This window comes from Sturnira hondurensis, unplaced genomic scaffold, assembly GCF_014824575.4.
Source record: "Sturnira hondurensis isolate 20B ecotype Veracruz unplaced genomic scaffold, ASM1482457v3 Scaffold0022566, whole genome shotgun sequence".
Lineage (NCBI taxonomy): Eukaryota > Metazoa > Chordata > Mammalia > Chiroptera > Phyllostomidae > Sturnira > Sturnira hondurensis.
The window spans coordinates 9711519-9783607 of NW_028095197.1; the positions used below are offsets into that span (position 1 = coordinate 9711519).

General features: G+C 42.6%; 2 protein-coding genes across 5 annotated transcripts; both read right to left on the reverse strand.

Moving 5' to 3' along the window:
• Window positions 1-24207: 24207 nt before the first annotated feature.
• TRMO (tRNA methyltransferase O) lies at window positions 24208-36913 on the reverse strand. 3 transcript variants are annotated; one of them, XM_037035946.1, is made up of 6 exons: window positions 36792-36913; window positions 32274-32448; window positions 30624-30781; window positions 27278-27913; window positions 26994-27124; window positions 24569-24651 (listed from the first exon to the last, which is right to left on the reverse strand). In XM_037035946.1, exons 1-5 carry the CDS (start codon window positions 36865-36867, stop codon window positions 27018-27020), a joined length of 1152 nt encoding a protein of 383 aa, XP_036891841.1. In that variant the 5' UTR covers window positions 36868-36913; the 3' UTR covers window positions 24569-24651; window positions 26994-27017. The 3 variants fall into 3 exon arrangements, with proteins under 3 accessions (XP_036891840.1, XP_036891839.1, XP_036891841.1); XM_037035945.1 differs by lacking the exon at window positions 26994-27124 and having other exon boundaries at window positions 24208-24651; XM_037035944.1 differs by lacking the exon at window positions 26994-27124 and having other exon boundaries at window positions 24208-24651; window positions 27269-27913.
• Window positions 36914-43316: 6403 nt separating this feature from the next.
• On the reverse strand, window positions 43317-55143 carry HEMGN (hemogen). 2 transcript variants are annotated; one of them, XM_037035685.1, is made up of 5 exons: window positions 54675-55143; window positions 52935-53028; window positions 46037-46427; window positions 45373-45952; window positions 43317-44010 (listed from the first exon to the last, which is right to left on the reverse strand). In XM_037035685.1, exons 1-5 carry the CDS (start codon window positions 54751-54753, stop codon window positions 43904-43906), a joined length of 1251 nt encoding a protein of 416 aa, XP_036891580.1. In that variant the 5' UTR covers window positions 54754-55143; the 3' UTR covers window positions 43317-43903. The 2 variants fall into 2 exon arrangements, with proteins under 2 accessions (XP_036891580.1, XP_036891578.1); XM_037035683.1 differs by having other exon boundaries at window positions 45373-46427.
• Window positions 55144-72089: the final 16946 nt, after the last annotated feature.

Below are 72089 nucleotides of genomic sequence, written 5' to 3' on the forward strand. Positions count from 1 at the left end.
AAATAAATGGAAACACATGTCATGTTTTTGTTAAAAAACTCAACATACGAAGGTGCCAATTCTCCCCAAACTTACATAGGGGTTTTATGTAATTCCTATCAAAATCCCAACAGGTTTTGTTGACATAGACAAGATTATTCTAACACTTATGCAAAGGCAGTGAATGGAATTAGAATAGTTAAAACAATTTTGAGAAAGAAAAAGTATACCTTAGTCATTTAGGGCTGCTATAACAAAATACCATAGACTGCGTGGCTTATAAACAAAAAAATCTATTTCTCACCACCTTGAACCTGGAAGTCTGAGATCAGGGTAATCAGGCTCTGGTGAGAGCCTTCCTCCGGACTGCAGACTGCTGACTTGTCTTTGTGTCCTCACATGGTGGGAAGAAGACGAGAGAGCTCTCTGGGGTCCTATTCTAAGGTCACTAATATTCATGAAAGCTCACCCTCATGGCCTAATTACCTCCCAAAGACCCCACATCCCCTAATACCCTCACATTAGGGTTAGGATTTCAACATACATTTTTTTAAAGATTTAATTATTTTTAATGAGACTTAGGTTAAGGTTTTTTATTATAATTTTTGGGCTCTCTATTCTTTCTCATTGAGAAAGGGAAGGGAGAGAGAAAGAGAGGGGGGAAAAACATCAATGTGTGGTTGCCTCTTGCATGCTCCTTACTGGGGACCTGGCCCGCAACCCAGGCATGTGCCCTGACTAGGAATCAAACCAGTGACCCTTTGGTTTGCAGGTCAGCACTCAATCCACTGAGCCACACCAGCCAGGGCTCAACATATGAATTTTGCAGGTACAAGAATATTTAGCCCACTGCAAAGTGAGATAAATCATTTACTCAATATTAAGACTTTATATACTGCAGGAATCAAGACTGTGCTATTGGTAGAAGAATAGACTATACCAATGAGAAAGAATAGAGAGCCCCCAAATTATAATAAAAAACCTTAACCTAAGTCTCATGCTTTATACAAAAATTGATTTAAAATGGATTATGGGCTTAAATATAAAATGTAAAACTACAAAACTTGTAGAAAACAAACATGGTTAGATAATCTTTGGGATATGGAACTAAGCAGGCAAAAAGTTCTTAGATTTGAGACCCCTCAAAATGTATAAAAGTAAACGTTGATAAATGAGACTTAATTAAAATAAAAATACATTTGTTTGTGAAAGGCCCTGTTAAAAAGAATAAAAGACAAGCTACAAACTGGGAAAAAATATTTTCAAACCACATTATTTGACAAAATAACTATATCTAGAATATATAGATATATTCCCCAAATTTAACAGTACGAAGACAAACAATCCAACTAGAAAATGAACAAAAGATATACTTCACTGAAGAAGATATGCAAATGGCATATAAGTACGTGAAAAATTTCTCAACATCATTAGCCATTAGGGAAATGCAAATTAAAACCACAATGAGATATCACTGCATGCCTATCATAATGACTCAAATAAAAAAATAATAGCCACACCAAATGCTGGCAAGGAGTCAGATAAACTGGATCACTCATACATTGCTGGTGGGAATGTAAAATGCACCACGACTCTGGAAAACAATTTGACAGTTTCTTGTAAAGCTAAACATGCAACAAGCATACGACTCAGCAATTGCACTCCTGGGCATTTATCCCAGGGAAATAAAGACTTTTGTTCACACTAAAATGTATACATAAATGGAATAGCCAAAAAAAAAAGCCCTTGGAAAAAACCCAGATGTCTTTCAATGGGTGAATAGTTAAGTAAACTATGGTATATCCATATGATGGAATACTACTTAGCAATAAAAATAATGAATTATCAACACACAAAACTTAGATAATCTCCAGAGAATTAGGCTGAGTGAAAAAAAGTCAGTCCAATAGGTGACATGCTACATGATTTCACTATTTAACATTCTTGAAAAACTATAGTGATGGGGTACAGCTCCGTGGCTGCCAAGTGTTAAAGAGAGTGTGCAGGTGAAGTGAAGTGAGTGTAGACATAAAAACACAACATCAGGGATTCTTGTGGTGATTTAAATGTTCTGCATCCTGACTAAATGAATGTTGCTATCTTGGCTGTGCAATTATACTATTGTTTTTATGAGATATTACTAATGGGGGAAATTGGGTAATGGGTACACAGGATCTCTCCGTATTATTTCTTACAAGTGCATGTGAATCTAAATAATCTAAAAGTATTATGTTTTAATATAAAATATGTTAGGTTAATAAAATAAACCTTGTGTTGCTATGATACTACCAGACAAAAATACATTTCATGGGGAAAAAAACCCTCACTAGAAATATGGTGGGTTGCTTCATAATAATAACATTTCAATCACCAGGAAGATAATGATTCTAAACTTGTATGCACCTAACAACAGAGCTTTAAAATATAGAAAGCAAAAGTTGGCAAAACTAAAAGAAATTTTAACAAATACATCATCACAGTGAACATATTTCTCTCAATAATAATAGATCAAGCAAACAAAAATATCAATAAATATAGGAAATACTTAACAGCTCAGTTAATAAGCCTAAGGTCATTTATGGAATATGGCACCCAGCTGTAGCAGAAAACACAATCTTTGTTAGCATACATGGCACATTTATAAGTATCAACCAGGTGCTAATCTGTAAAACAAGCCTCAAAGGATTGGTGTCAGACTATGAACTCTGACCACAGTATATTTAAGTCAAGAATCATCAATAACCAAAAGAAAGAACTAAAGAACCTATGTGTTGAGAAAGTTTGAAACAATTCTAAACATCTTAGAATTATAAGACTTCTTAAGAAGTTCTAATGGAAATTATAAGATATTTAAGATCAAACCATAACTAAAATAGTGCATACCAGATTCTGAGTGATAGAGCTAATGTAATAATTAGAGGGGAAATTATAGCCTTAATATTTACCTTAAAAAGAAGTGTTCAAAGTGAATTAGCTAAGCATTCTACATTAGAAATTATGACAATAATAAATCCAAAGAAAAAAGATAAAGATAAAAAAATTAATAAAATATAAAAATACAATATAGAGATATCAACAAAGGTTAAAATGCTTATTTTCAAAAAGTTTAATAAAACAGACACTTCTGATGGGGTTAATAAAAAGAGACTGTAAGGGAGGCTTGAAATACAATTAGGTGTGGAAAAGGGGACATAAACACAGATGCAGCATTTCTTGCACATGTATGCCAGAAGACATACACATGAAAATTCATGGCAATATGTTCATAATAGTAAATAACTGAAAAACTCACCAATGTCCATTAACATCAGAATGCTTAATTAAATTGTGGTATTTTCATGTAATGCAATACTATTTGGAAGTGAAAATTAATGAGCTACAGCTACAAACATCAACAAGGATGAATCTTAAAAGCCATATATTGAACATAAAAGAGAAGTCACCAATGAATATGTTCCTTATGATTCTATTCATAAAAAGTATTAAATGGATTCAACCATTCCTGTTTAGGGATTTATACATAGGGCAGTGACATTAGAGATAGTTGCTGGCTAGTCAGCACAGACACCAACCAATCAGAGTGGACACCCAGCCAACCAAAACAGACACTCGCTGTAAACAGTGGGAAATGCTGTACCTGAGCCACTGGCTGAATGTCAGCCCTCCACACCATCATGGTACAACTATAAAGAAATACATGCGAATGATCAGCACAAAACTCTTGTTAGTGGTGGTCTTGGGCTGGGACAAATGAGGAAATAAGAGGGGAGAGGAATACGAAAGGACCTATGATAACATTCTGATCTGTTAAGCTGGGTAACAGGTTCAAAACATTCATTTGATGATGACCATGATGTATATTGTATCATTTCCCTCTTTAATGTGGATTATATATTTCACCAAAACCTTTTTTTAAAGAGCACCGGGCTTGAATTCAGAAGTCATGGGCACCAGGTCCATAATAAATTTCTTACTAACTGATGCTCAGAGAAGCCGTGACCTAACCACCTATGGTAACAGCCTCAAACTAGCCTCTGACTTCCAGTCCAGTTCTCATTCCTTCACACCGGCTTCCTTTAAGCTCCATTCTCTTGATGGTTTGTCGAATGTCATAGGTGAAGTTTGTTGAACCCAGGGCTGCCAGCGTATGCGACTCCAGGGTCACCATGCACACAGCTGTCACCAGAGGAGAGCTTCTGAAAACAAAATTGTTATACAGGAATTTAAACAGTTAAAACTTCTAAGTCTGAACCACCCTCCAACATCTAGTTCATCTCTTAAGAATAACCATTGTCATAGCCCAAACTATACCCTTTGCAAAACATCTTCACGCCCTTTCTCCCAGTCCCGCCCAGCCAATGTCTGTTCTGACAGAATCCGCAGCTGGAGTTGGGGCTGATCTCTTTCAGCATTGGCAAGTTGCTCAGTGCTGGTCCCTGGGTGCCCTCTTCTCCCTGTGTGTCCAATCTGAAGCCCACTCACATCCAACACCCCCACCCCAGGCCCTTACAGAATCCCCCAGGAGAAATGGATCTTTGTTACCCCATAAGAACACTACCTTGGCTGCTTGGAGAGCCTCGTGGTTTCATCTCTTTATTCCTCAGTTCCTGGGAGTCCAATAACCAGAGTTTTTAAACTTCAGCACTATTGAGACTTGGAGCTAGGTAATATTTTGTTATAGGGAACTGTCCTATGTGTTATAGAACATTTGGCGCCATCTCTGGCCTCCACCCACTAGGTGCCATTACCTTCCCCCTCTTTCCCTCCACCCTGTTGTGACAACCAAAAATGTCTCCAGACATTGCAAAACGCCCACTAAGTATTAAAGTCATCCATTGGGAAGAACCGCAGCCCTAGGTGGTGAGCACCTTGAGGACCGGGCAGTGCCTTATACACTTTGCATCCCTACTGTCTAACATTGTTCTGGCGCATAGGAGTTTATCAGTGTAGAAATTTCAACTTATTAAGTACCTACTATGTGCTAGATGTAGTCTGATATAAATTACGTCGACTACCCTTTAGTCATTCACAAGCTACCTTCTTGGTTTTGCAGTATCTGCATGCAAACAACCTAGGATTAATTTGATAGTTTCCTTACATGGACTTGTTTTATTTCAAATCAGCCGCCTTACATGGTACCAGGAGGGTGCTTAGTAAATATTTGTGGACTCTGAATGAATTTCCCTTTCTATCTCTGAGTATCAGCTTCATGGAAAAAATCTAATTCTCTGATTACCTAGTCAGTTAGGGATCTCTCACCTCTGTAACAAATAAACCGCAGAATTTTGAAACTTTTGGCACAACGGGATTTTCTTTCCCATTCACAGTCTGTCTAGAGAGTTGTTGACTGCCAGGATGACTGCTCTGTGTGGCATTTCAGGGACCTCGGCCCCTTGCCATCTCAAGGCTCTGCCATGCCCTGGGTTTCCATCTTACTCTAAGTACAGATGGCAACAGGGCAGAGAGAGTACCGAGAAAGTATCCTCTTCCTGGCTCAGCCCGGAAGTGACACCATCACTTACACTCCCCTTCCATTGGTGAGAGCCACTCCCAAGTCACCAGCTCAGTGCAAAGAGTCCTGGGAAATGGAGTCACTGGCTGGCCAGCCACTTCCCAGTGATGACTCAGCCCTTCGGAACCAGGTGTGTACTTCCTGGTGGACACTTAGCTGGCCCTGCCTCAAATCTTGTAAAATACTGTCAGTTCATATCTCAGATGTCTGCTTTCACCCCATAGAACTCTACCATATGGGCTAGCTAACCCCACCTCTGATGTAGCCAAAAAAAAAAAAAGAAAGAAAGAAAAAAAGCAGAATGTGGAAACTCTGGTCTACAATAGGTTCTTGAATCAGTAGACCCACCCCATCCCTTCCACCCTTTGCTATTAGACAAATAGTAAAACCAGGAGTGGAGAAAGGACATACTCAGGATTACCCACCAAGTCAGGAGCAGTACAGACTCACAGCTGCGTGCACTAGGCTGGCAGAAGTGGGGCCCATCCACCCACCTTTCATGGAAGCAGCCCAGAAAGTGAGCGCTGATGCCAACACCCTGCTCCCGACACCTTTGCTCTAAGCCCTTTCAAAAGGAGCATTTCAAATAGGAGCCATCAACACTTGTAGAGGGTGGGTCTTAATCCATAGAGGATCATTAGCTTCACCCCAGTGATGGGACATCCGTCAGCACCACCCATTCTTCCACCAATTTTCTATCTGCTAATTACGTGGGATTAAGAATTGACACGGAGCGACATGGTCTTTAACCACATATTTGCACGGCTTATTCGTGTTTGTGGGGCTGCTCGGTCTCACCCAGTCAAGCTGGACACACCCACAATGCTGCATAACACATTTACATCTCGTTGGCTGTCAGTAACCAATAAAGGATTGCAGGATGTGTTCACTTCCAAAGGGACTCGGCTCTTGGCAAAAGCTTTCTTGCGGGGATGTTGGGCGTCTTGGCTTTCTGGCATTACCAACCTCTGCTGAACTCAGAGCATGCATTCAGTCATTTGTGAAACATTCATTAGCGCTAGCACAGTAGCAGGCATGGCACTGTCTCCAGGAGGTTTTCCACAGACGAGTGAGACACTGTTCCTATAGCTTCAGAGGTTTTTCTCCAGTCAAAGAAACACATGCAAGCAAAGAGAGCTAAGAGCCATGAGGGAGAGAAAAGCAGAACACCATGAAAATATAACCCAAGGAGACATCTGTCTGGTCTGAGAAATTAGGGGAGAATTCACAGAGGAAGTGGCATTTTCAGCACAGAGCCAGACAGAGTAAGGAATTCCGGGCCGAAGGAACTGCAAAAGCAAGGGCGGCGTGAGGTGTGTGAGAGGTGAGAGGAGAAAGGGGAGCCATCTGCTGCCGATGGCACACAGGCCACAGGTGGGAAGGAGGTGGCCTGGCGGGCTGGGCTGCATCATGGAAGACATTGAATTTTCTGCTGGGTTTGGAAATGTTTCCTCTGGGTATGGAAAACATGAAACGAATTTTGCTTTGGTATGTATGTGTGCATAGGCATGTTTTTGTAAACTTTTTATTGAAGTATAACATACGTAAAATGCAAACATTTTCACACACTGACCACACCTATGTAAATAGCCCAATAAAGATACCAGTCATTACTAACACTCCAGGAATCTCCTTTGCTCCCTTTCAGGAACTTCCCAGTCACGAGAGAAGCCACTATCCTAACTTGAATACCATAAATTAGTTTTCCCTGTGTTTTGTATTTGGCTCATCTCACTCAACATACTGTTTCAAGACTCAACTATGTTTTTACACATACATTTATTTGTTCTTTACCACTGCTAATATCCCATTTCATGAATGTATAACTGTTATTGAGCATGCGCAGTTTGCAGTCAGGGGCCGTCCATCTTCTCACCACATCCTTTGGTGCTCTTATGGACGCACAACTGCTGGGTACACATCTAGGAATGAAATTGCTGGGTCATAAGCTGTGCACACATCTACTTGAATTGCTACTTTGCTAGTTTTCTAGTTTTCTGTCCATTTGCACACTCGCCAAGAATGCATGGGGGTTCTGGTTGCTCTATGTCCTCGCCAACCCTTGGTACTGGCAGTCTTTTTATGTTTTATGCTTATTTGTTTGGAGAGGAGTGACACGATCCCCCTCGGTTGGAGGAGAGTCACTCTGGCGGCAGCACGGGGTGTGGGGCTTAGGAAAGGGAGCTCCCAGTAAAGGAGGCCAGTCAGTAAGGCCTAGCAGAAGGTAATGGATCAGTGGCAATACAACTGGAATTAAAAAGGCCAATTTTTTTTCAAAAGGCATCGTCTATGCCGTACACCTGAAACTAATGCAAAATAATATTGAATGCAAACTATAGTTGAAATATAAACTTAAAAAAATAAAATAAACCCCAAGGGTTGGGGGGAAGGCACTGTAGGGGTAGAATACACAGGACAAGGATGCCAGGTAGAAGCAGACTTAAGGATGGAGGTGGAGGACGGTTTCTGTGTGGGTGGCTGGCTGGATGAGGGGTGTCATGGTTGAGGGCAGGAGAAAACATCCTAGTTCAGTACACACTGTTTTTGAGATGTAGGGTGATGAGATGGCGCCATCCAATAAACTGTTGGTTATATGGGTCTGTTGTTAAGGGATGAAGTCAAGGATGGAAGCATAGAGTTAGGATTTATCATCACAGAGGTGGGGGTTAAAGCCAGGGGCGTGGTTGAGATTTCCCAAGGGGTTTGTATGGAATGAAAGAGGGGAGAGTTGACAACCATCCATCCGCCTACTTTTAAGAGATGAGGGGAGGAAGAATGAGAGACAACATCGCTTCCCTCTGAAATGCTGGCAGGGGCTGTGAAGCGTGAGTCAGGCCCTGTAAGCCCCAGCAGCAACCTGGGGGACATCTCACCCGCTGCTGTTTTCTCCTGAATGGACTTGCATCACTAACCTCAAAGCTGCATTGCGAAATCTGCCTCAGATTGTGTACCTCTGGTGGCGTCCTAGGGACAATGGGCACCGAAGACTCATAGCATCGTGGGCCTGGGAGTCCTCCTCCCCACCTCCACAACATCTCTGCCAATGAGTTATCCAGCGCCCCAGGCAGGGGACTCATAACTTCCCACGGCAGCCCGTTCTGCCATTGAGCCAGTGAGGATGTGAGAAAAACTTTTCTTACAAATGCAGTCTCACAATGCTGGAAGTCAAGGAAAAGATGAAGCTACACTTTCATGGGAATGTCCCCAGACCGAGTAAGGTGCAAGGAGTCTGCATTCTGGAAAATCTGTTTCTGTTAGTGCACTGGCTGGCATCTCCCTGGTTGGGGCCCGGGTCATGGTATCTGACTCCCCACAGAAAACTGTGGTGATTTCACCCCCATTCACACACTGGATGGGAATGTGGTCATGTGCTGCGGGCATTCCTCTGGCCTCATCAGGCAGCAAGCACTGCCCTGGAACGTGGCCAGCCTCTCAGGACCGGAGCAGTGCAGGCCACAGCACAGACCCACCGGGCTGGGGACGTGGGAAGAACGAATGGCTGCTGGCTGAGAGCGAGCCCCCTGCGAGCAAGGTGGGCACAATGCCATTCTGTTCAACGGTTTTTGTTTTATTTTATATTTACCTGCATCCAGCCTTGTGTGGGCCTCTGGAGAAGACGGAAGACAGAATGACTGTGAAATGGCTCCCATCCTTGGGGATATTGGTGGAAGAAATAGGCATGCAAGAAAGGAAAGTAGTTTCCCTGGCTGGTGTAGCTCAGTGGATTGAGCACTGGCCTGTAGACCAAAAGGTCGTCTGTTTGATTCCCAGTCAGAGCACATGCCTGGGTTGCAGGCCAGGTCCCCAGTAGGGGACACATGGGAGGCAACCACTTACCGATATTTCCCTCTCTTTCTTCCACCTTTCCTCTCTGTCTAAAAATAAATAAATAAAATCTTTAAAAAATTCTCTATTAAAAAAATAAGAAAAAGTAGCTGAAACTTCTGTTTCCTCTGTTTTTATGTCTCCAAAAACCCACCTAAACAGCCTCTGCATATTTCAGATCACTGAAATATGAAGATATAACTTCTGAAAAGCGGGGAAAACTGCCCTTGAGCCTCAATGGAAAGAGTCGTATCCACCACTGTTAACAATCGATGTAGCATAAAACTCCGAAGTGTTCATCCTTGGACACCTATTTGCTGACTGAAAAGACATACCTCAGACTGAGAATTCTTAGGAATTTTCCAGAATCCGCAGACTCTGAAAGTGGATAGACTCTCTCCAAGATGACAGAACAAGATTAATGTTCTGATTCTACAGAATCCCTTTTCCTTTCCTTTGCTTTACCACTCACCTTGCCTACTATTGTGAATTGACATCCTCTGTTCTCCTAACACGATTCCCATTATCTTCATCCTGCTACTTGTGACACCCTTCAATCTTCTCACACACATCCTTTGGTGTGAGGATTGACTGTAAGGATTGCCCAACCCACAGGCATGGATGATCCCACCCCGCACAGCACATGATCAGAGACTCAGTTCCCAGGGGACAAGGTATGGGAGTAAAGCCATGGTCAAAGGGTGCACTTCCTGAAACCACAGACTGTGCCCAGAGGTGGCCAGCCTCAGAGAATGTTGAGATGCCTTTCCAAAGGCACACTGATGCACCATCTCTGAGGCAACACCCGGAAAGGACAGATTGCCATCCTGCAGAATACAGTGTATTTATTTAATCAGAGGCCCCTGTGTGGTGGTGCACTCCCAGTAGGAAGGACAGGTGGCCTGGGAACCAAGGGGTGGAAGCAGCGCAAATGGAGCCGGGTCTCCCCTCTGTACGGTGAGTCCCCGGAGCTACTTCCCTGGTTTCTGGTGGTTGATTCCCTTTCCAGCATCTCCCTTTGTCTTATTCACTGGATTCCCTAATAGGATCAGTCCATATTCAGGCTAAAGAATCTCCACACACTCCCAGCCCTTACCCCATCCCAAGGTATAGCCCATTCTTATCTCAAATGCTGCCCCAATCCCAGCCCTACCTCAGGCCCATCTTCCACTTCCCTCCCACTCTCTCGGCCCAGATTAGGGCCTGTGGAGTGTCCTTCCCTAGACCCCATCCCACGGGAAATTCAACCCCTGGATTGCCACTTACTGCAGAAGCAGCTGGAACATTTGTGGTGTTCACCGTCTTTTGGTCCAAATATCTCAGGACATCTTTAATCCTTTAGTTCTCAGCATTCCTCAGTGTAACATTGCCTTCTGGCCCCAAGTACCCCACTTCATACCTGTTGGGGAATTTTATATTAGCAATGAGATCTGGTAGCGCCTGGAGCACCACCTTTGAAAGACCTTTGTCCAGAGCAAACCAGCAGGGGCTTCTCCGCCAAAGGGCAAACACAGACCTGCATAGCCCCCTGTGGTGAGGGTCCAAGCAGCAAGAATCAAGGACAGACGACACTGAGGCATCCAGGAAGTTTCCACGTGAGAAGCCCACCAGGCAAAGTGCCAGCAAACGAGTAACCTACCAAGTCTGGAGCATTGCCTAAGGAAAAGCCCCCAAATAATCTAGGTATTTAGAAAGCTACCCTATGAGACACCTAGGGCCTGCCTCTGAGGAAACAGAAAGTGACTTTATGTCGAGCATGACACTCAAGAAATAACTTACCAAAGGATTCAAAGGAGAGCCCTACAGATTCATTTGGACAAGAAGTTGGGTGGATGTCTCCAGCAGGAGTTCTGTAGATGTGTGGGGTATTCACTGCCCCTGCCTGTGAAACCCTATGGTGACTTGGAAACAGGAGATTCGGCACTTCAATAAATCAGGAACACTACCCCTTGGAAGCGTTCTTCCCTGGACAGGCACTACGAGCCCAGAGTATAGGGTTTGGGGTACAGCAAAGGCAGAGCTTCTCTCTCAAGGTCCTCAAATCCATAAAACTGCTCAGCTGAGAGACCCAACCATGGCCCCTAAGGCCCCAGTCCACTTTCCTCTCTCAACCCCCAATGTCCATGCATGGCTTAACCAATGCTGCCTAGCTCTTTGAAAGAAACCGTTAGGCTGGTCAGAAGGCAAGCTGATCACAAACTCAGTCCTGCATAGTCCTTTTCCTGCCTCCACAGCTTTGAGCAAGGAAGGCCAGGGGGCCCTGAGATGCTGGTCATGGTTCGTGTGAGGCCCTTGGTGAAAAATCAGACAAAATTTTTAGCTCCTCACGCCCATCCTGGTGGATAAAGCGTGGTAAGGAGGGACTGGATTGCCTGGGGGCAGGCTTGGGGGTGGGAGGAGACAGAGAGGCAGTCCAGAGTTACTCCCAGTCAAATAGCAGTGCCCCAGGTGCAGAGAACAGAGAGGAGAGAGTGTCTGGAGGGGATCACCACTACTTTAGGTATAGGATATTGGAAATTAACTTAGGAATTCCTTCAAGGGACAAAGAGCCCAAGAAGACTGTCGATCCTAAGCCACAATCAGATGATGTCCTGAGAGCCATCAAGCTGGGAGATGCACAAAAACTGAATGGCTGGGTGGTCTCGGGGGGCTCCAGTGACCAAGGAATGCCTGCCAATGCAAAAGTGTTGGTTGTGCAAGATCTGGAATGTCCAAGCCATAAAGAACTGCTTGCTGATGAATGGAGGCGCATGTTGGAGGTAGAGCTACAGAGCCGGCCTCAAGGTTTTCCCATCGAAGTGCCTCTTGCCTCAGATAGCCTTCCTACTGTTTTCCCGAACCTATAAATGTGAAGAGTTGCTATTTTAATGACACCACATTGTCCAGTTCACAAACATTGCAGATCTCTTCGTGCATTCAGAGCTTCAATTTCCCTCAGCTATATAATTTTCAGTGCACAGATATTACACACATTTTAGTAAATTGTATCCAAGTATTTCATATTGTATGTCCAATTGTTCACTGCTGATAGAGATAAACCTTATATTCTGTGACTTTGTTAAAATCCCTAATTCTAGTGGCTTTTTTTTGTGAATCTTTAGGATTTTCTACATAGACACATCAGCTGTAAAAAGGACAATTATATTTCTCCCTTTCCAATCTATATGTCTTTTATTTCCTTTTCTTGCCTTACTGCATTAGCTAGTAACTCCAGTACAATATTAAACAGAAGTGGTGTGGACATCATTGTCTTGATCCTAGGGTAGAAAGCATTCAGTTGTTCACCGTTAAGTATGATGTTGGCTGTAGGTTTTTTGTAGATGTCCTTAGTCAGATAAAAGGAATTATCTACCATTCTTAGTTTTCTAAGATTTTTCACCATGAATGGACATTTGGTCAAGTGCTTCTTCTGCATCTACTGAGACGATCATATGGTTATTATTTTTTAGTGTATAAATATGGCAAATTGAATTGACTGATTTGTTTAATGTTAAACCAACCCCACATCCTTGGGATAAATCCTACTTGGTCATAATGTATTATCCCTTAATATATTGTTGGGTTAATTTCCTAAAATTTTGTTTAGAATTTTTGCAACTATACTCACGAGAGATATTGGCCTATGGTTTTCTTTTTTGTGCTATTTTTGTCTGATTTGATATCAAGGTAATTTGGGCTCATAGAATGAGTTGGAAAACATTCTCTCCTTTTCAATATTTTAAAGAGTTTAGATTTTTTACTTCCTTAAATGTTTGATAGAATTCACCAATGAAGCCATCTGCACCTGAAGTTTTCTGTGTGAGGTTTTTAACAACAATTTCAATTTTTATATAGATATAAGGGCCATTCAGTTTCTTTATTTCACCTTGAGTGAATTTGGTAATTTGTATAGTTCATATATTTTACTTATTTCATCTAAGTTTTAAATTTTACTGGCATAAAGTTGTTCATAACATTCCCTTTAAATATCTGTGGAATTTATAGAGGTTTCACCTGTCATTCCTAATATTGCTAATTAATACTTTTTTTCAAATCAGTTTGACCAGACGTTTATCAATTTTATTGATCCAAAAGAACCAGCTTTTGGTTTTATTAATTTCTTGTGTTTTCTATTTCATTGATAGCTGCTTTGATCTTTATTGTTTTCTTTTGCTGCTTACTTTGGGTTTAATTTGCTCTTTTATTTTTTGCTGCCATTTATTGGGATTTTAGCAGGTTGCAGAAACAAATGCGTTGGTTCACTCTGTGTTTATACAGAAATCAGAGATGTGACTTAAGGAGAGGGTGGTGAACTCGTTTTAGCTCTGCTTTCTGCTTCNTTAAATTTTACTGGCATAAAGTTGTTCATAACATTCCCTTTAAATATCTGTGGAATTTATAGAGGTTTCACCTGTCATTCCTAATATTGCTAATTAATACTTTTTTTCAAATCAGTTTGACCAGACGTTTATCAATTTTATTGATCCAAAAGAACCAGCTTTTGGTTTTATTAATTTCTTGTATGTGTTTTCTATTTCATTGATAGCTGCTTTGATCTTTATTGTTTTCTTTTGCTGCTTACTTTGGGTTTAATTTGCTCTTTTATTTTTTGCTGCTATTTATTGGGATTTTAGCAGGTTGCAGAAACAAATGCGTTGGTTCACTCTGTGTTTATACAGAAATCAGAGATGTGACTTAAGGGAGAGGGTGGTGAACTCGTTTTAGCTCTGCTTTCTGCTTCTTCCATTTGTATTTGTGTAACTGCCATTTATAGATGCTCCTAGGCTAGAGACCATGAAGTTAGTGTTTAAAAAAGTTGGTTCTGCAGTTTGACATACTCAGGATTTATATCCCAAGTCTTCTCCCTTCCAAGCTACATAATTTTGTAATGTAACTTACTGGCCCCTGAGCCTCAGTTTGCTCATCTGTACAATGGAAATAATAATAGTATCTTTCTTCATAATGAAATAACCCATGTAAGCCTCTTAGCTTCATATCTGACCCATAGTGCTTGATGTTGCCTATTGTTTACTATTACTCTTTCATGACTTTCATTACAAAAACCCGTCTTGCCCTGAAGATCCCTTCATCATTTAAGGTTTTTTTTCATGTCAACCCTTTTGTTAGATAAACTCCAGCTTTCCACTGCTCAAGAGCATGGTGGCTAAATGTATAAGCTAGCCTTTGTTTTATAACAAACCACCCCAAAATTAGTGGCCTAAATTAACATACATTTATTTCCTTCATCATGCTGTGTTGACTAGGCAGTTTTTCCTGTCTCGGCCAATTCAGATACAGCTGGATGGCATGGGGCGGCCTTACTTACGTGTCTGGTGACTGGGTCAGTGTTGGCGGAAACTCAGCAACCTGTCTGCAATCACCCAGCAGGCTAACCCGGCCCAGTTCACATGGTAGTAGGATTCCCAAGAGAAAAAGAGGACAAGCTCTAGCGACCAAGCTCCTCCCACTTACAACCCAGTGGACATTTTGTGCATAGCTTCCCTAATCAATCCCTTTTATGTTCATTGTTTTCCCCTTGCTTTGTCATTTGCAAGCGCTCCTTACTCGTGATGTCCTACTATATTGAAGATATCTTCAAATGGGGCCTTTTATCTTGGAAAATAAGTCAAGAATATTAGGGCCCTGGCTAGTGTAGCTCAATGGAATGAGCGCGGGCCTGCGAACTAAAGGATCGCAGTTCGATTCCCAGTCAGGGCACATCCCTGGGTTGCAGGCCAGTTCCCAGCAGGGGACTCATAAGAGGCAACCATACATTGATACTTCTCGCTTTCCCTTCCCCTCTAAAGATAAATAAATAAAATATATTTTTTAAAAAAGACAAGAATATTAGGCAAGAATTAAGGAAGAAAAATCTCCAGCTCTGATATGAAGGGGCCCCTGCCTTGAAGTCCATGAGGTCCCCTGGATAACTGGCCTAACCCCTCTGGGACTCAGTCCTGTCATGGCTCTGCCACTTCTCTCAGACCTTGACTCCTCCCACCCCAGGCAAAAACTGAGTCTCCAAATCTATTGGCAGTGCTACTCCACCCACGCACACAAGCTCTGCTCTGCCACCTGCCAACATGCCAGCCTGTGCTCCCTCCTAGTCTGCCCCACCTCCACCTCAGCATAGCCTCCTCACCCGATGGGTACAGCTGATCCCCAGCTCCAAGCCTCTTCCTTGCTGTTGACTGAGCTCAGAGTTCCCATTCTGACACTGGGTAAGGGCCAGTGCTGGGGATGCAGGGAAAGTGATCCCCCACCAGTCACATGGTGCATGAGCTCACTAAGCTCAGGTAGACAGAGGACCAGTGGGTGGAGCTGATGAGTGAGTGGATCCTGCAAGCAGAGACCCGTCCCTTAGTCCAGACTGGACAAAATGTACAGCTTTGGCAAGTGCTGGGGTAAGGCGCTCAGCCCTCTGCCAGCAACACTATCCGCACGGGTGCCTGTCTTCTGCCCAGAGGCACAATACTTTGTCCACAGCCCTGTGTCTGGAAGAACAGAAAACGTCAGCGCCCCCTCGGGAACAAACTGCCCCAGCCCAGCCAGTTTCCCTGCCCCAAACTGGCTCAGTTGCACAGCTAACGTGTGATCTGGGTGTTGTGGGTTTTAGGATCCACACATGACGCCCCAGGAAAAAGTAAAACTGTCTTTATTTACAAAAAAAATTGGGGGGAAGGGAAGGAGAAGGGTAGTTATGTATTTAGATATATAAATCTTATTTAAGTTAGAATATTTTCCTTGTTCCATGGAAAGTATGCTTTCCATGGATATGTTCCATGTATAAGAATGTGTGTGCTCACAATTAGGAAAAACCACCATATACTGAAGAAGATAAAATGAAAGGTTCTCTTCCCCAGTGAGCCCCCAAAGATTACCCCCAGAGGAAACCACTGTTGCATATTTTTATTTACCCTTCTGGAAGTTTTCTGTGTAACACGGACTCGTATAACCTTGTTTTTACACATAGGAGTAGGCTACTGTAACACATACTTACTCTTTATGTCGTATTTTTAAGTTTTCTCATATGGTCACATGACTAAACCCTTTCAAAATACGGTCCCTGACTTAGAAGCATGAGATAACCCCCAAACTGAATTTGTAAATAATCTTGCAGGAAGGAACTCAAAACACCTTTTCGGAGAAATGATGTTCTAAATCAGGATCGACCAACTTTTCCTGGAAAGGGCCGGACAGTAAAACGTTTTCAGCCCTGCAGGCCACAGCCTCCGCCCTGTGTTCTGTGGGATTTCTTATCTGTTTCTGTTTACAATTATTTTTAATGTAAAGACCAACCTTAGCTCTTAGGCTGCACACAAACAGGCTGCGGGCTGAACTTGGCCTTCAGGTTATAGTTTGTGGACCCTAGTTTGAATTAGTGGTTAGGACCCCAGCTTTGGTCACAGGTGCAAAATTAACCCATTTGTTGCTAAGATACCAAATGAAATAATATATTTAAAATTGGTTTGTAACCCATTATGTCTATATAGGTGTGAAGAATTATTATAGTTCTTCAGTGTGTAGTGTGTGGGTAATTTTTTAAAATAGAAATTGTTCGTACTAAATAAAAACATTTTCCATAGTTTGAATTGCATAAACAATTAGTTAAGAATCTGAATAGAATTCTCAAGCAACTTACAAGGCAGAAGAGGTGGATAATACTATATTGCATCTGATCTTACCTTTTTCGTCAGCATAACATAAAACACACACACACACTCAAATTTGGTTTGTGTCGTGTGAATTCACAGGCCACATGCCCCCCCGCCCCCCCCCCCGCATNTATTACCTGGCCCCATGCCCCCCCGCCCCCCCCCCCCCCCCCCCGCATCAAAAAGCAGAGAGTGTATCGATGAGTTCTGGCCACCTGTGGGCACTACAAAGGCTTTCCTTACGCTTGTTATGCAGCCACATGCACCAACCCAAACCTTGAATCGTCCCTGAGTTGCACCTGCGGGACCCTATCAGGGCGGAGCAGGGGCGGGACCCTATCAGGTCGGAGCAGGGGCGGAGTGGCGCAGAGAGGTTGCGGAAGAGTCATTTCTAACTATCCAGGTTAGGAACAAGGGCAAATCATCCCCTATTACAATTCGCCGGGCTTTCACTTGCCTCTTTTCTGTCACAGAGGTTGAACTTACCTTAATATACTTTCCATACCACAATTACGATTTTGTTTTCTTATAAAACAAATGCAGAGATTTTCCTGAAATATCTGGGTTGAAATCAGGAAAGAAGGTAGAAGAGAATGGGGTGGAGCTGGGGCCTGCGTGCAGGGCCGGTGAAGGCGGCTCCTGGTACCTGTGCAGCCTCGCAAGGAAGAGCCGGGCCGGAAGAAGCTGCCTTGGGCATGTGGCATAATGTCAGCTGGGTCCTTAAGGAGGGGGCACTTTGTGGCAGGTCCCTTAACAAGCATTCTGTAACTTGCCAAATGGAGTCCTTTTAAAAATATATACACATTTCTGCATACAACAAAGAAAACAGAGGGATCTGTACATGGGGTTTAGGGAGCTCTGATTCTCCTGAGTCTGCTTGTCCAGCCAGGCTTGCGGGAGCAGGGGGAAAGAGAAAGGGTGTTAATGATTATAGGCCCAATAAAAATATGGCTTAAGCTCACAGACTATCAAAGAGTCTAGAAAATATCTTCCCAAGCATTACATAGCAACTGCGAGGTCATGGAGCTGGAGATGGATGCAGCGAGTTGCCCGAGATCACACAGCTAGCACAGGCGGAGCAGAAAAGAGCACTTGGCATCTCTGACGCAAACTCAAGCATTCTCCACCTCTCCCACCCTGCTTCCCAGCCAGTTCCACGCAGGTCTGGTGGGAATGGACGTTTCTGCCTTTAATATTCTCTCAGTTCTTCAGTCAGTGGTTGGGTTCCCATGGGCATCACTCTAAGTAAGGTGTCCTGTGCTTCTTAAGGCTATGGAATGGCTGACCCTCAAATAAACCAGCGCAGTGTGCTGAGCATCTCCATCAGCGCTGGCTGAGGCAGCAGAGCCAGATGGGGTGGGCATGCTGAGCAGCCGTGTGAGCTTGAACATGTAATCTCACCTTAGATCAACATATGAAAAGCAGGTAGCCCAGTGCTAAAGACATGATAAAGTTCAGTAACTGACACAGATTTCATTATTACTGAGTCCTCATCTGTCTTCTTTGGGACCATTATCATAAAAAAAACTATCAACGAGGAGAAGGCATGTTTTCGACTTCATGTCCTTCCAAAGAGAAAAAGTCACAAATACATACGCAGGATGAATGCCTTGCCCACACAGGCTTGTAGGTCTGACTACCGAGCCTTCTTGGTTTTGCAGAACTCCCCCGTGCTGGAAGGATGCGTCCCACCCCTTCAGCCAAGCTCCAATTAAAAAACATAGTGGAGGGCACTCCTCCTTCTAATCTCTTCCTGTATGTGATTGACCAGAATCCACATTTCTTGGAGAAATTACTGTTCTGGAAAGCTGGGGCAGGAGGGCAGAAAACCCAGATTACCTGAATGCCTTGAACTGCTGGAGTTTATCTCCAAGTCAGTGAAAATAATCAGCTGTCAAGGGCTCCACCTACAGGCACAAAAAGGAAAGGCTAAATTTAAGGTCGACGTCTTTTATCCACAGCACAGAGAATTGTGCCCCTTTTCCTTTTGAAAGTTTCCAAGATGAAAAAAGATATAAGACTTGCTTGTTCCAACAGAGAAGTTGGAATGGTGTCTGACAGGCTACCATGGGAGCGAAACTAGGCCCATGGTACGTGGTCCCCTGGGTGGAGTTCCTGGAGAACAGACTTTATCTCATATAAAAGAAGGACATTTTAGCCCTAGTTGGTGTGGCTCAGTGGACTGAGTGCTGGCCTAGGAACCAAAGGGTCACCGGTTCGATTCAGGGAATCGAATCGAACATGCCTGTGTTGCTGGCCTGGTTCCCAGTTGGGGTCATGTGAGAGGCAACCACACAGTGATGTTTCTCTCGCTTTCTTTCTCCCTCCCTTTCCCTCTCTCTAAAAATAAATAAAATCTTCTTTTAAAAAAGGACATTTTAAATATTTTATTTATTTTTAGAGAGAGGGGAGAGAGGGAGAACATAGGGAAAGAAACATCGACATGTGGTTGACTCACAGGTGTGTGGTTGCCTCTCAGGTGTGTGGTTGCCTCTCAGGTGGCCCCCAATGATGACCTGGCGTGCAACCCAGGCATGTGCCCTGACTGGGAATCGAACCGGAGACCCTTTGGTTTGCAGCCCTCACTCAATCCACTGAGCTACACCTGCCAGGGCCAAAAGAAGGACATTTTAATAATGAGCACTGTCCATACACAATGAAGACAGGAGGGAAGCATCATCACTGAAGGGCCAGAAGGGGGCCAGAAGGCCAAACACTAGAAATATTGAAGAGACTGGTGAGCTGGCCGAGAACTAAGCTGGAGTATATTTAGGACTTTATTTTTTACTTTTTTAAAATAAAATTTCTACTTCGGAATAATTTTAGATATACAGAAAAGTTGGAAAGGTAGTACAAAAAGTGCCTATCTAATTCTCACCCAGTTTCCTCTAATGTGATTCCCTTACATTCCCATGGTACATTTGGCAAAACTGCAAAACCAACATTGGCACACTGCAATTAACCAAACTCCAGGCTTTATTCAGATCTCACCAGTTTTTCCACTAACGTCCTATATCCATTCGAAGGTTCAATTCAGAATACAACACTGCACTTAGGGAAATACTTGTTTTATTTTTCAAAACATTTAAAACAATGTCTGGCGCATAGTAAGCACCTGCTCTATTATTTCCTCCTATTAGATGATTTCATGTAGGTGAGACGGCGTGTTTCTAACGTTTGTATGTTAACAGCATTTGACTCCCAATTTCTTAGACTGAGGGTTTACATGTAAAAAAATACATAGAATTATTTGACTGGGATATAGCAAATAAACTATTAATACAAAACAAGGAGTAATTTGTGTTTGTACTAAAAACAACTATAGCTCTGGCTGTGTAGGTCAGTTGGTTAGAGTATCATCCCAGTATGTCATGGTTATGGCGTTCGATTCCCTGTGAGGGCACATGCAAAAATCAACAAATGGATGCATAAATAAGTGGAACAGCAAATCGGTGTTTCTCTCTCTAAAAAAAATCACTCTGGCTGGTGTAGCTCAGTGGATGGAGCACAGGCCTGTGAACCAAAGGGTCAGGTTCAATTACCAGTCAGGGCACATGCCTGGGTTGCAGGCCAGTTCCCAGCAGGGGATACATGAGCGGCAAACATACACTGATATTTCTCTCCCTCTCTCCTTCCCTTCCCCTCTAAAGATAAATAAATTTTAAAAATCTTTAAATAAATGAAAATCAATAAATTAAAAAATTTTAAGAGAAAACTTCCTTTTAAAAATAAATAAAAATAAATACAGATTAGTTGTTCTCAAAAAGGAGTTCATCTATAGGATATTTTCTAAAGGTCAGTAAAACAAATCATGTCTCACTTTTTAAACTCCATTAACTGACCCATTCTTTCAACAAATGAAAGCCTACAATATGCAAGGCAGTGTGTCAAAGCTGAGGTATTGTGAATAAATCAGTCTTTTTTATATGAAGCTTACATTTTCTGAAACTAAATCGTATACAGTCATAAATAAGCAATTGGATGGAATCTGGTTCACCCCGCCATGAAAAATCAGTAGTAGAACCCCTCATCTAAACATACCGGCAACATTTGCTCAGATGTGGCTATGAATGTCTCAGGTGATGGAGGGAAAGGGGCTCAGGCCGCTTTAGTTCCAGTCACCCAGGTGCGCGGGCTCGGAGGGGAATCAGACGAAGACACAGGGCAGGGAAAATCTGCCTGACTCCAGAGTGTTCACTGCTTCCTGAAAGGAGCAGCTGTCTTGTGACGGATAATATTAGCCAGATGCTACCAGGTGCTCAGTCTGTGCCAGACACTGTCCTAAGTGCTCTCCGTGTATTGCTTCGAGTAAATCCCCCACGCACCATATGAAGTACATAATATTATCCCCCAATTTGTAGATGAGAAAATAAGGCAAAGTGATCTAATGCAAGAAAAATATGAAGGAAGGTAAAATGTATCTTTTTGTATTTTATAACTTTCTGAATACAGAAGTAAAAAATTGGCCCTGGCTGGTGTAGCTCAGTGGATTGAGCACGGGCCTGCGAACCACACGATCGCGGTTCGATTCCCAGTCAGGGCACATGCCTGGGTTGCAGGCCAGTTCCCGGTTCCCGGCAGGGGACACACGAGACGCAACCATACATTGATATTTCTCTCTCTCTCTCTCCTTCCCTTCCCCTCTAGGATAAATAAATAAAATCTTTTTAAAAAACTGCCCCAGGCATAAATAATAAAATCAGTTTCTACTTTATTTGAAAACATTTTTGAGGGAGCGTCTGAGATTTTGCTCCCTGCCGTATCATCACTTTCGCTCAAATAAACTCTTTTCTTTTTAAATTGATTTTGGGCATGGAGGGGGGAGAGGGGGGGAGAGAGAGAGAGATTAACGTGTTCCACNAAAATATGAAGGAAGGTGAAATGTATCTTTTTGTATTTTATAACTTTCTGAATACAGAAGTAAAAAATTGGCCCTGGCTGGTGTAGCTCAGTGGATTGAGCACGGGCCTGCGAACCACACGATCGCGGTTCGATTCCCAGTCAGGGCACATGCCTGGGTTGCAGGCCAGTTCCCGGTTCCCGGCAGGGGACGCACGAGAGGCAACCATACATTGATATTTCTCTCTCTCTCTCCTTCCCTTCCCCTCTAGGATAAATAAATAAAATCTTTTTAAAAAACTGCCCCAGGCATAAATAATAAATCAGTTTCTACTTTATTTGAAAACATTTTTGAGGGAGCGTCTGAGATTTTGCTCCCTGCCATATCATCACTTTCGCTCAATAAACTCTTTTCTTTTTAAATTGATTTTGGGCATGGAGGGGGGAGGGGGGAGGGAGAGAGAGAGAGAGAGATTAACGTGTTCCACTTATTAAATACACTCTTATAAAAAATTTTTTGAAAAATGAAAATGAATCACCTTGACTTCTAGATTCAGAAAGGAAATATTCCTTAGGATTAAAATCTTGGAACATTTGCTAAGATATCTCAATGAACTGCGGAGGAAATTTAAGTCTAAACGTGCATGTCCTAAAAGCTACTGGTGTCTTCTTTTCACAACTCAGCAGAAGCACAGGCCACGGCTGTGCACTGCACCAAAGACAAGTATCAGCAAGGCAGCCCCTTCCCTCAGATACTTTACACTGCAGGACATGCATTTCATTTCACTTGTAAATATCTAAAAAGGTGTCGAACTGAAATGCATTCTTAAATAGCCGAAGTGCCAAGTGGAATAAGGTAGCTACCACTAGAAACATACACACACAATGCTGTATAAGCAAAATCAAAAAAGAAACAGAAGGAATTGCACCTGGCGAGGGGGCACGACTCTAGCGTTTAAAGACTCAGTGGACTTTTAACAAATTGAGACGGATGACAGTGTAGGACGCCCTTCATGAAAGGAATAGCATTGGTGAAGGCAAAAAGGTGGAAATCGATTTTCCTAGGAATACCAACTGGTCCGGTTTACTGAGGTGCAGAATTCTGAGGTGGGTTTTATTTAGGATTTCAGTTTTAGGAGTTTGAGAATGGACTAAAACCCCAAACAGCTGAACAGTCCTCTTCTAGAAGGCTCTTGGGTATCGTCCTCAGACTTATTTTTTCCTTATTAAGTATCAATATTTTGTGCTTCAAGCCTTGATTCAGTCTCAAAATAATTTTAAGAGATAAAACATCAAAGAGGAAATTTAGAATAGATGAATCCGATGTCAGCTTCCTAGTTTCAACAATATACTCCAGTTATGTAAGATGTTAATAACACAGCTAGAAGCTAGGTGAAGGGTACTCAGAACCTCTGCACTATTTTTGCAACTTCTTCTGAATGTTATGATTTCAAAATAAAACACTTTTAAAAATCAAATTGGAGATACTTCCCCAAGAGGTTCTGAGTCACATCACAGACAACCCCGTCTGACTGGGGAGTGCAGTGTCTTCAGTCACACATGGCTCTGAGCAAGTATCTGCAGGCAGCAGGGCTCATTCCCAAACCATGATCGATGTCAACTATTAAGATCTACAATTGTGACCGGGAAAGCCCACGTCATGCTCACAGGTGTCTGACTTGGTTATGCTGGTCATAAATCTTGTCATGTGAGATCCCATCAATAAAATCACCTATAGGCGATATATTCTTATCACTGCTTCCCACATGGTGGGATTCACAGGACTTAATTGTATGGACTTAATTGTCATATTTATCTAACTGCAATACAGTAGTGTCCTTGTATCTTCCTCTTCCACTAACTATGATTTGCAACAAGAACTGCATCTTGTTCATCTCATTTTATCACCAAAACCTGACCCACCAGACAGTTATAGGATAAATAAGAAATAAACTAGTAGTTAAAAGTTATTTTCTTGGACTTCTTGGGGTGACTTTTTTTTGATATAAAGAAATATGAGTCTCTATTTTGGAATCAGGATTAAATATATATATACACACGTGTGTGTGTGTGTGTGTGTGTGTGTGTGTGTGTGACAATCTGTGAAGCACAGGGGTTCAATCTCTACAGAACTTTATAACTACTTGTTTTTGACTTGTTTGTTTCCTAAGATATAGTAACTCCATCTGATTTAAAATAAACTAGAGAGGTCAGGCTTTTCCGAACAGGGAAACCAGTATGAATTGTGGAACAAGTCCCCTCAGCTTGAACGTCCCTGTTACAATGATCTTTGCCCAATTTTATCATGTGCCAGGAACAATCAGCTTCTTCCAGACATCACTGACACAGCATCACCTTTGGATTCTTCAACAGTAAGCAATCAAGAAGCATACGGCAATTTCTTTAAATTTTATCTATAGGTTTATTAAAATATGTACATGTTTTTCAACTAAATATTATGAACAACTTAAATCAATCAAAACAGTGAGACCACAAAGTGCCGCTTCTTCCTGCAAAGGCGGCACATCATTAGCTGGTACAGAAATATCCACAGTCACAACCAAAGTCGCACAGGCTGCCTTAAAGACGTGATGGAGGCTACTTACTATCCCAGGGACACCAAGGACGCCACGGGGTCAGTCCTGTGAACAGGCTCAGAAGCCGGCTTGATCTTTAGAACCTCTGCAAAGCCATCACCAAACCAGCACGTGACGTGGGCTGTGTCCACAGTAAAGTAGAAAAGGCGGTCCTGGCAGAGCTTTCGTCGGTATGTAGACCGGGGGTCGGCTGACAGCACGGCCTCGATGGCACGCCTTGCTTCCTCGACTGACTGAAAATACTTAAATGGAGCCCGACCAGCGTCTGCAATGAGAACACCACGACTTAGTGCTCAAACTCATGCAGGTCAAATTTTATTACAGTGAACTTCACCGAGGAGTTTGGTTGGTTCCCTGAATATCACTGGAAATGAACAGGGTTTGGAAATCTAGTCGGTCATTACAGAAAATGTCACCTTCAAATGGTATTTAGTTAATACCTTTTCCTTCAGGAAGCTTTCAAGTGTCATTCAACTTATGCATCTGCCCCAAATCTTCACTTGCTGAACAAGAAAATCCCTAATAGGAGAGCTGAGCTTCCATTTGCTGGCAACCTAAATGTTACTTTTCTATGCTCAATGTAGACTTTAATTCAGTTTGTCATTTTCTTCTTAGAAGAAATGGAGGCACGTTCAGGGAAATACGTCACAGTCCCAGCATTCTCAGAGAACCACAAGAAAGAGGACTAAACCAACACGGACCCAGAGCGAGGGAGGGTGCCTCGAGAGCAGATGTCACAGCCCAACAGCTAAGTGACACCACATTCCCTCAGGAACGAGGATGAGGACGTGAGAGAGTCCTTATGAAAACTGTGAAACGGATACACTGAGAGAGTTCAATGCCATCACAAAAGAACAGGCCACCCCATTCCACCCAGATGAACAGATGTTTACCCTGCCAAATGGCAAAACCTCCTGCATTTGTAGCACTGTAGATATTTTGATTTTAAAAAATAGTCAAATAAAAAATTAACTGTGACCCTGGCCAGTGTGGCCCAGTGGGTTGGAGCGTCATCCTGTAAACAGAAAGGTGACAGATTAGATTATCAGTCAGGGCACATGCCTAGGTTGTGGGTTTGGTCAGGTCCCCAGTCAGGGTGCATACAGGAGGCAACCAAATGCCTCTCTCTCGGCCTCTGTCTCTCTCTCTCTCTCTCTCTCTGTCTGTCTCTCTCTCTCTCCCCCACCACCACACCCACTTTCTTTACCTCTTTATAAAACTAATAAGCATGTCTTCAGATGAGGATATAAAACTTTTTAAATTAACTGTGACCTAATTTTTAGCAGCTCCAACATGACATACACATCCAAATGAAGGCCAGGCCGTTCCAGAAAGGCGTGTGCTGTAAACACTGTTGTTCTGTTCCAAAGGTCGTCTACAGCGGCTGAGGGTTTTTACCCTTCAAAAGTAAACTCCATTTTTAAACAGCCTGAACTCATTCTTGGCTATATCCAATAAATAAGTTGATAAGTTAAACAAAGGCATGAAGTTCAATTTTTGGTCAAAAACCAACGACCAGCCCTAGCTGGTGTAGCTCAGTGGATTGAGCGCGGGCCTGCGAACCAGAGGATCAGGGTTCGATTCCCAGTCACGGCACATGCCTGGGTTGCAGGCTGGTTCCTTGCAGGCCAACTACCAGCAGGGGACGCACGAAAGGCAACCATACATTGATGTTTCTCTCCCTCTCTCCTTCCCCTCTAAATATAAATAAATAAATAAAATCTTTAAAAAAAAAAACCAACGACCAATTACACACTACTAAGATTCCTTTGTTGCATGGCTAATAAAATGACTAAGGCCACTTGAAAAAGCAGAGTTCCAAAAGCACCACATACAACAAAGAAAAAATGGAAAAAACAGGGGAAAAGAGAAAAGAAAAAAAATCACACACTTCAGTAACAGTGTGTCTGGTAGAAACCTCAGGCCTTTGCCTGGCTCTTCGTTTGGCATAGGTACCTTCCCTCGCTTCCCTGCCTACTTACCTTCTGGGCTCAACTCAGATACTTTTTTCCCCCTCCAGAAAGCCTTCCTGGATCTTCTCGCCACTGCCCAAGTCGGAATCCTCTCCCTCACGTAGCCACAGCACTCTGTTCTAGTACCAGTCTCCCTCCTCTCATTTCAGTCTTTCACGTTTTCTAGACTCTGAACTTTCTGACGTCATTTCTTATTTCTATCCTGGCTCTAAATCCTGCTGTCTGTTATAAACCAACTCTTGCTTTATAGTTATATTTTATAATTTCCTTTTAACCATTTTTAACCAATAAAGCACAACACTATAGTTTCAAAAAGATAAAGTTTCTTTCCCAAGTAGGAAGCATTCAACGACAACCATGAGTCAAGGGGCAGGTACAGAGAATATCTTCTCCACTTGGTTCTACCCCAACAGTCCTTTTAAAACTGAACTTCCTGCTCCCTATCAACTGAACAGAGCGCTAAAACAACGTTCATAAACAAAACTTTTTTGAATAAAGAGATCAATTTAGAAACCAAATGCCCTGCTTAAACTTTAAGCCTTAAGAAGGATGAGAAGTGCAACCCTCCGGTGGCAGATGAAATCTGACATCTCCTTCCGAACCGGCTACTTCTCACCGGAACCACGGCACCTACCTCTCCACAGCCCTGTGCTTTGTTCTAGGTGGCTGCCTGGGGTCTGCTGTGGGCTGGAGAAACCAGATGATGATGTTTTGTAAGAACCACGTGTTCGACGGGCTCCAAGTGAAAGCCCCATGGCCTCCCTTCTGCAAGAGAGTACACATCTCCAGTGCTGGGACTTTATGGAGACAATTTCTGTGCTAAAAGACTTTGCCCCAAGAAATATCAAATTTGGCCAAATCTCTTACTGAAAGCTCACCTGTCATTCAAAAATAAGAAACGGAAAGTATCTGGTTTACCTTTGGAACCGAGGTGTTCAAGGTCCAACTCTGCGTGAGGAGTAAACCGGACATCCAAGGTGGCCACAGGGGCCTCTCGCACCCAGGCGGGAACCACACTGCGGTGGGCTGCGTCCGCCACCGTGGAAGGGCAGTGAGGAGCCACGGGCTGCGCCTCCGCACTGCTTTCCTGTGGGACCACTACTTCTTTCCCTCTCCTTGGCCTCTTATCTGTGCCCTCCTCTGAAGAGCTCTTCTCCAGGCGATATGAGCCGACCTCTGCCATGCTCAGTCTCTGACCACTGCCGGATTCGAAACCCAAGTGTGCAGGTACCTCCCTGTGCTTAGGTGAGCTTCGCTGGACGGTGGCTGCGTCACTGTTTGCTCCTGAAGTCCTGCCTTCGGCACATGCAGGTTCCTCCTGGGTGCGGCCGCAGGGCTGCAGTGCATCGTGCCCTGAGGTCTGCTGGGTGCAGCCGTCGGTCTTGCCATCAAATGGGGACACGGCTTTTGGTTTATACTGGTTATTCTGTAAATCACGCTCCCCTAAAGGCTCAATCAAATTTTGTGGCAAGTCATAATCAGCTATGTAGGGCTTTATGTCCAGTACAGGTGTACCGTGAATCATGTCAATTCCAGACAGGTATACAGCTCCACCTATAATATAAAAAAACCTCTTAAATAGTACAAACAATTGGAGAACCAACATTATCTACCTATGCCTCACCAAGCCTAGTCATAGTTCTCTTACATACCTGGCTCTCTCACACTTGCCGTTGACGTATGCTGGAAATCCACTTCCTTCTTTACCTGTCAAATTCCTACTCGCTCTTCAAGGCTCTCACATAGCACCTCTTCTACAAAGCCTTTCTGGCTCTTCTAGACAGAAACGTTCTTTCCTCTGGGTCCCAGAGGAAAACCCTCCTAGGGCCTTTTCAGGTGGTCTGGCAATGGTCTGCTTGGAGTCTCTCTGTCCCTAGACAGTGTGCACTTGAGCCCTCCAGCACCCGGTGGGGCTGACCCACCTTTGTATCACTGGGGCTTCTAACTCTGTCACAGACACACCAGTGCCCTCAGTGTATCTCTGTGGAACCAAGGAGGGTTTCTGTTGTGGCAAACAGACTCTAAGGTGTCCCCCGTGATGCCTGCCTCCTGGCGTTCACGGCCCTGTACAATCCCGTCCTCTTGAGTGTGCCTTGAAATCACTCCAGTGACTGTATTACATTATCTAAGATTCCTGTGCCTGCTGACAGACTTCATCAAGAGGCCTGCGGGCCCGATGAAGCAAGCAGCCATGCAGGGAAAGCCCATGCGGCAAGGAACCGCAGGTCATGTTTAAGAGCCACAACCAGCAAGAAGCTGGGGCCCTGAGTCCCACAACTACAAAGAAGTGAATTCTGCTAACAACCTGAGTGAGCTTGGAAGTGAACTGTTCCACAGTCAAGCCTCCAAATAAGAACTCATCCCAGCTGACACTTTATTTGCAGCCTAGTGAGACCCTAAGCAGACAACCCAGCTCTTGACCTACAAAAACATAACAATGTTCCAAACACATAATAAATCTGCCACATTTAAACTGCTAAGTGCATATTTTGTTATGCAGCAATTGAAAGCTAATATTTCAGGGAGACTCAAGGAGAACACAAGTCAGCATTACCAAATACTAAGAACAGGTCTCCTGTTTTCCCACTCGCACTGCTGCTATCCAGTTCCTACTACTGGTGCAAATTCTACTAATTTGATCATTGGAAATTTGGCTGCATGAGAATCGAAAAACTGCATGTGATCACATTTAATTCTGTCTCCATGTAAGAAAAACACAACTAACAAAGGACTTTGATTTCTAAAATTATGCTTACTGTGAATGAATCTGGAACTTTGGAAAGATGATTTTGCATTTTCAAGTGATTATGCCTAACAATGACCAAAGAATAAAGAAAAGGCACCACCACAGCAAAGGTTCATGGGATTTGGGAGTCAGACAGCCCCCTGGCTAGATGCTGTTAGACAAATTATCTAACATGAAAGGACATCAGTGCCCTCATCCATAATGGAGACTGCTACCCCATCACACCCAGAGAGGCCCTGTGAGAGAACATACATGAACGCTCTTTTGAAACTCTAACACTACATGAACACTAGCCGTCACTGTGATGCTTATTTAGGAAGAGCATCTACAGTACTACTGTCCTTGCCTTTCATCTTTCTGATTTGAGCTCCCCCATTAGAAAGTGAAGTTGTTCTGTGTGGCAAGGATTTTCATCCAATTTGTTCACCACGATATCCCCAGCATCTAGAATAATGCCAGGCATATAGTCTGTGCTTAGAAAAATACGTGTGGGTTGTACGAATGATCATAAAATGTTCTAGTATTGTTCACCCAAGTTGGTTGGCCATCAGAAATGGAGAAAACTCAAGTTGGATAGGCCACAGAATTTTTTCAGAAAACCTGCCCAAGGCCTAGTTAAATACAACCCTGCAACAGAGTTCAAGTTCTGGGAAAGTACAAACAAAATAAGTGCTCTCATCTTTTTAGCACTCAACAGTCTGAAAAGTACTCTTAGAGCTTTTGCCTCAGAAGATCCTCAAAAAAATCACACAGAGTTCCAGAGAGGGCAGATCCTTCTTCTTTGCCCACTGGACAAATAAGCAGGCTGAAGCTTAGAATGGCCTTCTGACTCTCAGTCTACCTGCTGTTTCATTTTCTGCTTCTCTAACAAATGTGCTGAATAGGTCAGAGCATTTCAAGACAGACATGCTTTCTTTCCAAAATGGTGTGGCCTGGTCACTAGCCACACCACGTGGAGTTAAACCTAATCCAGTAGTCTCCACAGGTACTCGATCTGACAGATGGCTGATCCTTCAGTGTGACTCATCCCAGACACTCTGCCACACACCACAGTTGGCAGACGCACAGCAGCCACAATGCACGTTCACTTCCCCAAGGCTGCAAAGAAGGAATGATACACCGCCGCCCTACACTGCCCACATATACAGGCACAACCAATTCCTGTGTGGTCAATTTTGAAAGTGTCCAACTACTTTTTAATCATTTTGGATTTATTGCATTCTAAGTCCGAGAAAATTTGGTTACTAATTTGGTCATTATAAAATCTTAAAGGTTATTTTTAAATAATTTAAACTTTTGATAAATGTAACAATATAAACAAGCACTGGGCATCCTCTGAGAGCTTCTATGAAAGGGTTTCAATGCTGACATTTATTAAGCATTTTCTTCAATGTCTGGTGGTTCTCAGGGGTTACCATCACTGGCACTTATCTGAGTAATAGCCAGGGCTGAACACTACATTAGTTTTATAATACTCTTTAAGGAAAAAAAGGTACAAGTAGAAATGACATGTGTTACCTTCTACTTTTTCCAGCTTGGCCAGGGTCAGTCCGATTGCATTGGGACGATGTGGGCTCCTCGTGGAGAAAACCCCAGTCTTCGCGCCATTCAGCCTGGGAGGCTGCACTTTTGCCTTACAGCTCAAATGACCGTTTTTGTGAAAAACAAACAAGATCCTATTGAAAAGAAACCAAACCATTAAGAAAAAACCCCCACAAACTTATCATAGTAAGGGGGGATAAAAACTTTAATCCCCACAAGTTAAAGCAGAAAAATGCTTTTAAATGATATTAAAATATAATCTATGATAAGAACACCATTCCCTTTTCTTTAAGGAAGACGGAGTCTTACCTTACACATACAATGACTGGCACACGGTAGGGACTGGACAGATATCTATCTAGTAGTGCCTGAATGTGTAATGTTTACAACGAAGTGCCTATATATGCTAGTCGGTATGCCAGACATTTTTATACTCATTTCATTTTATCTGCTTAAGAACCTTAAGAAGTATAATTTATCCCCCATTTTAAGGATGAGGAAATTGAGGTTCAGCTATATTAAATAACTTGACTAGGCCTTTCTACACAAGATCAAAAGCAAGGCCCTGGCTGGTATGGCTCATTTGGTTGGAGCATCATCCTATAGACCAAAGGGCCAAGGGTTTGATTCCCAGTTGGGGCACACACCCACATTGTGCGTTCAATCCCCGGTCAGAGCCCTTCTGAGAAGGCAGCCACTCAATGTTTCTCTCTCATATCAATGTCTCTCTGTCTCTCTGTCCCTTCACCTCTCTCTGAAAGCAATGAAACCCAACCAGGGCCTCAGCAATGACCTCAACTTAAATAATTCAACCACAATCACACAAACTAGGTCAGAACACCTGTGTTCTTTCTATTCTACCCATGTTCCCAGATTAACATAAAAAATAACTATTTCACAATGAACTCTTAATTTTAGGGCTTCACCAGTAAAATTAGACCAATTCGGACTGCTGATGTTGGGGTGAGGAAGAATGGACAGAATTCCAAGTGACATTAATATAACATAAGCTTTAACACAGGTAACACTTTATTTAAAGTATTCAGATTTCTAAGGTATGTTCAGGCATTTTTGTCTTTTAGAATGAGCAGACTTAATTCTTGATGGGTTGAGGGCAGGGTCCACAAGCTTTTTCTATAAAGGGTCAGACAGTAAATATTTTAGGGTTTGCAGGCCAACCAATCTCTGCTGTAACTATTCAACTCTGCTGCAGCAACACGTTAACAAATCCATGTGGCTGTTCCCATGAACTTATTTACAAAATCAGAAGGTGGGAAGGATTTGGTCCATCGGCCACAGCTTGCAGACTCTGGTGTAGAGGACAGAATGACTACTCATACACAGAATCAAGATCTACAGATTTCAGCTCAACAGAAAAGTGCTGATCACAATTAGAACCAATTGCAAATGGATGGTGCCCCCTCAGTACCTCCCAAGCTTCCTCAGGGTGTCTGAGTTATGCAATCACATGTGCGAATACATGATAGGAATTTCATGCAGTAGACAAGGGTGGTCTGGATGGCAGGCTCCAAGGTTTCCTCCATCAGTGGTTGCTTAGCAACTGGAATACTTTTTGCTTGGGTGCAAGATCTGACCCAAAGCACCACTTTGAACTATAAAACTTACCAAACATGAGAAAACTGTTCTAAACCCATCAAGGAATGTTCAGGATTATTAAAGATGCTCTTTCTAATTCTCAGACAAGCCCTTGAATGGCTACAAATGGATGGCTGCCTTGGAGTACCATTCTTGGCTGAGAAGCAGGATTCCAAGTAGCCAATCGGCTCAGTTAAAAGATTCCCTACAGGAGAAAATTGGATAAGAAATCATTAGGCAAAAGGTCATCAAACATGTTTTTTTTAATGCACTGATTTCATAGTTTTAAAATCTACCAGGAATTATTCAACTACAGAACATGATTCTTACAGTATTCATGAATATATACGAATACCCTCATCATTATATATACATTGTTATACACCTTGAGATGATATACTGGAAAGAGCACAAGTCTAAAAGATAGAAGGAAAGGAAAAGAACATTGTTAGAAGACCTACTATGACCAAAATTCAAATTCCATGCTACCATTACTAAGTTACGTGACCCCGGTCAGGGCTAAGAGGGTATTTCAAACAGAGAGAATAAGATGCACAGAGTTAAATGAGAAATAGTGTTGGATATGCTAGGAACGAGCTATCTTGACTGGCTAGAGTGTGAAATACAAGGCAATGAATATGAAAGGAGACAGTGGTTGTATTTTAGTAAAGATGTTTTCAATTGAGAACATCATATGAAACAAACTAGTTTCATTAAACAATAGCTTGAATGTATGGAATCATACCACTAAAATACCTACATGCAGGGCAGATTTCAGATTAGGCTTGGTCTAGTTACTCTCTGCCCCCCCCGAATCTAAGATCCATGTGGGCAGGAGATTTCCCGTTGTGTTTATTGCCATGTTCTTACTGTCTAGTAGTACTTGTCTGCAAGGCATTAGGTACTCAAATAACTCATGCTGCATGAAGAAAGGATTACGTAGTCTTAAGTGATTAAAAAGGAAAGTGACAAAGAGAAATGTGTGTAACATAATCCTAGTTATAAAAATGTGTTTACATATTTACCTATCTAAATATGTACATATATATCTAGAAACCTACCTGAAAGGATATTCACCAAATGTTAATGGTGGTTAAAATAGCTACAGAGAGATCTGGAGTACTTTACACTTAACTTTGTAACTTCTATAATATTTGAAATTTTTCAATGATCACAAATTATGTTTTAAGAATTTTAAAAAGCAGTAACATCTTTTAAAAGGAAATACTGGCAAGGCAGCATCAGGAATGTTTAAGGCAAGGTATCCACAACTACCATTCTGAAGTTATAAACTCTTCCCCCACATTTCATAAGGCTTTATCAACTTCTTTTAAGAGATGACGTAAAGACACTCTAGAGCGACTGTCACTTTATTTCTGGCTTCCATGCAATCTGTCCCACCAACACAGGTGGTACGACTGTGGGCCTGGGGCTGTCCCTCACAGCGCCTTTCATTACTTTTCACTTTAAAACCAAAATCAATTGGGACATAAAATATACATAAGACATTTGTAAGTAATAAAACATACTATTATAATGCAATCCTGTGTACTTTCCACCCAGCCCAAGAACTAGAGCTTTTACCAACAACTTGCATCTTTTTCCGTTGCTTCTCTCCTACCCCACACCCCTCCTTTCCCCTCGAGATAAACAAGAGCCTGACCATGATCTTTATCACTCATTTCCTTTTTAAATGTGATTTTATCAGATGCATATGCATAACTAAACTATTTCATTTATTTTGCTTTTTAGAGACATAAAAACTGGATTCAAACTGCTATCTTCTCAGACTTGCTTTCTCCTCAATATTATGATTCTAAGATCTATGCGTATTGTATATTTTTTGATGATTTTAAATTTTTTCCAAGTATGTTTATAGGTCCCCCCACTCCCATCTAGACTCTGTGGAACAAATATACTAAATATCTGAAAGATGAAGAAACTGAGGTCAAACAATTCTCCAGTGTTCATTAAATTGTCGTGAAGAAAATGGCCAAAAAGGACTCCTAATCTAATCAGCTGGGATCCCTGTGTTCTGTTTTCATTGATTTAACAAACATTTCCCAAGCATCTACAATTGCCTGACATTGTGCTAAGTTTGGGGAAAAGATACAAAACAGGAACTCTCATCACAAGTTAACAGTATGCTGGGGAGAAACTCACAACATGTTTCATTATCGTGGGAAATGTCATAACTACAGTTATGATCAAAAACTTCTGCTCTTGACTATCTGATTGGGGGCCTACAAATTTATAGCTAACTGAGCACTCACTTCACTGAATCAGTCTATTTCTGTTTTTCACAGATTACATACATGCTATGATAAATATAAACTGTAACCAATTAGATGCATTCCACTCCTCTTTTGCATCTCTATTAAGAACATAAGAAACACTGGCTTGCCATGAACTGAAATTCTCAGGCGTATGTTGCAGGAGTTCCTCAACTACATCACTCTTAAAATTTGGGACCACTCTCAGCACATCCTGGTGGGAACTTAACCATATTCTAATATGTCTGAACCCTCTGGGACTTATTTATATATTAGTCACCTGTTCTTGGGGTTATATAAATGCTGTGAAATACAAATGCTCAATACTTTCCAAATATAAATGCTACTTAAATGCTCTACTTGAAGTGGAGGCCCGAGAACACCCACCCAGGGAGAATCCTAATCTCCTCCGTCCTGCCTCATGTCTCAAAACAAACTAACAAATAAACAAAACATTAAACACCTACCATTTGATATACATGCTGTGCTAAGTACCTGGGTGCAGACATAAATAAGAAGCAGTTCTTACCCTCAAGGATGTCCAGTATATCAATAGGGATGGACAATCAAAATGAAATCAAACTGCCTTACATGCAGGATGGGGATAAGCACGGGTGTGCCAGGGTGACACTGGCATGAGAACCACACAGAAATGGGATGAAGTGATTCCCTAAACTTACATGGGAGGTTTATGGCTGGGCCATAAAAACAATACAGAGCCCTTACACTACCTGTGTGACCTTGGACAAACCTGCCTAACTCCCTGAATCCCAGTTTTCCCATCTATAAAACCAGGACAATAATACCTATATTGGAAAGTTGTAAGATTACTAAAATATGTAAAGCACCTAGTACAACAGAAGGTGCTCAGCAAGGAGGGTTATTAAAGCCCTTGCTCAGGCTTTTCCTTCCTTGTAACAGTATTACAACTGTATTAACTGTGTAATAAGAAAAAAACAACAACGAGGTATTAATGTAGAGGGTTTTTTATACAAGGTTCCTTTACAAGTCTTGTGCACACAGAAAAAAAGTTCAGGTTCTTTCCACCTCTTGTCTAGGATATTAAATTACCCTTGTTATAATCTGTCTCCCTTCTGCCAGTCCCTCCCCTCCTCAGAACTCACTACCCTAACCCACCAGACTCTGAGTTCCCTGTGTCATGCTACTCTAACTTTCCATGTTTCTCACTGTTAACAGATGGCACATTTCTTAGCCTACTGACCAAAGTTTTCTACAGTCTGAATCCAATCAAGTGTTCCCTAACCTCTCTGTTTCATTTTCTAATACTTCTGGATTTACAGCTCCCTAATGCCATGCTCTGTGGACCTCTGAGCCATGCTCTTTCCTGCCTGTCAAAATATCAGATTTGTAAACCTGCAGTGTGCAACCATTTTTTTTTAAATGAGCACAAATTTTGACTAGGTCACAGTCACAGTACTTTTAGGAAATTGAAGGCAAACATTTACAACATACACAAAGATTTTCATTTCAAGAACTTTCATTTAGAACAATAAGTGGCAATAACCTAAATGCCCAACAGGAATGTGTTAAGTTAGAAGACATCTATAAAACAAAATAGTGTAACTTCTTAAAGTTAAAATTAATTGCCATGGATTCTTATGATACGTTAAGTTTTTTTAAGTTTATTAACAGTGGGATCGTATATCAACTCGTGTTTCTATGGTGTAAGCACTAAAACAAGTAGGAAAGGTAGACATCAAGATATTTACAAGGTTTTCTCTGGGTGATGGCCGACTACTTTTTCTTCCACATGCTTCCTCTAGTATCTGAAATGAATCCATTTTGCTCTCCATAAAGAGGTGAAATAGAGAAGCACAACCATTTCCATCTCTTCCATCCCCAGTTTAAAACCATTTCCTCCCCTGACCTTTCCACGTTGCCTCACTTCCTACAGCGCAGGGTGCTTCTCGCTTGTGGCATTTATTAACTCCTAACCCGCACAATACCAGCAGTATATAACCTAGCTTTCCCATATGAACGAAAATTCCCTAAGAGAAAAAGCCCGTTATACTGGCTGTGGCTGTCTGCCACCGTGCCAAAACCAGGCGGATCACAGCTACCAAGAAGAGTGACATGACGTCATCCCATCAACCTCAGACACATCACGTGGTTGACGGAGCACGTGACCCGTCCGTAAGTATAATGACGCATGTTAGTTCAGTGTCTCACATTTCGTGTTCCTCTCAGCAGTGAAGTGGGCTACCTACACCTAGCCCTCGTCCGAGTGCCAAGCAGCCAGCCTCTCAGAAGTTACCTGTCTCCAGTGATGGCTTGATGCACCCGCACGGGGTCGCTGTGGGGCGAGGCCCTGGTTCCTCCCAGCCGCGCATGGCTACTGATCACAGAAATGCCCACCTGACGCATTCTAGCCTTCCGCTTCCGGTCACCACGTCTTGCGCCTGCGCTGTAGCTGTACCGGCAGGGTGGTGCAACGTTAGCAAGCGCTAGCGCGGGGAGTGGGGTGCGCGCGTGCGCGGTGTGCTCTGGCAACTCAGAGACTGTTACAGCATAGAGGTATACATTAGCCTCTGTTCCTTTCTACAAACGGGGTGTCTCAGTTGTCTCACGCAAACTCACTGCAGTTGCCACCCATTTCAGGGCAGTCAGCGACTCCCAAGTTCCCGCGCTTTCAAGGGAGGGGGAAGCACATCAATGAAGCCTTAAAAGACGTCGGTCTCCAAATAACCAACCTACACATCTAATGAGTGACGCTAATTTTTAAAGAAAAAGATTGTGTATGTGCAGTCACCACATAGCAAAATGATCGGATGTTAGGAAATGTTTGAAATTCTCCTTGGGTAGTGAGAATACCCATACATTAATACTTGTATGTATGCGCTCATTTTCCCCCCATAAGAATGATGATTTGTCAGAAAGGAATCCAATTAAACCTTGTTTCAAATAAAATGGATGGGGAACCCCATACCGGATTAGGGATTAAAAAGTGGGTACTGTTTCTTGTGCTCCCTACCTCAAGGGAACTAAAAAGAATGAAACTGAGTCAGCACGCCCTTTACTTTGAAGAATTATGGTCGTTTGGGGGCACCTCTGGAAAGTTGAGAACCAACAAGAATCCTTTTTTTCGTCCTATGCAATGATCAGTTATCCCTGCACGGATAGCCTATCCTTTTATCCACTTAATTGTAACATCACCCCTCACCTATTTGTCTATTTTAACTTTCTCCGTATGCACAATTCTGTTACTGGGCTTTTAATCCCAGCACGTTGTTTCACGTGTTGGTGATGGGGGGGGCGGGGGGGTACATATTGCCTGCAGTATAAATTATTCAAAAGAATACAAGTCCACAGATTTAAAAGCTTAACAACCACGAAAAAAAAAAAGACTGTTTCTAAACCTGATTATTTGTCACTAGTACAGGACAACCAGCAGAAAGAGCTGAAGATTTAGAGAACGTTTGGTTGGTTTGATTTGTTTTTTTTTTTTTACAGGCACTTTAAAATGTAATGAAATTCACGTATGTGTCTTCTGACAGGTCTTTTCCACATGGAAATTTGGAAAATAATGCTATTCTGTTTCCAGTTGGAAACAGCTCTGTGTAGCTGAAGAAACGTGTTTGAGAATTGCTGAGCTACAGACACGTTGCAAAACTGGGGAGGTAATAGCTGTGTTTGCCACTAGATGGTGGTGCTGCGGAAAGTGACAGTCTTAATTTGTGGACAGAGTAGTGTAGAAAACGAGAGGCATTTGCCGTCCTGGCCACGGATCTCATATCTTATGACAATCACACAAAAAATACGTTAATTACCAAGTGTGACAAGTACTGAAATGCAAAGCAGCCTTGGAAATAGCGTAGATTTCTACTTTTTTAAAAGGTAAAATTTCTCTATGTAAAACTTAACTATATGGCACCTTTAATATATGATTTGAGTTATATATCCTGTCTAGAGTTACATATACCATTATTTGTAGTTTTGTAAGACAATCCTTCCTCTGGGGGTAGGACTTAGGAATCTGACTTATAAAACAACCTAAATGATTCTAATTGAGGTGGTCATAGCCTGTATGCTGAAAAACACTTTTCAGTATAATGACTCCACTGAAGTGAAGGATCCCTTTGGAAATAAAGTTTTGAACCTTCTATTGCATCGTGTTAGATTTAACAATATAAGGCTCATGGATTTTGGTTTTTGTTTTGTTTTAAGAACAACCATTGTACTTACCTTGAAAGGAGGGCAGCACAAAGTAGGGCTAGATAGGTTCTTATAAAACTTTAATTCTGACTGTGACCTCAAGGTTCTAAGCCAAGAAAAAAAAAGACAGGAAAATATACAGATGCTCATTGGTGTTTGAATAAGAGTGAGAAAGCAGAGGTTGTATGTAAATAGGGAGTAAGGTAAAGAGAGCAGGCAGAAGGGGTCCTAAAAGGTAGAAAGAGAAATTCCTTCTTCCTCTAATGCACTGTATGCCTCATTCTCTCTCCTTCCCCATCCTGGTTCCCTTGTACATTGTATACATGGAAATCTCTTAAGGTTCTTCTTAAAGCAACGCTGGCTAGAACTTGAGATTTCAGTTCACTCCTTTTCCTCTAATCTTCACCCACTCTGGCAGGGGAAATTGAAACAAAATTTCCAAAGATTGAGCACCATCATGAAAAGCACTGAGGAAGTTGGATGTGACTTTGGGTGAGTGGCCTAGCCTCTCTGATCTTATTCCCTCATCTGGAAAATGGGCTGATAATAATTGCCCAGCCTATTTCAGACTCTCATACAGCTCAAATTAAGGAGTATATTTGAAAATATCAATTCTGAAGTGCCATGCAGATATAAGGGCTATCATATAATATGACATGCTTCCCTCAGTGTTACTTGAGTAATATAATGGGGGATGAGAATTATTGTACAATTAATATATCCTGGGGGGTTGAACTTTAAAGTTTGTGGGCGAGGGTATAGCAAATAGGAGGGAAATAGCATTGTAACCTCACACATACCAATGGTCTTCAACCCTAGCTCTAGGTGCACATTAGAATCATCTGGAGAGCTTTTAAAATATCCTATGCAATGTTGTATCCTAGATTAGATCCTGAAGCAGAAAAGGACATTAATAGAAAAATCTAATGAAATCTAAATAGACAGCCTGACTTCCAGCCAAGATGGAGGCATAGGTAGACACACTGTGCCTCCTCGCACAACCAAAAGAAGGACAACAATAAACTTAAAAATAAAAAGCTGGAACTGACATAAAATTGAACTGTATGGAAGTCTAACAACAAAGGAGTTAAAGAAGAAACATTCAGACCAGTAGGAGGGGCGGAGATGGGCAGCCGGGTGGAGAGGACTCCAGGAAAGGCAGTGGCTGGAGGACCGGACAAGGCAGTGGCTTGCAGACTGGGAGGTCCCACATTCACATGAAAATAAACTGGGAGGAACAACTGGGGGGGCAAGACAGACTGAGCAACTCAGGGCTCCAGCTCCGCGGGGTGGGGGGGGAAGCCTCAAACCTCTGACTAAAAACACCTTTTGGGGTTGAGGCAGCAGCAAGAAAAACTCCTAGCCTCACAGGAGAGTTCGTTGGAGAGACCCACAGGGTCCTGGAACGTACACAAACCCACCCACCCAGGATCAGCACCAGAGGACCTGACTTGCTTGTAGGAAACAGAGGAAGTGACTGACAACCGGCAGAGAGCAGAGCAAGTGGCATTGTTCCCTCTTGGACCCCTCCCCCACATACAGTGTCAACCCACAACGTTGCAATGTGGGTTGTCCAGCCGTGGTGAACACCTAAGTCTCCGCCCCTTACTGTGTAATAGGCACACTGAGACCAAAAAAAAAAAAATGGCCCAAATGAAAGAACAGATCAAAGCTCCAGAAAAAATACAACTAAGCGACAAAGAGATAGCCAACCCATTAGATGAACAGTTCAAAACACTGATAAGCAGAATGCTCACAGAATTGGTTGAATATGATAGCAAATTAGAGGAGAAAATGAAGACTATGAAAAGTGAAATAAAGGAAAACGTATAGGAAACCAACAGTGACAGGAAGGAAACCGGGACTCAAATCAATGGTATGGACCTGAAGGAAGGAAGAAACATTCAACCAGAACAGAATGAAGAAACAAGAATTAAAAAAAAAAATGAACCCTGGCTGGTGTAGCTCAGTGGATTGAGTGCAGGCCTGCAAACCAGACGAACACGGTTCGATTCCCAGTCAGGGCACATGCCTGGGTTGCAGGCCAGTTCCCAGCAGGGGACTCACGAGAGGCAACCATACATTGATATTTCTCTTCCTCTCTCCTTCCCTTCCCCTCTAAAGATAAATAAATAAAATATTTTTTAAAAAATGAGGAGAAGCTTAGAACCTCCAGGACATCTTTAAATGTCCCAACATCTGAATCATAGGGTTGCTAGAAGGAGAAGAGGAAGAGCAAGGAATTGAAAACTTATTTGAACAAATAATAAAGGAGAACTTCCCCAATCTGGCAAAGGAAATAGACTTCCAGAAAGTCCAGGAAGCTCAGAGAGTCCTGAAGAAGTTGGACCCAAGGAAGCACACACCAAGGCACATCATAATTACATTAGCCAAGACTAAAATGAAGGAGAGAATCTTCAAAGCAGCAAGAGAAAAGGAAACAGTTACCTACAAAGGAGTTGCCATAACACTATCAGTCAATTTGTCAAAAGAAACCTTTCAGGCAGGAAGGGGCTGGAAAAAATTACTCAAAGTCATGATACGCAAGGACCTGCATCCAAGATTACTCCAGCAAAGTTATCATTGAGAATGGAAGAGCAGATAAAGTGCTTCCCAGATAAGATGAAGTTAAAGGAGTTCCCTATCCCCAAGCCCTTATAATATCAAATGTTAAAGGAACTTATCTAAGAAAAAGAAGATAAAAAATATGAACAGTAAAATGACAACAAACTCACAGTTATTAACAACTGAACCTAAAAACAAACAAACAATAAAAAACTAAGCAAACAACTAGAACAGGAACAGAATCACAGAAATGGAGATCACATGGAGGGTTATCAGTGGGGGAGTGGGAGGGGGAAAGAAGAGGAAAAGGTACAGAGAATAAGTAGCATAAATGGTAGGTAGAAAATAGACAAGGAGAAGTTAAAAATAGTATAGGAAATGTATAAGCCAAAAAATTTATATGTAAGAGGTGGGGGAATGTGGGTTGGAGGGGATGTGCAGGATGGAGGGGAATAAAGAGGGGGAAATGGGACAATTGTAATAGTATAATCAATAAAATATATTTAAAAAAGAAATGTAAATAATATCTGTAGTTCGCTTAACAATAATGTAACAATCTTAGTTTCTTAAGTTTTGATAACTGGGCCATAGTTATGTAAGATACTAAGTGAGGGCAAAGTGGGTGAGAGGTACACAGGAACATCTGTACTATCTTTACTTTTCTAGAACTCTAAAATTATTCCTCAAAAATTATTTAAATCAAAAGTAATTAAAAATAAATATACCTGCCCTGGCTGGTGTGACTCAGTGGATTGAGGGCCAGCCTTTGAACCGAAAGGTTGTCAGTTTGGTCCCTGGTCAGGTCACATGCCTGGGTTGCAGGACAGGCCCCCAGTTGGGGGCAGGGTGTGAGAGGCAAACAATTGATGTTTCTCTCCCTCTCTTTCTCCCTCCCTTCTCCTCTCTCTAAAAATAAATAAATAAAATCTTTAAAAAATAAATAACTATACCTATCTCTGGATGATACCCTCGACAACGCAACAGAAACCCGGGGGAGGTATCTGAGCATGTGCAGCTTTGACATCTTCCCCAGTGGTTCTAACACACCATGAGGGTGAGAGCCATGGTTCCACACCAGGAATGCATGAGAGGCTGGGATTGTCCTGTTCTTCACGGTAGCACAAGGCTACATGGAGACCTTGCACAATCGTGCCCTTGCTGAACCAAAGTTTATTTGTAGATATCTTCTTTGAGTCCTCTGTTACAACAGGAGGAAAACTGAAACAATCCCCTCACACCACCACAAAATTTACCCAGAGATTTTTAAAATATATATTTATTTGTAGAGAGGGATGGGAGAGGGGTGGGAGGGAGAAAGAGGGAGAGAAACATTGGTGTGTGAGAGAATCCACCAACTGCTTCTCACATGCCCCCAACCAGGGACCGACCGGCCTGCAACCCGGGCATGTGCCCTGACTGGAAATTGAACCAGCGACCTTTCAGTTCATAGGCCGGCACTCAATCCACTGAGCCACACCAGCCAGGACTTTACCTGGAGATTTTCGGACCTCTTTCTACCTAAAATAGTTCCTGCTCCTGCCCCCAATCTCTGGTCATTTTTAGTTAATCCTGACCCTTATCACCAGATACTAAAATACTAATTACTGCCACTTCATTGCTCGAAAGTCTTACTTATTTCCCCATATCCTAACAAATAAGTGAAATACTTCAATAACACACTCTAATACAATCTAATAATACAAGATTTTCACCTCACAAGCCTGCTATTCCACATGCACTGTGTGTGAACTGAACATGTGGAGTGTTTGAATTCCCTCCTCTGTGTCACATGCAATGCTGCTGTCCTCCCCTATAATCCAGATCCTCTCCATCTCTCAAGTTTCCACTTGTGTGATTTTTTCAGGCCACTCAGCAAAAAGTAAGCATTCTCTTTACTGTGTCTACTGTTCAAATGGCACTAGCATTTACTATTTTCTTTTGTAATTATTTGTTTTCTGTTTTATTTCCCCATAAGACTAGATTAAACCCCTGGTCATCAAGGACTATGTTACAGGTCTTCTAATCCTCAAAATGCTTACCATGATGTGGTCCACACAGTTAATTAAGCATGTAATAATGATTTAATGTACATTTTTCACAAATACAATATATTAAAGTAAAACTAGAAAATCAAAACTCAAATACACAAGTAAACTATATTCAACACTCCAAAATATCTCTGAAGGAGTCCCATAATTATAAGAATTGTTCAAATTAAAAAGCCAACAAAAGCCTGAATAAAATTTGGATTGTATTATGACATTAACAGTTGAACACAGTTGACAAGAAAACTACATACTTATCCAAAGTTTAAGTGTTCACACTTATGAATTGTTCTGCTTCTAAGAAATAACCAAAGAAATGTTTGCTATTAGGGTGATATTATTCAGCCCTCCCCTTTTCCATTTCTGGTTCTCCCCACCACTCTTCTCACCCCGATATACAACCATGTGCACACACACTACAGGGTGTTGTCGATGTGGTCGAGCCTGAAAAAACACGTTAGTTCTCTCTTTCAGTTATGGGCTATACATGGAAAAAACACTACTCAAATATTAATGAATGTTGTAGAGATTTCTACAGCACTGTGGGAAAATCACGCGTCACAAGATGTGTATTTTGTTACAAAACTGTGATGGCTGAGCACTGTTAAAACAAAACATAACTATAGACGTCATTTTCTGGATGTATCTCTTGAGGAAGATTTGGAATTGCTGGTATCTCTGGTTCTTGGGCTTTGGGTTGTCCTTCCAGTTCTGCAAAATCAAGCAAAATACAGAAGTAGGTTCAATAACTGGTATTGGGACAACTGAGTGCTCATTGGGAGGGGAAAAAAGTACCTCACACCTTGCACGAAAAGAAATTTCAGATTAAAGATTTAAATGTGAAAAGACCCTACATGTTGTGGAAACCATAGGCTGTTCCTATAATCTTCGGATTATAAAGGGCTTTCTAAGCAGAACCCAGAGCAGGAACCATAGAGAAAAAGACAGTTTCAAACAACTAAAAACTAAAACTAAAATTTTGCCATAAACATAGCAAAAAACACTACAAACAAAGGTAAACTGCACACAGAAACTAGAAAACTATTTACAATGTACATATAGGTAAAGGTTTAACAACTATGATTTAAATTGACTTTTAATGAGTAAAAAAAGATCGATATTTCAAACTCAAAATGAAACCAGGATTCAAACAGGCAGCTCTCAGAAGAAAACATTCAAATTTGTAATAATCATAAAAAGATGTCAAGTAATATTAGTCATCCAAAAAGCAGAAATTAAAACAATTCGTTGGGGTTTTTTGAACATAGTAGATAGGCAGAGATTTTTTAAACATTTACTTAGAACCCTACTAACCCCATGGTTTCATTGCACTTTTCTTTTAGGAGAAAACAGCAAATCAACTACCAGAGAGATTTCTCTAGAAAACAATTCCCTGGAGCTAACTGCGCTCTGACAGCCTCACCTGTTTCCACACAGTACACTTCACAGTACCCCATGAGATTCTCAGTTATGTTCCTGAGGGAAATCCCACCGAAGAAAGGTCACATCGTTTACACAAGGCTGTGCTTAGGAGAAAGCTTTTCAGGAACAGATATTAAAATTGGAAAGGTTTCTGGTAAACGTGATAAATCCTGTTCATTAATACAGGGATCATATTATACACCTTTTTAACTCCCTCGGTACCTTATGCCATGAATTTAGTTGCCATCTGTTTGCCAGGAAATTTTAATTTTTGAAAAAAACTTTACTCAAGTTTTCTGGTAAATCTAAACTTAATTTTCCCTTAAAATATTTTGCACACAATCATCTTATATTGGGTTCATTTCTCTTCACTGGCTGAAGCTTGCCCAGATGGATAGTGTGTATGTACACGTACCTACCATATGCATTTAGATCTTCAATTATTTTTTTAGTTCTTTGGAAATGTGCCACACACACATTGGTTAAATGAAAAACTAGCCAGTGACATTCATGATGCCCCTTGAGGTAACTGGGGATAAGCTGGGACTATCGAAGGATATAAAGCACCACTTTGAGGGACGCATACCTAGCTGGTGCTCTAATTATAAATGGGGACATGTCGCTGATTTGTCCCTTATGCATTGCCCCTACCTGGAGGAAAAACATCCTTAACATCTCCTTGGTGTGCTTTAGGATCCCGGCCTTGGGGCCCACCTGCTTCTTGGTTTGGTTCTGGAAAGCATTCTTTATTTTTACATGTCTTAGTAGAGAGGTCTTCAGGCCCAGGTGTTTCTTGGTGTATGCATGTGTCAGGTGGACATTCTTCAGGAGCAGGTATTTCTTGGATTGTTTTATGAGAGAGGGCTTTAGGCACAGCACTTTCTTCAGTATATGCTTTATGAGAAAAGTGTTCAGGTTCAACTGTTTCGTGGTGTATTTTTGTAGGAAGGTTTTTAGGCACAGCTATTTCTTGTTGTGTTTTAGGAAAAAAACTCTCAGTCCCAGCTATTCCTTGACCTGGTTCGTCAGTGTTTTCCTTGGGTTCAGCTTTTTTGGGGTATATTTCATGAGTGTAGCCTTTAGGTACATCTGTTTTGGGGTATACTTCAAGAGAATGTCCTTCCAGGTCAGCTCTGTCTTCATATGTTTTAGAAGGAAGGGCTTTGGCTATAGATGTTTCTTGGCACATTTTAGGAGAGAGGTCTTCAGGTTCAGCCACATCATGGCACATTTTGGAAGAATGGTCTTGAATTATAGCTATTTCTTGGCATATTTTAGGACAGAGATCTTCAGGTTCAACCATATCATGGCATATTTTGGAAGAATGGTCTTGAATTACAGCTATTTCTTGGCACACTTTAGGAGAGAAGTCTCCTGGTTCAGCCTTCTCTTGGCCTATTTCAGAAGGGTGGTTTTGTACTATTGTTTCTTGGCACTCAGAAGAACTTTCCTGATCTATCATGCTTTCTTGACCTACTGCAGAAATGTTTTTCTCAGGTACAACTCCTTGTGGGGAAGCTCTGAGACAGAGGGCTTCAGTCACACTCCTAGGTAATTCATTTTCTTTCTCCGTAGGTGCTAGTGTTTTCTCCGTCATTTCCTTTTCCAACTGTGACTGAGGCTCCACCTTCAGTTCTGTATTGTGTTGTCTCTTTCTGCCTCTTTGATTTCCTTTTCCTGTTCTCTGCCGCTTGTGTTTCTTTTCCCTGTGGAGAGATCAGAATTAGTGTCAGGAATGGGGCTACAGAACTCAGATAAATGCGTGGTAATAACAGTCTGGGACTCCCACTGTTCTGTCGCACGACCTTTGCACAAGTCAGTTAAGCTCTCTGGGCCTCAGTCTCCTTGTTTGCAAAAGGAAGGAGCAGTGCTAATGTTCTCAGTGGTAAGGAGAGGAAATACCCCTCAGGGATTTTGTGTCTCTGCCGCCTTACTCACCAGGAAGTGTAGTGTGTGTGTGTGTGTTTGAGAATGTTATACCCTAGTTTTTTGGGGTTTAGCCTGGGTGACTTAGTCCCACCACGTCCTAAGTAAACTTACTCAGTTGTGGTTCTAAGATCCTCAGTCCAGACACCACTCCTTGTCTGTGTAGCCCACGGGTGGATGACGTATATGGCTTTCTTATCTAACATAGTGTCTTGTGTAAAGAATGCTAAGTACTTACAAAACATGTCAAGTGATATATACTGTAAGCTGGGTCAAAAGCTGCAAACCATTTCTTGAGGTTAACAAGCCTGGTGGAAAGGCATGTGTGGCCATGTCATGCCTACTCTGAAGTAACAGCTGAAGATCTAAGAGATGAAAGGCTATGCGTGGAAACTGCCGCCAATGTCAAATTGCTAGGTACTGCAAATATAACCAAATACAGATGGCTAATACAGATGGGCTCGGGTCGAGGAGGGGAGGAGAAAAAGGTACCATAAATAAGCACTTCATCATTTTTCCAAATCTACTGAAATTCTGCCCCGTGCTACCTGCTCCACGGAGCCGTCTCTCACAGACCCCAGGGCTGCAATGCTCCCCCTGCTTGGCGTGCCTGTGTGATTTGTTGGGAGGGCCATGCCTAAGGCAAGGCACAGAGGCTGCCCCAATCTGTAGTGATTTCAGAGAAACCTTACTCTTTTTTCATAAACTAGATATTCTTTAGTGATAAAACCAGTGTCTTCTTATTTTTAATTGTTTAAAAATCCTCACCTGAGGATATGCTCATTGACTACAGAGAGGAAGAGAGCAGGGGCGGGGCGAGGGGGCAGGGAAAGAAAGAGAGACATCAACGTGAGGGAGAAACACCGATAGATCGGCTGCCTCCGTCTGCGCTGGATCAGGGATCAAACCCTAAAACATCTGGTGTACAGAATATTGCTCCAACCAACTGAGCCAGCCAGGCAGGACAAAACCAGTGTCTCTTGCTCATAGTTCCTTGCACACCTTAAACATGTATATATACCTTATTTTGGGTATGTTTGAAATTCTTCATAATAAAAAAAATTAAAGATTACCTCACCAAAACCAGTTTAAAGTCAATATAAATAAGCGATATAGGTACCGTATTTTGCTGTGTGTAATGCACACTCATGTTTTGGTGCGCATTATACACTAATTATTATACCCATGGTATGTAACCACTATACCCATGTATAAAGCGCATCCTTATTTTTCCCTAAAAAATGGGCAAAAAGCGTGCATTGTACATGGCAAAATACTGGTAATAGGATGGTCAAAACATTACAAATAAATTAGAAGAAAAGGTCATCTAAAAATGGTGGTATGACACCTCAGCATTTTGAAGTGGAACTCCAAGTAGGGAAGGTAACACGATAAATTATAAAGCCCCTGTTGTCCAATTATCTGAATTCTTTAGGAAATACTCTTTTCCCCCTACATATTAAGTCCTAAATAATTTGTTAAGTAGATCTCTAAATGAGGAAATCTGAGTAATACAATGTTCCATGTTCTCCCTGGTCATTTTTCAAAAAATGGAAAAATAACCATGTAGTCCAAAATTTAATCTGTATTCTGTCACTTATCAACTATGTGATCATAGGCAAGTCACTTAACCTCTCTATGCCTTAATTTCTTCATAGGTTAAATGGAGTTACGGTATCTCCCCAACCTCACGGGGTTGTAAGAATTGCATGAATGAATTATCCAAACACAAAGTTAGCACTTTTGTATTCACATAGGAATCACTTACAGTGCTTCCTATGTACCAATCAGTTTTTAAATAATTTCGTTATTCACATCGACTGGTGAGGTGCTATTATCTCCATTTGGCAGATGACAGAACTGAGGCCCAGAGAGAGTGAATAAATCATCTAAGATCAAACAGCTGGCAAGCAAGGGAGCCAGGCATCCAATCTGGTCATTACGGCTCTACCAGCCAGGCACTTAGCCGTTACACCCCGCTGCTTCTCTCTGGGACTACTAAGGTTTCACTGTGTAATATGGGGTCAAGGGAACAGCTCTAAGTAGTACAGAAATGTGTTACCAGAGCAGGACCAGCCAGCTACCAAGAGGCTTGGCAAGGTGTTATCTACTTCAGTGACTTCCTCAGCCTCGGCTCCCCAGCCCAGCGAGCACAGAAACCCAGTTCTACGATCACACTGAGACAAGCTCCAATTATGGGAGCAGAGCTCATCAACCAGCTCAAGGAGACCAATACACAAACCCAGAGACCCATTTTTTTTTTGGAGAAAACTTTATATTTATTTTTTTCTTCTTTTTAAAAAATTGTTGGACTTCTGGTCAAGATGGAGGCATAGGTGGAAACACTGTGCCTCCTCACACAACCAACTTTAAAGACAACAAAGTTTTAGTAACAAAAACTCAACCAAAACACAGAAAATTGAACTATACGGAAGTCGGACAACAATGAACTGTTCAGCCAGACCGGTAAGAGGGGCGAAGCCAGTGGCTGGCGGAGCAGGATTGAGCAGGAAAACTTGGCCAGACCGACCCAGGTGTCCAGGCAGCAGTTGGCAGATTCCAGGTGTGGGGTGGCAAGGGCAGACCCAGTGAGGGTGCAAGGTGGCTGACTGACCGTGGTCACACATTCGCACGCAGATAAACCAGGTAAAGGAGCGAGCAGTGAGACAGACCACACAGGCCCCAGCGGCGGGAAGTAGCAGAGGGGACCGCCATTGCCCCTCTCTGACCTCGCCCCCACATCCAGCATCACAACCCAGCAACTGAGTTGCCCAGCCCTGGTGAACACCTAGGGCTCTGCCCCTCATATATGCATAACAGTCGTGAACAGACCAAAACATTATGGCTCAAGAACAACTCAAAGCCCCAGAGCCAATAACTCTAAGCGACCAAGAAATAGCCAACCTATCAGATGCACAGTTCAAAATACTGATGATCAGGATGCTCATAGAACTGGTTGATTTTACTCACAAATTAGAGGAACAAATGAAGGCTAAACTAATTGAGAAGGGAAATGCACAGGAAACCAATAGTGATGGAAAGGAAACTGGGACTCAAATCAAGGGAGTGGACCGGAAAAAAGAAAAAAATGACCAAACAGAAACATATGAAGAAACAAGAATTCAAAAAATAAGGAGAGGCTTAGGAACCTCCAGGACATCTTTAAATGTTCCAACATCCAAATTATAGGGGTACCAGAAGGGGAAGAGGAAGAGCAACAAGTGGAAAACTTATCTGAACAAATAATAAAGGAGAACTTCCCCAGTCTGGCAAAGGCAATAGACTTCCAGGAAATCCAGGAAGCTCAGAGAGTCTCAAAGAAATTGGACCCAAGAAGAAACACACCAAGGCACATCATAATTACATTAGCCAAGACTAAAATGAAGGAGAGAATTCTAGAAGCAGCAAGAGATAAGGGGACAGTCACTTACAAAGGAGTTCCCATCAGACTGTCAGTGGATTTCTCAAAAGAGACCTTACAGGCAAGAAGGGGCTGGAAAGAAGTATTCCAAATCATGAAATCCAAAGACCTACAGCCAAGATTGCTCCATCTGGCAAAGCTTTCATTTAGAATGGAAGGGCAGATAAAGTGCTTCTCAGATAAGATCAAATTCAAGGAGTTCATCATCACCAAGCCCTTATTATATGAAATGCTAAAGGGACTTATCTAAGAAAAAGAAGATGAAAAATATGAACAGTGAAAGGACAGCAAACTCACAGTTATCAACAACCACACCTAAAACAAAAGCTAACCAAGAGGACAGATAGATCAGGAGTGGAACCATAGAAATGAAGAACACATGGAGGGTTAGCAACAGGAGAGTGGGAGGAGGAGAAGGGGGGAGAAGGTACAGAAAATAAGTAGCATAGACAGTAGGTAGAAAATAGGGGGGAGGGCAGGAATACTATGGGAAATATAGAATATAAAGAACTTGAGACATGTGGACATAAACTAAAGGGGGGGAATGGTGGGGGAGGGGATGTGCAGAGTGGAGGAGAATGAAGGAGGGGAAATAAGACAACTGTAATGGCATAATCAATAAAATATATTTTAAAAATTGTTGATACTATTACAGATATCCCCCATTTTCCTCTCCTTTGCCCCCTGCACTGAGCCTTTGCCACATTGCTGTCTGTGTCCATGGGCTAGGCACATATGCATACATGTTCTTTGGCTGATCTCTTAACAATCCCTTCCACCCTTCCTCCCCTTTGAGATCTACCAAAGACCCATTTTTAAATGAACAGGGAGAAATGCAAAGTCATACAGCAAAGAATACTTGGACTGACAAATGAATTCACTCTTTCTCTGTAGCAAGTACTTGGGAGGCCAATTAATGATCAGAAGGTTGCTTGGCAAAAATAGAATTAGGGGAGCCGATACGTTACTCTTCAACAGAGTGACCTGTCACAGGACCAAGTACAGACGTTTCTGCTGAAACATAATAAACACATTCCTGAAAACCTCAATTCCTGAAAAATCATGCACTAGAAGTAACAGTACTTATGGGGAAAAAATAGAGCTGGTGCAGATGACTCAAAACCTGTACAACTTTTTAACATTAGCAAAAACAGTAGCTGGCACCTGAGATAACCTGGATAGTCCAGACAGGTAGTTTATCCTGACTGGGGTTGCCTCAGGGGCTAGTAAAAAATGCACACAAGCAACAGTGTAAGTGCGGGTTGCAGGTGCAGAGATCATGCAAAGAAGAGTGGCACTCTGAGCCAGGGGAGCCGCCATGAAGTTGGGCACAGAAGGACATGCAACCTGCTACCCTTCTCCTGGGGAACAGCCGTGGGTGCAGCTGAAAAGGATCCTGCCTATAGAGCAGCCAGGCTGAAGGCTTTTTCCTTTCCTGCTAAAGATTTTAGTTCTATTCCCACTATTCTGGTTCCTGTGACTAGAAAAAAATCAACTTCCACGTTATACTGACATATTCTCCTGTTTGTCAGTCACACGTGTGCTACCTGGTTGCAGCAGAAAAGACAACAGTTGGTCCATATTGGGGACAGATGCCCTTTCTTCAGAAGAGTGCTTAGATCAGTGGTTCTCATGGGGCAGGGTAGGCAATTTTGCCCCCTCTCTGCCTGCCCCAGGCGACATTTGACAACGTCTGTTGACATTTTTTGTTGTCACAATGAGGGGGAAGAGAGGAGTACTATTGGCCAGAGATGCACAGGACAGCTGCTCACACGAAGAAGCACCCTGCCCACGGTGTCTTTAGTGCCGAGGTACAGAAAGCCTGGCTTTGGTGGATGCTGCCTGTGCTCCTGGATCCTGACTTCCCTGTTTCCACCTCCAAGCAAGCAACACCTCTGTGTTCACAGTCATATTCTAAATGGATGCAGTTGGATGCTGCTTGATTTACAAACATGTCCTGTATTCCCTCCCTGAGACAACAGACGGGCGACTTCCACTGGAGACCTAGGAACTCCCAACTCTCCTCTCGTGTCACTCATTTACAACATTCAGGTTTCCTCCATGGAGAGTTCATCACACTCATTCGACAAGGATTGCTAATAGGAAGCTTGGAGAATAACCTCCGAGATTTCCTCAGTAGTGTCTCCTCTTCCCGTGAGACTGTTCCGTGTTTCTGCTGCCAGGGTGGTTGATCACCAGGCCTCTCTACAACATACAGCACGGGTGTCAGACTCATTTTCAGCGGGGGCCACATCAGCTTCCCGGTCCCCTTCAAAGGGCCGAATGTAATTTTAGAATAACTGTAACTGTAATTTTAGAATAACGTATAACTGTAACTGCTCCTTAACTAGGGGCAAGGAGCTCTACATTTGGCCCCCGGTGAAAATTCGTTTGACCCCCCCCCAATATACAGGGTCCAGCAGAAGTAACGCCTGCTTGGTAGGGTATGTGAATGTCTCGCACAAGATAGACGGCAATTTGAATATTTCACCTAAAATGTCATACGGTGTGGTCGAGTGTGATATTGTTATGTCACAGAATTCCACGCTTATGATTTTGTAATGGCAGAGGGGTGTTATTTGTGCCAGACTCCTGTAATTTGATTGCCTGGTGTTTTAATTAAAAGAGACCAGAGATAAAGTTCTGTTCCCACCACTTTACTAGCTGTGTGACTTTAGGCAAGAGATTTAACCCATTGGACATTTGGTTTCCTGTCTTTTTTTTTTTTTTAATCTCCAACAGCTTTAGAGATTTCCAGGATTGCTGGAATGATAAAATACAGCGTGTGACAGTGCTCAGCAGTACTTGGCACACAGCGTTTACTGGATAAATACCAGTTCCTTTTTCCTTTGCAAGGATACCATACCCAAAATGCCATTGTGAAGTTTGCTTTTCTTGTGCTTCAGCTTTTCTTTTTCTGAGTTGCTCTCTGTTTCGCAAATTCCAAGTTCCAATGACATCTGTGGGATCAAAATGAAAGTTATAGGAGACAGACGAATTGTGACACTTCCGGCAAGAGTCCTCTAACAGAATGGCAGGATCCCTGTGCTGGGTGTCTGCCTTCTCCTAGCTTTGTGAGGACAAGGACCCTGCCTTAGTTATCCTTCTACCGCCAAAGAATGCCTAGAAGCAAACAGTAAACATTTGAAAGTGAAAAGGTCAGTATTTGTATGTAATTGCACTACTGACTTATTAATTTTTTCACAATAATTTTTACATACGGTACAAACCTAAAAGAAAAAATCAATCATAGTCTGCCATCCTTAACATTATAACCGGTTTTCATTTTATTCCTCATACCCATCTAGTTCTGGTATTACCCAAAATTGTAAAGAGAGCATATCACAGTTTTATCATTTACGAAATTACATCAGAAATATTTTCCATGACCTGGTCTTCGTAATTATAGACTTACTGACTGCATGACATTTAATCAAGTTGATTTATTCTCGCTTACGTGTTTGCTCTATTTGTATTGAACATATAGGTTGTTGCCAGTTACTTTATTTTTTGCCATTATAAATCAAACTACAACAAGCATACTCTCGAATGTAGCTTCCTTTGAAGGGGGGAGTTTTTCCATAGGATGATGCTTCTCCAAGTTCTTTGGAACATTAAAGGTGTTGTCAAAAATGTTCTGCTTCCATCATGTCTGAGGAAAGTGAGTGGATCTTTGATGTAAAATTTATCAGAACCTGTGGCGTGATAGCAACTTTTGTTCTTAGGACAGAAGTTGTTAATAATGAACTTGGATGGGAAAAAAATCACACCTTCATTTTTACTAATCTCTAATTAAAATTACCATTTCCTTCAACTATGAATGTAGGTAACAAACCCTGATAGTTTTAGCAGTGGGTGACTTTGTCACCAAAAGTAGTTACAGGTTTTCTTTTCATATAGCATCACAGTTGTTCCAGCTACCTCCACCGTGTCATTTGAGATGGTATAGTTGATATCAGACAATCATTGTTAGATCCACCTTGGATCTTGTTTCTTAATGCATCTATAAAGGCGCACATATGTCACAACAGCACAGTCCTTCATTTTGACAAGTATATCGCAATTCTTTCCTTTGTAAGCCTCAGTATTTACTTTTGAATATTTAAAATATTACTCTAAGGAGGAATTTAGGGGTTCATCAAAATGCCAAAGGAACCCATGGCCCCCCCAAAATATAAAACACTATCTCAAGTCCTAGGATTCTGCAAACATTTTGAGAAATGCAGCTTTAGGACAGACCCAATGAGTAAAATTAGTGAACCAGAAGAATGAGCACTATAGTTCTTGCCACCCATTGCTATAGCTCCCAAAACTTATGGCAAATTTTCGCTACCACAGAAGTATACAGGTGCACTTGCTTTGCCACCACCACACAGCGCTGGGCATTTTCACTCTCTTTCATTTAAGTGTATTTCTTATATCCTTGTGTTCCTCTGGCTTGTTAAAATCTTAGCACTAGAAGTCACCTCAGGAAGTTATACAGCCCTGATCCTTCCCACCTGTGGTTATATGCATGCACTCAATCATGCCCTTCTTTTTCCATTAAAAAAAGAGGGAAATAATTCTAGCCCTGATTCTTCCCAACAGCTTCAACCTCTTTCATTACCTGGAACATGGTTGTTTTCTTGAAGAAGGTCAGATGGCTCACGGAGCATCAAATGAGATGAGTTCTTTCCCAAATCCATCTTGCTGCAATACCGTCTTGCTTATTTGGTCTGACTTCCTCAAGCTGCCTTTTAAAAAAACATCAAAAAGCAATCAACAGCTTAAAAAAACACACACATACACATACAAGTTCACTTGTCACTTGACTTCCCGCCTAAAAGTTTTATCTAGTTGGACCACAGCTGCTGGCTAGTTCTACTTTCTTATCACACTGCACAGGTGCGAGTAGGGGTCACGGCTGCTGCCATGGCCTCACGCTCTAGCACAGTTCTTGTTGTACAGGAGCCTGAGCCCCAGCCCCAGCCCCAGCCCCAGCCTGGCATGGCAAGGCCTCCGGTTCAGCAGCCCTTTGGTTTTGTCTGCCAAGAAGTGCCTGAGTCTAAGTTCTGTTTTACACGTGGAGATGGCATAACGTAGAAAGAACAAATGCAGAAAGAACACTAAGTCTAGATTCTAACCAGACCCACCCCTTTCTGCGGCTCTTTCCTTATTTGACAAGTGGGTAAAAATAGTTCCTGACTTGCAAACCTCACACAGTCTTGTGAAAGTGAAAATAATGAATATGAAAATTATAAAGTGTGCCACGCAGATGTGAAGTTAATCTTGCATTGTTTTTCTGCATGTGGCTTTTTTCCACCTTAATCTGTTGCAAATGAATGTAAAGTCTTGCTATATATGCTATTATAGACTTAGAAAATAGATGTAGAGAATCAAAATAGAAATTTAAAGCAAATTTGGGCCCTTTTCTGCTAACTTGATCATTTACAACAGACTAAAAATAACTAGTGAAACCCACTGTTACTCGGCCAGGGAAGGTCAAAAAACATTTCCTAAGGAACATATCAGCACATTATGTCACAGAAATAAAGCTGAAGCAAAAGGAATCACCCCATCTGCAATCGGTCACCCCATCTGTGAAGGCAAAAGGCACAGAAAACCACAGCTGTTCAACTAAGGAAGGAGCGCTGAACACCCCCTGACATCTGCAGCCAGTCCAGGAGGTGCGGGGTCAACAATGTGCTCTGGAGTCACAGACTGACTTGAAGAGTGTTTGGATTCCAGTGTCGCCATGTCCCCTAATTCAATGACCTTAGGTCAGTTAGTCATGGAATGACTTTACCTCTTTACAGAATGGGGACAATGTATTATCTACCTCACGGGGTTATTGGGATGACTAAATCAACTAACCTGTCTAAGGCATTTTATGTGCCTGACATGTTGAATTTGCTTAATTGTTAGCTGCTTTTATTAATAATAAAAATACAATAGCCAGATTTTGGGAAACCAAGTCATAGTTTAAATGAATTTAAGAAACACAAAATTTGAGGGTGGGCTGGGATGGGGGTTAAAGGCAGAAAACTGTACTTGAACAACAATTAAAATTTTTTTAAAAACACAAAATTTGAAAGGGATTCTTTATAATATGAATAGGTGGCTCTACTTTCATAGAGTCTTTTTAAAAAAATTTATTGATTGACTTGAGAGAGAAAGGGAGAGAGAGAAAGACATTAATTTGTTCTTTCACTTATTTATGTGTTCATTCACCATTTCTTGTACGTGCCCTGTTTAGGGATTGAACCCAGAATCTTGGCATATCAAGACATTGCTCTATCAAGTGACCTACCCAGCCAGGGTAGGTATTAGAACTGGAAGGGCCCCTGGGACCATCTAGTCCCTTGCCCTGTTTTATATACAAAGAAACTGAGAACTAAGGAAGAATTCACCTGTCCCAAAATTTCTTACTTATTGCTGGAGCACCTCTTACAGATTATAAGATGAGCCATCGCCTCTTGCTTGGTTCTGCCTGGGTCTGAACATGTATGTGTGTTGTGAACATATACATTGACAAGTTTTGAGAATTACATAGCACACATACAAGTACTCATCACCAAAACTTAACAGGGTTTTTAACAAGCAGATCCTAATGCTTTAGCTTTAAGTTTCTCAATTCTTCATCTTTCTTACAAGTCTTTATTTAAAAATTCAGATAAGTTCAGGGAGTACCTATTCAAAAGGAATCCTGTAGAGAATGGAAGGCATGCTTTGTAATTTATCTCTTGATTATTTTTGGATTTTCAGATAGAAGGTTTTTAAAAATCAATACAATGTAGTAGGTGTTCTGTAGAGTCCAGTGGCACAGCCTCCCCTATCACCCAAGCTGTGTACTCAAGGTGTGCCCTTTGTGTGGGCTGATTATACCCTCCTCTTGTAGTTGAGCCTAGGTTGCTGTTGGCAGATCAATGGGAGGGATTTACCCAGGCCAGTAAGCTGCAAGGATTAGCTGTGACCACTGACCACCAAGCTCTGTTCTCTGTGGAAGGTCAGCTGTGCAGGGGCAGGGTGGTGGTGCCCCAACATGGTCTGTAGCTGTCCACTGGGTGTGCTGGCCCTGGGGTTTTCCAGGTAGTGCAGTCTATGGTCAGCCCCCACGTATGTTTTGCCCCCAGGCCACCCTGCTTGAGCTATGAAGCAATCTAAAATGGCTGCTAATTGTACTGGGCTTGGAGATTCCCGGGTGAAGCCAAGCTATAAATCTAGGCTGGCTGCTGCTAGTGCCAGGCCTGCAGCTCACTGAGGCCAGCTGTTGCTTGTTTAAGAGGATTTAGGAAGCTGTGAAGCATGAGCCAAGACCAGCTATTCATATGGAAAAGCAGCTTGGGTGGGCCCTGTAAGCTGGGTGGGGCAGAGGCTCTGGGGATTTCCAAGGTGGGTCCACAACAGTGTTAGGCTGATGGAGTCTCAGATACAGCACCAGTTTGCTGGCTCTGTGGGGGGATGGTTTAGAAAAGGGACAATGGCCTATGCTCGCCTTGATGGTAGACACTTCAGTTCCTCTCTGTATGCTTGCTTAGAGGAATAGTTAGAGGAATAGAGGAATAGTACCTTGGTACCTTTCATCCTTCTACCTTTCATCCTTCTCTGGTACCTTTCATCCTTCTACCCCAGTGCTGGAGCTCAGAGGGAGTGAGTCTGAGTAGGTGAGTCTGTGTGTAGGCTTTTTAAGAGGAACTGCTTGGGGCTACAGAAGTTTCCTACACAGACTCAATCCCCACTGGTTTATGCAGCCAGAAGCTGTGATCAAAGCAGTTCTACCTGATACATAAAAACAAACACAGGGAGGCTACCAAAACGAGGAGATAAAGAAACACGGCCCAAATGAAAGAACAGATCAAAACTCCAGAAAAAGAGCAAAATGAAATGGAGATAAACAATGTATCAGATACAGAATTCAAAATGCTGGTAATAAAGATGCTCTGGGAACTTAGTGAGGACCTCAACAGCATAAAAAAATGTAGTCAGAAATGAAGGATATACCAATTGAAATAAAGAACAATTTACAGGGAAACAATGGTCAAGTGGATGAAGCTGAGAATCAAATCAATGATTTGGAACATAAGGAAGCAAAAAACAACCAATAAGAACAAGAAAAAGTTTTTTCAAAAAATGAGGACAGTAAAAGCAGCCTCTGGGACAACTTCAAGAGGTTCAACATTTGCATCATAGGGGTGCCAGGAGAAGAGAAAGAGCAAGAAATTGGAAATCTATTTGAAAAAAATAATGAATGAAAACTTCCCTAATTTTGGTGAAGGACATAGACATGCAAGTCCCAGAAGCACAAAGAGTCCCAAACAAGATGGATGCAGAGGTCCACTCCAAGACACATCATAATTAAAATGTTAAAGGTTAAAGATAAAGAGAGAATCTTAAAAGCAGCAAGAGAAAAGAAGTTAGCTATCTACAGAGGAATTCCCATAAGACTATCAGCTGATTTCTCAGAAGAAATTTTGCAGGCTAGAAGGGATTGGCAAGAAATATTCAAAGTCATGAAAATCAGGGACCTACAGCCAAGATTGCTCTACTTAGCAAAGCTATCATTTAGAATCAAAGGGCAGAAAAAGAGCATCCCAGACAAGGAAAAAGTAAAGGAGTTCATTACCACCAAACCACTATTGTGTGAAATGTTAAAGGGACTTATTTAAGAAAAAGAAGATCAAAACTATGAACAATAAAATGGCAAAAGAATACATATCTATCAATAGTGGAATCTAAAAAACACACTAAGCAAACTAGAAGAACAGAAACAGAATCATGGATACAGAGAATGTTTTGTTGGTTGCCAAATGGGAGGGAGGTGTAGGAGAATGGGTGAAGAGGTGAGGGGATTACGAAGTACAAATAGGTAGTTATAGAATAGTCATGGGGTATAAAGTACAGTATAGGAAATGGAATAGCCAAAGTTCTTATATGCTTGACCCACAGACATGAACAATGGTGGGCAGGTGGCATGAGGGAGTGGGGGGTGCTGGGTGGAGGGGGAGCCAAAGGGGGAAAAATCAGGACAACTGTAACAGCATAATCAATAAAGTATCAATAATTAGCCCTGGCTGGTGTAGCTCAGTGGATTGAGCACAGGCCTGCGAACCAGAGGATCGCAGTTCAATTCTCAGTCAGGGCACATGCCTGGGTTGCAGGCCAGTTCCCTGCAGGCCAACTCCCAGCAGGAGATGCACAAAAAGCAACCATACATTGATGTTTCTCTCCCTCTCTCCTTCCCCTCTAAAGGTAAATAAATAAATAAAATCTTAAAAAAAAAATAAAGTATCAATAATAATATCACTAGTTTTGATATTATTGATAAATATCAATAATGTTTCAAATCAATAATTTAAACAATAAAATGTCAAATTCAAGTGAAAAGAAACTGAAAATTATAAAATAATATTATCTTAAAATTTAGCCCTGGCTGGTGTAGCTCAGTGGATTGAGCACAGGCCTGTGAACCAAAGGGTCGCTGGTTCGATTCCCAGTCAGGGCAAATGCCTGGGTTGCAGGCCAGGTCCCCAGTAGGGGGCATGTGAGAGGCAACCACACACTGATGTTTCTCTCCCTCTCTTTCTCTTCCCCTCCCCCTCTCTAAAAATAAATTAATTAAATCTTAAAAGAAAATTTAAATTTGCATTTTAAACATTGGTGCCTTTCTTTATTTGAGATGTTTTAGTTCTTACTGGTTAGGTTGTTTCTTATGATAGCTCAATAAAATAACCTTATAGAATACTCCTGGGGCACCTCACAGAAGACGTGGAAGTACTTTTTAAATAGGATTATCTTTACTCAGACCTTATAACACCCATTTCAACAATTCAACAAACCTGCTGAACGCCCACTCTGTACCACAATGAGCAAGGCTGTCAAGCCACAAAGATGAACAGATGTAGTCCCTGAGTTCCATGTACTATAGGCTCACAGAGAAATTCACACATCTTACTGTAAGGAAATGTTTAGATTCTTTATTCCTTATTGCAACCTTCTAAGTTGATCCCACCCCTGCCTCATGTTCTCTGTATCTAGAAGCAGAATATGGGGTGACTACATGAGGGTGGGGCCCCAAGTTAACAGTTAGGGAGGCAATTTGGGGTGGAGGGGGCCAGTGGGGGGGACTTTGAAGCAAACTAGATTGGAAGGTTGGGCAAGGTGTCTCTGGTGTGATAAGCAGTCCAGAGCGGACGGAAATAGCCACACGGTAAGTTCACAAGCCATAGCTCGTTGTCCTTTTTCTCTGTAGAAAACTCTAGAGCCATTGCCAAAATGTGGGCTCTTAGGCATTAAAGGCTGAATATTTTTAACAAATGCTGCCTTGTTCTAGAGTTATTTGCATAAATATACGAAACCTCCCTCTAGGCCACAAACTCTTAGACTCGCCTCTCTATTTCCACAGTGTAGTCTAGTGGGAGGCTTGGCTCACAGTCGTCCCCATGAACGCCCTCACTCCTGTTAAAGGGCCTCATACACTCAGAGAGGCTGATGTGACTGCAACCCAATGACAAAAATAACAGCATCTGTTACAGAACTTTCAATCATCATTCTCTGGCACTGTCCCATGTACTGGAGATAGAGCAGTTAAAAGGCAAAGCTCCTGTCTGTACAGAGCTTACAGTCTAATGGGACAAGATAAACAATATGCAAATAAATACAACATGGTATGTATCAGGTGATGATAAATGCTTTGGAGAAAAGTGAACAGGGGATGACAGGAAGGGGAATAAAGGAGGAAAGTTGATGGTGGTTGCTATTTTAAATCAGGAGGCCAGGGAAGGCTTTAGTGATGGGGAACGGTTGAGTGGAATTGAAGGAGGTGAGGTAAGCCAGACTGACGTCTGGGGGGGCACCCAGGCAGAGGGGCACCGACAAATGGCCTGTGGTGAGGAAGTGGCTTGGTACCTCTCGTGGGGATTTCTACTCTGATTGAGATGAGTCGTCATGGGATGATTTTGAGCAGAGGAGTAATGCAACCTGGCTTGTATTTTTAAAAGATTGTTTTGGCAACTGTGTGGCAAACACAAGGGAGGAGGAGGAAGCATGAACATGAGTTAGGTTTTGCAGTAATCCAGGTGAGAGACTTGGATTCTGATGCTGGCGGTGAAATGGTCAGATTCTAAAGCAGAGTACAAATTAGATGTGGAGAGAGATGGAGAGTCAATAATAATGACAAAGGTTTTGGTCTGAGCAACTGAAAGAATGGAGTTACCGGGAAAGGGTGAGAGAAACTGGGAGAAGCAGGCTTGCAAGCGATGGCCAGGAGTTCCGTTTTGGATGCGCTCATAGAGTAGGGAGAAAACAGCAAAGGATCAGCAGGTGAGGCAGAAGAAAATCAGAAAAGTATAGCGTCCTAGAAGCCGAGTGGAAAAATGTTTCAAGGAGGAGGGAGTGATCGACTGTGTCGAATTTTGCCGATAAGTAGAGGAAAGACTGAGAACTGTTTTGGCAATTTAATTTAATTCCTTACAGGTTGTAGAGCCCCGAGAGGTTAAATGGCTTGGCCAGGGCCACATACAGGACCAGATATATGATTTGCTGGATCCAGCACAAAATGAAAATGCAGAGTCCTCCTTCAAAGGAGGAGAATTTCAAGACAATTACAGACAAAAATTAAACCCAGCACAGGGCCCTACTTTCATAAGTATCTTACTGCATCTTTGCAGTAGGCTTATGATAGCTATTGAATAGTATCGTTTTTCAGATTAAGACACTAGTTACTCAGACTCCTTTGTCTGTGGAGTAGCCCATTCTTTGTCTCACTGCTTCACTGATAATCTCACTTTTACCTTCAACTCTAAACAACAACAAAAAAGACAGAGTATAGAGTGATTTAACTAAGGACACAAAGCTAGACTGGTAGGTTGAGCCTGGAACCCAAGCCTTCAACCTCCGAGTCTGGCCTTCTCCCTACCAGCCCAAACTACATGTGGAGGGAGAGAATTGCTCTCCCTCCTTGTGACCCATCTGGAGAAGATTTAAGTATCAAGGCCTTGTTCATGCATTTCAGACGCCTGGCTGAACTGGGTAGGTGTGGGAGGGAAGGAAGCACAGGGCTAAGAACTTCTGTCCGAGGACTCTTTACAATGAGGGTGAAAAGGGAGCCCTGGGCAGCATTATGACCTGATAGAGGTGCCCCAGACCTAATGTAGTTTCAGGCTGTACTGATAAAACTATGGTGCCCTGGGACTTCCGCCAAGATGGAGGCATAGGTAGAAACACTGTGCCTTCTCCCACAACCAAGTTTGAACACAACAAAGGTTTGGAGAACAAAGACACAGCCAAAGAACAGAAAACGGAATTATACGGAAGTCCAACAACTATGAACCGTTCAACAGGACGGTAAGAGAGGCGGAGCCAGCAGCGGAGCTGGGTCGGGCAGGACAGATCCCCCGACCTAGACGCGCAGGCAGCCCGGACCCAGTCGTGGTGTGGGGCAGACTGACCGCGGTCGCACATTCGCGCACAGTGAGACGGACCACACAGGCCCCAGGGGGCGAACCCAGTGGTGGAGGGCTGACGGCGGTGGCACACTCGCGTGCAGTGGAACGAAACGTGTGGGCCTGGTGACGGTGGTGGCTGCGGCGCTGGGGCCACGGTGGCAGGCGGCAGACGGGAAGCCATTGTCCCTCTTTGACCCCGCCCCCACAAACAGCGTCACAACCCAGCGACTTAGTTGCCCTGTTCTAGTGAACACTTTAGGGCTCTGATCCTGCTATGGAACAGGCACGAACAGCCCAAAAGATGGTGCAAGAAGAACTCAAAGTCCCAGAGCCAATAACTGTAAGCGACCGAGAAATTGCCACCCTCTCAGAAGCACAATTCAAGACACTATTTATCAGGATGCTCACAGAACTGGTAGATTATAGTCACAAATTAGAGGAACATAGTCACAAATTAGAGGAACATATGAAGGCTAAACTAATTGAAATGAAGGGAGATGCACAGGAAACCAATAGTGATGGAAAGGAAACTGGGACTCAAATCAATGGAATGGACCAGAAGGAAGAACAAAACATCCCACCAGAAAGGAATGAAGAAATGAGAATTCAAAAAAATGAGGAGAGGCTTAGGAACCTCCAGGACATCTTTAAACGTTCCAACATCCGGATTATAGGGGTACCAGAAGGGGGAAAGAAACAGCCACGAGTGGAAAACGTATTTGAACAAATAATAAAGGAGAACTTCCCCAGTCTGGCAAAGGAAATAGACTTCCAGGAAATCCAGGAAGCTCAGAGAGTGCCAAAGAAGTTGGACCCAAGAAGGAACACACCAAGGCACATCATAATTACATTAGCCAAGACCAAAATGAAGGAGAGAATCCTAGAAGCAGCAAGGGATAAGGGGACAGTCACCTACAAAGGAGTACCCATCAGACTGTCAGCGGATTTCTCAAAAGAGACCTTACAGGCAAGAAGGGGCTGGAAAGAAGTATTCCAAGTCATGAAATCCAAAGACCTACAGCCAAGATTGCTTTATCCAGCAAAACTTTCATTTAGAATGGAAGGACAGATAAAGTGCTTCTCAGATAAGGTCAAGTTCAAGGAGTTCATCATCACCAAGCCCTTATTATATGAAATGCTAAAGGGACTTATATAAGAAAAAGAAGATGAAAAATATGAACAGTGAAAGGACAGCAAACACACAGTTATTAACAACCACACCTAAAACAAAAGCAAACCAAGAGGACAGCTAGATCAGGAGTGGAACCATAGAAATGAAGAACACATGGAGGGTTAGAAACAGGGGGGTGGGAGGGGGAGAAGGGGGGAGAAGGCACAGAAAATAGCATAGATGGTAGGTAGAAAATAGATAGGGGAGAGGGCGAGAATAGTGGGGGAAATATAGAATCCAAAGAACTTGAGACACGTGGTTATAAACTAAGGGGGGGAGAATGGTGGGGGAGGGAGGGTGTGGGTGGAGGGGAATGAAGGGGGGAATAGAACAACTGTAATGGTATAATCAATAAAATATATTTTAAAAATAAAACTATGGCGCCCTGAAACCAGGGAGATCAGAGTCCTGCTACACTCTGGCTTGTCATTCCACACTTAGAGTGTCACACTGTGAAGATGGGGTGAACAGCGTTTGAAAATGTACAAAAAGAGCAAGGGGTCTGGGACCCTGTCATTTCCTGGCTGTATAATTTGGGGGGAAATCACTCAATTCTTTCGGATCCCATTTCTGCTCCTGTAAAAAGTAATACCTACCAGGGATTCTGTGAGAATAAGAGAGATCATGAGTGCTTTTGATGAAATGAAAAGCATTGTGCAGCTAGAAGGGCCATAAACCCGGGTGTTGTTAATAGTATCATTAGCCTGTTCTAATGATGCACCTGGGCATTCTCCATGAGTGCATTTGGGTGAGAAAGACAAGAAAGGGAAGATATTGTACACTTCATTTTCTTAGTGTTCCTTCCTTGCTGAAATACTTTTTCCAATTGTTGACTTCTTTTCAGAGAGTGGACCTAGCTTTGTTTCCCTACGTGGGGAGGGAGAGTTTCTTGTTTCCCTCTCTCACAGTCTGTTGGTGCGTGATAAGTGAGTCTGTCTCTGCTAACACAGATGCTGCCGTGCGCGTACGGATAACATGTCCTCACACTTGAGAATGGCTGCAACCTGACTTTCAATCTAGTTTGTTCCAAAGTCCTTACTCTGGCCTCCGCCGCTAACATTACCTTCAATTTGTCAGTGTGAAGACAAGTTCTCATCTCTGGATAAACCTCAATGAGCAGTCCTTTATCTGAGGGAGAACAGTCTACTCTCACCTGGAGTCCCTTCACATCTCTACCCCTTCATTCCCGACCTTCTGAACACATTTCATTTGAATGACTTGTCTGGTGACATGTACTCTCGGTGCACGTCTTTCTCCACCCCACTTCCTCATTCCTTCACGTCTGCCCTTGGTTTTTGCTTCCACATATTTTGCTCTCACGAGTCATCAGTGGTTTCTCAATAGCCAAGTCCAGTGATGTCTTCTCAGTTCCCTCTCTCTCACTGACCTTGCTGTAGCTCATGGTTCCTCTGATCATGTCCACCCTCCTTGAAACCTGCTCCGCCGTTGGTGTCCATGGTGGTGTGTTCTTCACCTCTCTCCCTCATCCCTACTCTTCTTCGCAGGCTTCTTTCTCATTCCTCTGGATGTGGAAAAGATTTCCCAAGGAGGATGCCCTCATCCTTCTCTCTTTATACTCCCACTCTTCTTAGACATCAATCCCACTATATACCTTGAGCTATCACCCTCTATAAAGAAATCTCCTAAATAAATATCTGAACTCTAAGACCACATTTTAAAGGGTCTTTTTGGATATCATCAATCACCTGAATATCCCACTTGCACCTCAAAATTAGCAAAAAGCAAATACATTTCCCCACTAAAGCCAGTCTCCTCTGTGCTTTATTTTTTGACTCTGCTTCTCACACCCCGTTGGATGCAGTTCTATGAGCTCATTCTTCCCAGTGTCCTGCAGGCTCATTCCCTCTTTTCCTGTCCCGTACCATCATCCGAGAGGGGAGCCTCAACTTCTTATTGGAAATATTGGAAAAGCTTCCTAAGTGGTTTGTCTGCTTTCGTCTTTCTTCACCCTAACCCACACCACCATGCAAAATCAGCCAGGACATCCCCCCTATAGCTAGCTCTGAGCAGGTCACTTCCCTTTAAACAACCCTGTAAAGTCTCAGTGTAACCTGCAGAATAAAGACTAAATTTCCATCCTGGCTAGTGTGGTTCAGTGAATTGAGTGCCAGCCTGCAAACCAAAGGGTGGTCGGTTTGATTCCCATTCAGGGCCCATGCCTGGGTTGTGGGCCAGGTCCCCAGTAGGGGGAGTGTGAGAGGCCACCACATATTAATGTTTCTCTCCCTCTCTTTCTCCCTCCCTTCCCCTCTCTCTCAGAATAAATAAATAAAATCTTTTTTAAAAAAGATGAAATTTCCCAGCTTGATATTTAAAGCCAACTTCCCAATATTCTCTAAAACGTTATTACCCTGAAAAAAAACCCCAATATTCCAATTGAACAGTGCTGCTTAACCACCCCATGTGGCCTTGCCTCTTTCTAACACCTGCGGTATCTGCATTCATGCCTCCCGGCTGTTGGGTGCGCTTCCCCGAGTCTGCCCGTCCAGAGACGGTGCCTTCATCACAAAGTCTTTGGTGATGGTGATGACGATGGTGATGATAGGTTAGCCACTCTACAGACACTTGATAGGTACCTGACATTTTACATGTATTATCTCATTCAGTTCTTCCAGCTAATATTATCTCCATTTTACCGATAAGAAAATTATTTAAAGAAGTTAGGTTACATCCCAAAGTCATATGAGCTTATAAGTGCCAGTGAGGGCTCAACACCAAAGCTGTCTGGCTTCAATGTTCATGGATTTAACTATCTATCCTGTTACCTTTTCCTACCTGACAACTTTCTGGACACATTTGATTTGAGCTCCTTGTATGGTAAATATCACTTTCCTTTTTGTTTTACTATTCACGTGCACACATCTTTTCTACTATATTCATTCAGCAAACATTTATTGAACATTTACTTCTTGCCAGCCCGTTTGCTGAGAATTGGAAACATAGAGAAGAATTAAACAGGAGTCCTTTCCTTTGAGGAACTTAGTCTGATTGAGGATGAGAGACAGCAGTTTAGAGTACAATACAGGGGGATCCTACTAATGCCAATACGCCCAAATGTTCCGAGCACGTAAGTGGAGTGGCTTATTCTGCTGCCACAGAAGTGGGGAGAGAAGGCCCTGGCCAGTGTGCTCAGTCGTTTGAGTGTCATCCTGCAGAGCGAAAGGTCCTGGTCAAGGCACCGGCCTGGGTTGCGGGTTGGGTCCCCATTCGGGGCACATATGCAAGGCAACCAACCGATGTTTCTCCCTCACACTGATGTTTCTCTCCCTCTCTTCCTCCCTCCCTTGTCCCTTCTAAAAGTAAATAAAATCTTAAAAAAAGAAGTGGAAAGATAAAGATATTCTAATTATGCATATTATGGCTACAATTCTCTTTACTCACAACTGCCTTGTGATGACTCTGCTTTGGTCAAGAAGTACAGTTAGGAAAGTTGAAGAGCTTCTGTAGGTACATAATAGTGTTACATATTTTTGACTTTATAATAGTGTTTAGCTTTTCCCTCTTATTAACTTCACAGAAATAATAACAATGGCCAATATTTATTGACCACCTGTTCACCATATGTCAGGCACTGTTCTAAGCACTTTACATATAATTCATATAGTCTTTACAACATCCTTCACAGTCAGTACCACTGATATTTTTACTTTACAGATGAAGAAAGTGAGACACAGGCATTGAACCTGGGCCCCAAGTCACATGCTAGGAAGCGGCAGAGCTGGGTGGTTTGGAGCTAGAAGGCCATGTGATTAACTACCTTATCTTTTACTTCTCAAGTCTGCTTCTTTCATGTTTCATGAAATAAAGCAGCACTATATTCTCCCCTCCATTCGCCTCTCCTTTCTTCCCTTTTTTTTCTTCCTCATGCTCTCCCTCTTTCTGCAATTTGTTGGCTACCTACTCTGTGTCACAAACTATGCAAGGTCCTAGGGATACAGAGGCAAATATATGTAAAAAAATGCATACAGAGGAAATTAAGGAAACATAAAGGAGGGACACCTAAACAAATGGAAAGATGGGGGTCAAAGAAGTCTTTCTGGAATAGGTGACCTTGAGTGGTTTTGAAGGATGCATAGGAATTAACCACTGAGACACAGCAAGACTAGGAGGAAACGAACACAGGCTCTGGAGTCAAATCTAAGTTCATTTAAATCAGGTTCTGTATGACCTTGGGCAGGTCACTTAAAATCTTCCAGCCTGGTTTCCCTCGTTAATGGACATTTTATGAGGGAATGGACATTGTGACACCCACCTTTCAGGATTATTATGGAAGTTTAGAATGATGACTTAGGAAAAGCATGCAGCACATAGCAGACCTTAACGCACTGGCTGTTATGACTGTTCATATCCCAATAACGACAAGTGAAATAGGACCACTAAGTAATACAGGTAGGCAAGGCATTAGAGTTGTTTTACCCACAAGGAAATGGAGATCCAGAGAGAGGCTGCTGTCACGTGGGTTTAGTGCCAGTTGGAACTGGAATCCAGACCCTCTGAGAGTTCTACCATTTTCCCTTCACCCATCTGGGTTTCCGATTCTTCCGTCTACAAGCCAATCCACTTCATTCCCTAGCTTAAGGAAGTATTTCCAAAACTTTCCCATTGTTTACATTCCATGTTTGTGATTTGTGCCACATTCTTTTCATAATATCTTCTGTATTATTACTTATTTAATAGTTCCTTCAAATAAATTTATTTTAACTAAAAATATTTAAAATGGAAATTTTCTATCGCCATCGTAGATAAAAAGCCAACTCTATCACCTATGAAATTATAGGTTTGTGGTATGACAATTTCTTTTAAGACACATTAAAATAAATACTGAGATATTAAAATACGAAAGTTTTCATCTACAATTATCTGCAGTGCCCCGAGCACTGCATCTTGGGAACTGCAGACCTCTGTAATTAATCAACGAACTCTTTTCATTTCACAGAACCTTTAGATCGTGTCCGAATCTACCCTAAAGACAAACTGCCCTTTGTAGTGGGTGGTTTATAATTTGGAAGGAACAAAGCAAAAGACCCAATCCACTTCCCGGCCTGTCATGGACCCACTGTTATTCATATCAGCCACTCTCGGCGGCATCTCTAGTTGAAAACCAGCTCCTGTTTTTGCTATTTCTTCACCCATGTAGCTACTGCATAGAGTATGTACTAAAACCTAATAATGATGCTTTCAGACCCATTTATTTGGAAACTTCAACTCCCTGCTTCCAGCAGATTCTATTCCCTGAACTTGGAGTTTAGAGTTAGAATAACCTAGATCCGTCCCTGCCTGAAAGGAACCACCACTGAGGCATTGCAACCTTCCATGCGGTTCAGCCCCCGGAACCTGCCAGGGCCCCTACGAGGGGCATGTTCAGCAGTCATCAACTGCACGGGTCAAGGTATGGGTGCCTCTGGCTCGAACTGCTGCCCCTAGGTGGACGTCAGTGGCAACTGCACCATTCTCACCTGTCAGCTAGGTTGCGCGAGCTTTGGCTGCAGCACTTTCCCATGGAGTCAGCCTGCTTGCTCCCTAATTCTCTGACAGTGTGTGTTCTCCCTCCCTCCAAATTCTCCTCTGGGTGTTAGCAGTGGGGATGTTTGCATACCAAACACTTAGCTAATTGATATTCTATCACAATCTGTTCAACAAATGGTAGGCTTTTTGTATTTTGTGTGTATGTGTTTGTGTGTGTGTGTTTTAGTGACACTCTGGTTATATTTTTAGCCGGTTGGGGAGGGAAGGGAGTTAGTTACTTTAGCAGGCAAAAAATGTACTGCCAGGTCTTTTTTGCCTAACATTCTCCTAAGCGGCTGTGAGCACCTTTAGCAGATGGAGCTCAGGATATGCTCAGATCTGCTTTTATCAGCATGTACCCTGGGCAACTTCTATTTGAGGATGAAGACTTCCTTTGTGCTTCTTTATGTTCTGCATGGTCACCATTTATTGTTGGTCTCTCATCTCATTTCAAGGACGCCAGCCTGGCTCAGCCATGACAGACACCTGTGTGCCAGTCACGTAGCGAAGACCGCTGCCCCCGTGAAAGAAAAGAAGGTGGCAGGCCTGGTCCGACACTTCGTAACGAGCCTCCTCCCCACTAGCAAGAGCACATCTTATTCTAATATTTAAATGTCAGAATGTACTTAGTAATCAGGAGAAAAATTAAAACAAACCCAAACAGAACAGCCATTCTCCATGACTGCCAGCAACACCCAGAACTACCCAGAATTCTTCTATCTGAAGGGCCTTGGACTTCTTGACGGGATAAAAATAGGATGTTACATGTTATGATTGCTATAGACGTTATCATTGAAATTGGACTCTGCACTTCACTGCTCAGGAAACGTTAACTAATAGGAACAGCTATCACCCCGAAGTGTGTGGGATAGCGGAGAGAGTCTGGCCTTCTGGACCAGGAGGTAAGTAGGGTATCTATTCCACAGTTTTTACCCAGTTTACAGATGGGTATACAGTACTCGGTTCTCATGCAAGGAGGCTGGGGAGAATCTCGTCCGACTAAACTTAAATAACTTGGTCCATCCAACCAAGGCAGACTTTTCTTTCCAGAAAAACTACACACCCCCTGTGACCTATAGAAAAGTCTATTCTCTTATCCCACTACCAAATATGGCCCCCAACGAGATTTACTCGTCTCTCTGAGGGGGGACAAGCAGAGTGAACCTTCACTAATCCCTCCAATTTAATTCCCTTTTAGTGGGGATGGAATTAAGATCTCAATAATACATGATGACAGTTCTGCTTTCTAGACTTATAGAGAAATGATGTCTCTAGCTCTAAATCCTACTTATCTCTGACGGGAGAAATGAACAATTGAGCAAGTAATAGAGTTGCCATGTTGGAGGGAGTAGGAGTGGAAAGAAGAGGTTGATGACTAGGGGATGGAATAAGTAAGAAATGGGCTGGAGACTTTTGGGTAAGTCAGATAGATGCTGGGCTGAGCAAAGGAGCTATTTATTTTGGAAATTACTTGCAAGCTGATGATTGTACTTCATGGAATTACATGAGTCTGGGACTGTTTCATAGAGTTTCGTAGCTTTAATGTGATCTCATCCAATTTCCCAAGAGATGCCTGAAAGCCCTCTACAGATTCAATTTGCTAGAAAATGTTTCTGATTTTAAACATTTTGTTAAAGAAAAAGCAGCAGAGATTGTTCAAGTAACCGCCATACAGGTCTGTTTAGTACTTCATGATCTGGGGAAATTTGCTTCATTTGTATGGGCCTTTGCTCAAAATGTGACCTTGGGCCAGTCACTTCACCACTCCAGAAAATCATTTCCTATCTATAAACAGCAACCCCAACTCTGTTCTGCCCTCCCCACAGGTGGAAAACAGAAGATAGAAATGGAAGTGTCTTGGTAACCATAGGCATGATACCCTTTTTAAAATGTAGAAAGTGTTGCTATTAGCTCCTACACTGCCTCGCCAGCTATACCAGGGTAGCAACGTTTCATCCCTCTCCATTCTGCTAAGAGGTTTCCCCTTCTTGCTCATAATTCCCTTCATAGACTTACCCACAGATGGGTCTCTACAAGAGCGTTTTCCATGGGGGCCAGTCCTGTGCTTTTTTACCCACAACCCCCGCCCCAATAAAACAAGGAATAGGTTTGTGCTGGTCACAGTGTCTGCTGGGGAGCAAGCAGCCAGTGTACAGTGAGGCTTTCAGTGGGAACAGCTGCAGGCCTCTTGCTTTCCCCACATCCTCAAATACCGGAGCCACGTGTCCATGGGCCTCTGTCAGTCCGGGTGAGCCCACGGAGCATGGCCGCAGCAAACCGCACAGAGGATCCTCATAGTCTTCATTTTTAGTCACAGGAGAACCTCACAATGGCAAAGATTGTTGTTCATGCCAACGGGCCTTCAGTGCTTGCTATGAGTCAGGTCCTGTGCTTGCAACTGGGGAGAAGAAATGAGTCAGACATGCTGCCTGCCCTTGAGACCTCGCAGTCTAGTGGGAGAAACAGACTCCTGAGTGTCGCACCAGGACGTGTGTGCCAAAGCCAGCACAGGGTTTGGGCACAGCTGACAGGTCACTGAAATCTGTCTGAGGACTCAGGGCAGGCTACTCAGAGGAGATGAGATTGCAGTGGAACCTTAACAAGAGTGTGAAGGTTCCCCAGGGGAAATAGAGAGTTGGGGGGAGGGAGAGCATTTCAGATGGGGAGCTTCACGTGCAAAGGCACAGATCAGGTGTCAGTGGACACCTTGGTCCTGGGTAATGGGGAGGCTGGAGCGCGAGCTACACACCGGGGAGTGGAAAGACCTGAAACCAGAAAGGTGGTTGGAGGCCCAAGGAGCATGCCTTTATAACATCATGAGGAGCCACCAAAGGGCTGTAAGGAGGAGAATGTCATGATCAGTTCAGTTCATAGAGCATTTAGGTGGTACTGCGGGGGCTGT

Bases quoted from the DNA above. Each gene is read 5' to 3' on its own strand.
- TRMO (XM_037035944.1), bottom strand. From the start codon at position 36,867: ATGCGCGGCTGGGAGGAACCAGGGCCTCGCCCCACAGCGACCCCGTGC. The intron at 30,782-32,273 runs GTAAGTTTTATA...TCTTTTCAATAG, and splicing joins GAACAGTTTTCTCATGTTTG to GATCTTGTTTGTTTTTCACA. The intron at 27,914-30,623 runs GTAACACATGTC...TTTATATTATAG, and splicing joins CAAGCTGGAAAAAGTAGAAG to GTGGAGCTGTATACCTGTCT.
- HEMGN (XM_037035683.1), bottom strand. From the start codon at position 54,753: ATGGATTTGGGAAAGAACTCATCTCATTTGATGCTCCGTGAGCCATCT. The intron at 46,428-52,934 runs GTATGGTATCCT...ATCTCTCCACAG, and splicing joins ACTTCACAATGGCATTTTGG to GGAAAAGAAACACAAGCGGC. The intron at 44,011-45,372 runs GTAGGGGCAATG...TTGATTTTGCAG, and splicing joins TAAGGATGTTTTTCCTCCAG to AACTGGAAGGACAACCCAAA.